Source organism: Sciurus vulgaris (assembly GCF_902686455.1).
Source record: "Sciurus vulgaris genome assembly, chromosome: 14".
NCBI classification, from domain to species: domain Eukaryota; kingdom Metazoa; phylum Chordata; class Mammalia; order Rodentia; family Sciuridae; genus Sciurus; species Sciurus vulgaris.
In genome coordinates this window covers 23,761,126-23,833,214 of record NC_136475.1, presented here as the reverse complement: position 1 = coordinate 23,833,214, position 72,089 = coordinate 23,761,126, and the positions used below count along the sequence as shown (strand labels likewise).

Below are 72,089 nucleotides of genomic sequence, written 5' to 3'. Positions count from 1 at the left end.
TGAAACAATATAATTTAATTCACAATGTATTTTAAATGATAGTAATATTTGTATAACCTCTTTTTAGGTGATTGAAAGACTGAAAATGTCAAATTTTGAGTATTTTAAGTATTTTTACTTTAGGTTAATGTATGTATTAATTAAAATTATGTAGGAACATTATTCAACAAAGTTATAAATAAGTTATTAAAAAAAACTATAAAAGCCAGGAATCTTCTACTACAAAGCTTATAGGTTATTGCTACCTCAAATCATGGCCAAAAATGATAATATTTCTGGTATTTCTAACATAAAGCATATATACTGTAAATCAGTATTTTCCAGGAATATATGTATATATATTCTCAATATATATACATATATATATTCCTAATATATATACATATATATATTCCTTATATATATATATATAAATATATAAGTATATTTGTAAAAAATACTTTTTGTTGTACTAATCACTTCCTAATTTATATGGAAGTGATCATTACAACAAAAAGCATTATTTTACATAAATGTAATCCACAGAATTCCTATAAATACCAGTTATGCATTATGAACTCTAAATTCATATGCAATCTTTCCAGGAGCCATCTATCATATCAAATTATATAATGAAAGCCTCCTAGTTAAAATTTGGTATAGAATTGAAGCATTATGATTTTCAAAATATGTTAACAACAGTAGCAAAAAAAAACACAAAATCTACTTTGTGAATGTGTATACACAGACACACACACACACATATGGCTCCAAATATATATTGACATTATAAATGCACACATCTATGCAATTCAAATGAATCTTCATTTAAAATCACACAACTTAGGAGACTCAAGATATATAATTTAAACCTTTCATTACATAGTGAACAAACAGATGATCAGAGAAATTTATTTAGGCAACTAACTAACTAATGGCAAAGCTAGGAGTAGAAAGTTGGTTTCTAAGCTAGGAGTAGAACATTGGTTTCTGAGCTAGTTTAGAAGTTAATATGTGTTTTTTTGGAGGTATTGTGTTAATTTGGGCAAATGACCCAAATGTTTATACCCAGACTGGGAACTTCTTATATGAAGTCACTAAACTATTTCTTTCTAGTAAGAATTGGCAGATTTTCTACCTTTGTAAAGAAAAAGTGCTGACAGGGCTTCCATGAGGTAACAACTAAAAACTCTGGACAAAATTAAAAGGTAAATTACTTGAAGCCTTCAGAGAGTAAACGAAAGCAGGTTGATTTGATAGGGATGCTAAAACTTGAAGGCAGCAATCCTCAGAAAGTGAGTTATGCCTTCTTAAAGTTTTTGCCTGCAATGCACAAACAGTTGTGGCACAGTCCACAGTGGCTAAATTACCACGGAAAGTCTACCATTCTTTCTGTTCAGAAGAACTAGGAGAATTGGTGGCACAGAGAAAATATCAGAACTGAAATAATTTGAGGAAAATTTGAATTCTGTTTATCAACTGTACACATCTCTAGCTGCTCCTTCAATTATATCTGTGACTGAAAGGAGTATGAACTACACATGTATGACCACAAGAATGACATCCTAATTAGAATAAGTTGTACTCCATGTATGTATAATATATCAAAATACACTCAACTGTTACATATATCTAAAAAGAACAGCAACAAAACAACAACAAAAAGGAGTATGAGTTGAGATCTGAGCTTACACCCACCCTAGTCAAGATAGAATTCTCTGTTCTCTATTTTGAATCTAACCAAGTTAAGCATCTGCTACAAGAGAAACACCAACACTCTTCAGAAGAATATAACCAAATCTAGATTCCTACAACAACATAACCAACACACTATCTAGGATATGATCCCCAATCATTTGACATATGAACAGTCGTGAAATATAAACTATTCTCCAGGGAAAAGATAATTAATAGAAACAAACTCTATGATAGTTACTGTGCCAGGATAATGAAGCAAGGACATTAAAGCAGCCTTAAAGCTATGCTTGATGATATATATGAAAACATGCTTTCAAAAAAAAGTTAGAAAATAGCCAAGAAACTATGACAAAGTACCAAGTGAAAATTTTAGAATTAGAAATGGAATATTTGAAATTTTAAAAATTAATGGGTTAAATAGCTGCATGATTATGATAATGTAAAAGCTCACTTAAGCTAAAGATAGGTTGAATGCCTAAAATGTGTTCAATCTAAATAAGAGGAGAAAGGATAGATATATAATATGAAGAGTGTTAGATACAGGACAACATCAGAAGAGAAACTGGAGCTTTGGAAAGAAAGGAGACAGAATAGAACAGAAAATGTACAGGAAGAAATATGACTCAAAAAATTCCAAAATTTGCTCAAAGACATTCAAGCAGTTCAGAGAATCTGAAACAGTTTTTTGACTATGAAGAAAACTTAGATTAAATATATTATAGCCATTCTGCTGAAGAACAAATATAGATTAATTTTTATCAAATAAAGTATGTAATATTTACTGATTTTAATTTAAATAATTATAAAATGTAATTGAGATGAAATTTTTATTTTTTATTACATATTTATGCACAGTTTTGGATATGTATAGGAAATTTCAGTAGACCAAGTATACAAATACAATAATATGTAAAACCTCAGTAAAATAATTTTTGTCACAGTATTCCTCAAAATTACAAAATTTACTGAAACCTGTTGAATAAAAAAAAACCATACTTTTCATTTTATATATTGTTTTATTTTGTATACTGTTTATACTTCATATTCCATTTTATATACTATTCCTTAAAACATTATTTTATTTGTCCAATATTCAAATTCAGGATGCTTTCTCATACTAAAAATTGAAATCCAGAATGATATTTTTTAGGGCAAAATATCAAAATTTAATGATAAGGCCTCTCAGTGCAATCTTGTTCCAAACCTCTGAGTCACTTAAAGGAAACAACAGGGAAGAGCATATCTAGTCCTCCTAACCACATACCAAGGCAGATAAAAACTGTTCTGTTATTTTTTATTGTTTCCTTTTTTTTTTTTTTTCACTTTTGTTCAGTCATTTTCTCCTACACAGCTGCAATGGAAATGATCCTTTTTGGACCATGATTTAATAGCCTTGATACTAAGGCTCTGGTCTAGTGAAAATCCAGGGGTCCAACTGGATTTCTCAATCACTAACATTCAAATAGAATGCATGTTGTTATGCCAAGTGCAGCCTTGTCACCAACACATATGCCTTTCTCTTGATACATGTTTATTTAGTTCATTTTCTCATTTATTAATTTTATTATTTTGGTACTAATATTAAACAAATTCCTTTTGTATCCTAGACAGTAAAACTCTGTCAGAGAATAGCTAGCAAATATTTCACTCCATTCTATAAGTTCTCTCTTCACACTCTTGGTTCCTTGGCTGTGCAGAAGCTTTTTAATTTAATGCCATCCCATTTACTAACCCTTGATTTTATTTTCTGAGTTTTATGAGTCATATTGAGGAAGTTGTTGCCTGTGTTTATGTTAAAGTGTTTACCCTATGTTTTCTTCTAGTAATCGCAGAGTTTCTAATTCTTAGCTATTTTTTCCACTTTCAGTTGAGTTTTGTGTAGGGTTTGAGATAGAGATCTAGGTTCATTATTCTATATATGGATATCCAGTCTTATTAGCAACATTTGTTCTTTTCTCTATCCTAAGTGTTTTGGCATGTTCGGCAAGGATCTGATGACTATATCTATGTGGGTTGGGCTCTGTGTCTTCTATTTCACTTCATTAATATACATCTGTTTTTATGCCAATACTATGCTGTTTTTACTATTATAGCTCTGTAGTATAGTTTGAGATCAGGTATTGTGACACCTCTAACATTACTCTTATTGTTCAGAATGGCTTTGGCCTTCCTGTTTTTCATTCATCCATATACATTTTTTTAAAAAATTTTTATTGTAAACAAATGGGATACATGTTGTTTCTGTTTGTACATGGAGTAACAGCATACCATTTGTGTAATCATATATTTACATAGGGTAATGATGTTTGATTCATTATGTTGTTTCCTTCCCCCCACCCCTCCCACCCCTCTTTTCCCACTATACAGTCCCTCCTTCCTCCATTCTTTTCCCCCCCCTACACCCCATTATGTGTCATCATCTGCTTATCAGTGAAATCATTCGTCCTTTGGTTTTTTGAGATTGGCTTATCTCACTTACCATGATATTCTCCAATTTCATCCATTTGCCTGCAAATGCCATAATTTTATTATTCTTTATGGCTCAGTAATATTCCATTGTATATATAAACCACAGTTTCTTTATCCATTCATCAATTGAAGGACATCTAGGTTGGTTCCACAATTTAGCTATTGTGAATTGAGCAGCTATAAACATTGATGTGGCTGTATCTCTGAAGTATGCTGATTTTAAGTCTTTGGGTATAGGCCAAGGAGTGGGATAGCTGGGTCAAATGGTGGGTCCATTCCAAGTATTCTAAGGAATCTCCACACTGCTTTCCAGAGTGGCTGCACTAATTTGCAGCCCCACCAGCAATGTAAGAGTGGACCTTTTTCCCCACATCCTCGCCAACACCTATTGTTGCTTCTATTCTTGATAATCGCCATTCTAACTGGGGTGAGATGGAATCTTAGTGTAGTTTTGATTGCATTTCTCTTATTACTAAAGATAGTGAACATTTTTTCATATGTCTGTTGATTGCTTGTAGATCTTCTTCTGTGAAGCATCTGTTCATTTCCTTAGCCCATTAGTTGATTGGGTTATTTGTATTCTTGGTGTAGAGTTTTCTGAGTTCTTTATATATCCTGGAAATTAGTGCTCTATGTGAAGTATGAGTGGCAAAGATTTTCTCCCACTCTGTAGGCTCTCTCTTCACATGACTGAAGCTTCTCATTATGTTCTGTATCTCAGTGGTGTCTGTCATGATATTTCCTTTTTCATCATGAATTTTAGTAATTTGAGTTTTCTCTCTCCTTCTCCTTGTTAGTGTGTCTATTTTCTGAGAGAAAGCTTTTTAGTTTGAATCTGTTCCAGTTGTTGATTCTTGCTTTTATTTCTTGTGCTATGGGAGTCCTGTTAAGGAAGTCTGAGTTTGAGTTTTCTCTCTCCTTCTCCTTGTTAGTGTGTCTATTTTCTGAGAGAAAGCTTTTTAGTTTGAATCTGTTCCAGTTGTTGATTCTTGCTTTTATTTCTTGTGCTATGGGAGTCCTGTTAAGGAAGTCTGATCCTAAGCCAACAAGTTGAAGATTTGGACCTACTTTTTCTTCTGTAAGATGAAGGGTCTCTGGTCTGATTTCGAGGTCCTTGATCCATTATGAGTTGAGTTTTGTGCAGGGTTGAGAGATAGGGGTTTAGTTTCTTTCTGTTGCATATGGATTTCCAGTTTTCCCAGCACCATTTGTTGAAGAGGCTATCTCTTCTCCATTGCATATTTTTGGCACCTTTGTCTAGTATGACAAAATTGTATTTATTTGGGTTTGTGTCCGTGTCCTCTATTCTGTACCATTGATCTATCTGTCTATTTTGGTACCAATACCATGCCGTTTTTGTTACTATTGCTTTGTAGTATAGTTGAAGTTCTGGTATTGTCATACCCCCTGTTTCATTCTTCCTGCCAAGGATTGTTTTGGTTTTCTGGATTTCTTATTCTTCCATATGAATTTCATGATTTCTTGCTCTATTTCTGTAAGGTACATCATTTGGATTTTAATTGGAATTGCATTGAATCTGTATAGCACTTTTGGTAGTATGGCCATTTTGACAATATTAATTCTTCCTATCCAAGAACATGGGAGATCTTTCCATCCTCTAAGGTCTTCTTCAATTTCTTTCTTCAATGTTTTGTAGTTTTCATTGTGGAGCTCTTTTACCTCTTTCGTTAGATTGATTCCCAAGTATTTTATTTTTTTGAGGCTATTGCAAATGGAGTTGTTTTCCTCATTTCCCTTTCAGCTGTTTCATCGCTTGCATATAAAAATGCTTTACATTTATGTGTGTTGATTTTATAGCCTGCTATATTGCTGAATTCATTGATGTGGTCTAGAAGTTTCCTGGAGGAGGTTTTTGGATCCTCTAAATATAGAACCATGTCATCAGCAAATAGTGACAGCTTAAGTTCCTCTTTTCCTATTCATATCCCTTTAATTTCTTTAGTCTGCCTAATTGCTCTGGCTAGAGTTTCGAGGACAATGTTGAATAGAAGTGGTGAAAGAGGACATCCCTGTCTCGTTCTAATTTTTAAAGTGAATGCTTTCAGTTTTTCTCCATTAAGAATGATTGGCCATGGGCTTAGCATAAATAGCCCTTACAATGTTCAGGTATGTTCCTCCTATCCCTATTTTTTCTAGTGTTTTGAGCATGAAGGGGTGTTGTATTTTGTCGAATGCTTTTTCTGCGTCAATTGACATAACCATATGATTCTTATCCTTAAGCGTATTGACGTGATGGATTACATTTATTGATTTACGGATGTTAAACCATCCTTGCATTCCAGGGATGAACCCCACTTGATCATGGTGCACAATTTTCTTAATATGTTTTTGAATACAGTTTGCCAATATTTTTTTAAGGATCTTTGCATCTATATTCATCAAGGATATTGGTCTAAAATTTTCTTTCCTTGATGTGTCTTTGCCTCGTTTGGGTATGAGGGTGATATTAGCTTCATAGAATGAGTTTGGTAGGGTACCCTCCTTTTCTATTTCCTGGAATACTTTGAGAAATATTGGAATGAATTCCTCTTTGAAGGTCTTCTAGAACTTGGCTGAGAATCTGTCTGGTCCTGGGCTTTTCTTGGATGGTAGATTTTTAATGGCTTCTTCTATTTCATTGCTTGATATTGATCTGTTTAAATAAAATGCCCTCCTGGTTCAGTTTGGGAGGAGCATATGTCTCTAGAAATTTGTCAATGTCTCCAGTAGTTTCTATTTTGTTGGAATACAGATTTTCAAAGTAGCTTCTCATTATGTTCTGTATCTCAGTGGTGTCTGTCATGATATTTCCTTTTTCATCATGAATTTTAGTAATTTGAGTTTTCTCTCTCCTTCTCCTTGTTAGTGTGACTAAGGGTTTGTCTATTTTGTTTACTTTCTCAAAGAACCAATTTTTTGTTTTGTCAAGTTTTTGAATTGTTTGTTTCAATTTCATTGATTTCAGCTCTGAGTTTAATTATTTCCTGTCTTCTACTACTTTTGCTGTTATTCTGTTCTTCTTTTTCTAGGGCTTTGAGTTGTAATGTTAGGTCATTTAGTTGTTGACTTTTCATTCTTTTCTGGAATGCGCTCCATGCAATGAATTTTCCTCTTAATACCACTTTCAGTGTCCCAGATATTTTGATATGTTGTGTTGTCATTCTCATTGACCTCTAAGAATTTTTTTTATCTCCTCCCTGATGTTTTTATCCATGTTTCATTCAATAGCATATTATTTAGTATCCAGGTGTTGGAGTAATTTCTGGTTTTTATTTTGTCATTGATTTCTATTCTCAGTCTGTTATGATCTGATAGAACACAAGGCAGTATCTCTATTTTTTTGCATTTCCTAAGGGCTGCTTTGTGGCATAACACATGGTCTATTTTCGAGAAGGTTCCATGTGCTGCTGAGAAGAAAGTGAATCCACTCATTGATGGATGGAATATTCTTTATATGTCTATTAAGTCTAGGTTATTGATTGTGTTATTGAGTTCTATGGTTTCTTTGGTTGGTTTTTGTTTGGAAGATCTATCTAGTGGTGACAGGGGTGCGTTAAAGTCACCCAGAATTATTGTGTTGTGGTCTATGTGATTCCTGAAATTGAGAAGGATTTGTTTGATGTATAGGGTTTCACCATTGTTTGGGGCATAAATATTTACTATCATTATGTCTTCCTGATTTATGGTTCCCTTAAGCAGTATGAAATGTCCTTCTTTATCCCTTCTGACTAACTTTGGCTTGAAGTCCACTTTATCTGATATAAGGATGGAGACCCCCGCTTTTTTACTGAATCCATGTGTGTGGTAGGTTTTTCCTATCCTTTCACCTTTAGTCTGTGGATGTCTTTTTCTATGAGATGAGTCTCTTGCAGGCAGCATATTGTTGGGTCTTTCTTTTTAATCCATTCTGCCAGTCTATGTCTTTTGATTGATGAGTTTAGGCCATTAATGTTCAGGGTTATTATTGAGATATGATTTGTATTCCCAGTCATTTGGCTTATTTTTGGTTTTTAAGTTGACTTGGTTTCTCCTTTGAGTGGTTTTTCTCTAAGATAGGTCCTCCCTTTGTTGACCTACATTGTTGTTTTTCATTTCCTCCTCATGGAATATTTTGTTGAGAACGTTCTGTAGCACAGGCTTTGTAAATTCTTTTACCTTTTGTTTATCATGGAAGGATTTTATTTCATCTTTAAATCTGAAGGTTAGTTTTGCTGGGTGTAGGATTCTTCATTGGCAACCACTTTCTTTCAGAGCTTGAAATACGTTGTTCCAGGCCCTTCTAGCTTTTAGAGTCTGGGTTGAGAAGTCGGCTGCTCTCCATATTGGTCTCCCCCTATATGTAATATGATTCTTTTCTCTTGCGGCCTTCAAAATCTTATCTTTATTTTGAATGTTAGGTATTTTCATTATAATGTGCCTTGGTGTGGACCTGTTGTGATTTTATGCATTTGGTGTTCTGTAAGCCTCTTGTATTTGATTTTCCATTTCATTCTTCAGGTTTGGGAAATTTTCTGATATTATTTCATTGAATAGGTTGTTCATTCCTTTGGTTTGTATCTCTGTGCCTTCCTCAATCCCAATAATTCTTAAATTTGGTCTTTTCATGATGTCCCATAGTTCTTGGAGATTCTGTTCATGATTTCTTACCATCTTCTCTGTTTGGGCAACTTTATTTTCAAGATTAAATATTTTGTCTTCATTGTCTGAGGTTCTGTCTTCCAAGTGGTCTAGTCTTTTGGTGATGCTTTCCATTGAGTTTTTTATTTGGTTTACTGTTTCCTTCATTTTGAGGATTTCCATTTTTTGTTTTGTTTTGTTTTGTTTTTTGAGAATCTCTATCTCTTTGTTGAAATGATCTTTTGCTTCCTGCACTTGCTCTTTCAGCTTATTGGTATTATCATTCATTGCCTGCATTTGCTCTTTTATCTCATCCTTTGCTTCACAAATCATCTTAATCATGTATAATCTGAAGTCCTTTTCTCACATTTCTTCTAACATACTGTCATTGGATTCTATTAATATAGAATCTAGATTTGTTTGGATCATTTTCTTCCCTTGTTTTTTCATGTTGTTCATGTATCTTCCCCTCTAGCAGTGCAGATCTGGGGTATTGCAGATTTCCCCCTGTAGGCTTATAGTGGCCCTATAGGTTTCCAAAAACCTTTCTTTAAGGGGAGATCAATATTAGCAGTGCCCAATTCAGACACTATGCAATCCTAGACCAAATAGCCCCTATGAGGACAATAACAAAATTGTCATAATAAACAGAATGAGTTCAAATATTATCTTCAGTAAAACAAACAGATTTGCAATAAGGTCTGCAGTTTCAAATGGAGGACAAAGAGGATGTAGAAGGATGTAGAATGTGGCTGTTAATGGGATATGAAAATAATATACAGAAACTCTAGATAATAGAAAGGGTGAGAGTGTAATCAAAAGAAATTGGATGTTAGCATGCAAAAAAGGGAGAAAGAGACTCTGAGGGAACAGGTGAACAAAAGGAAAAGAGCAAGAAAAGTAAAGAAATAAAAACTTAAATTTTTTCAATAAGGAGAAAAAAGAAAATCTAAAGTATAACAGTCATATAGTAATGAAACCTCCCAGAGTTCAGTAGCTTGATGCAGGAGAGGTACCTGACAATGAGCTTCAAGCCTCCAGCAGGCATCTCAGGATAGGGTTTTCCCCACCTAAAGATTGGAGCTACAGCCTCCAGGGTTATCCAAGATGACCGCTCTGGCTTCCAAAAGTGTTGGCAAATGGGGAGCTGCAGCTCAGGATGTGGCCATGGTCAGCAGGAGGTCCTGGAGGTGGGATGCAGTTGGTCAGGCAGGGTCCTGGAGGTCGGGTGTGTTTGGTGTGGTTGTGGGATCCTGGAGGCTGGTTGCAATCATTCGGTCTGGGGTCCCGGTGATAGGGCACGGTCAGTTGGTCTCGGGGTCCTGGCAGCAGGGAGCAGTCGGTCGATGTGAGGGTCCCAGAGGCAGGGAGTGATCGGTCGGGTTGAGGGATCCTGGAGATGGGGCTCAGTCAGTTCGTCTAGGGGTCCTACGGGGCCTGGCTGTTGTCTCAAAATGGCAGCAGCCACGTGTAATCAAACCTGCAGGTACTGGTAACAGTGAACTTCCAGGCGACAGCAGGCAGCTGGTGCTCCACTGGCGGTCAATGATCAGTTTGCTGACTGTTGTCAGATGATCGGGAGGTGAACCCCATGCATTGGGTGATGGATAGGTGTAAGGCAGGCGATGGACAGGCGAGAGGCAGGCAAATGGCAGATGATAGGCGCCTGACAATGAGCAATCAAGAAACAGATATCCTCTGCTTGGAACCGGAGTTATGGAGCATCCATCCATATACATTTTGATGATTTTATCTAGTTTTGTGAAGAATGGCTTTAGTATTTTGAAAGGAACTACATTGAATTTGTAAATCACTTTTGGTAATTTGTCCTTTTTTCACCTAATTACTCTGGTTAAAATTTCAAGTACTATATTGAATAGGAGTTGTGAGAAAGGATGTCTCTCATTTCTTACTCTAGAAAAAACATTTCAAGCTTTTCCTCATTCAGTGTGATGTTGAGTTTGGGCTTTTCAGATATAGCCTTCATGATATTGAGGGAAGGTTCCTCTATCCCTGGTTTCTTGTTTTTAACAAGAATGAGTGCTGAATTTTACTGCGTCTATTTGAGGTGATTATTTGATATTTTATTTGTGATGAATTGTTTATTGACTCAGATATATTGAAACATTCTTGGATTATTGGAATAAGATCAACTTGATCAAGGTGTACAGTCTTAATGTGTTTTTGAATATACATTTCTAATATTTTATTAAGGGTTTTTGCATCTGTATTCATCAGGGATATTGGTCTGTAATATTCTTTCCTTATCTAGTTTTGATATCAGGATGTTACTGCCTTTGTAGAAAGAATTTGGGAATGTTTCTTATTCACTATTTCTACTTCCAAGAATAATTTGAGGAGAATTGGCATTAATTCTTTAAGAGCGTGGTAGAATTCAGCTGAGAATACATTCATCATGGTTTTTTTTGTGGAAGGCTTTTTAATACTGCTTCAGTTCCATTACTTGTTATTGGTTCATTTAGGTTTTCTACATCCTTTTGGTTCAGTTTTGGTAAGTAGTATGTGCCTAGAAGTTTGTCCTTTTGTTTTTAATTTTTCAAATTTTATGGAACATAAATTTTCAAAATCATCTCTAATGATCCTTCAGATTTCAGAGATAATATATTCTTTTCCATCTAGAATTTATTAATTTGGTTCTTCTCTTTCTTTTGGTTAATTTGGTAAAGGTTTATCAGTAATGTTTATCTTTTCAAAGAACCAATTCTTGACTACATAGATGTTTTGTACTTCTATTATTTTCTTTTTCATTAATTTAAGCTTTGATCTTTATTATTTCATTCCTTATACCAGTTTTGGAATTGGTTTGTTCTTATTTTTCTAGGACCTTGATATGTATCATTAGGTTGTTTATTTGCATTCTTGTTGAAGTTTCTTAACGTAGACACTCAATCCAATAAATTTATCTCATAGAACACCTTCATAGTATTCTATAGATCTTGGTACATTGCATCTCTATCATCATTTGATTCTAGGAATTTTAAATTCCTCCTCTCATTTATTTCATGATTAACAGCTCAAATGTATTGTTCAATTTCCATGTTTTTATGTATTTTTATAGTTTTTTATGTATTTTTATAGTTTTTCTTGCAGTTGATTTCTAATTTCACTCCATTATGATCTAAGAGATCATATTTTTTCTTATTTGTTAATATTTGTTTCATGACCTAAACTATGGCCTATTTTGGAGAAGGTTTCATGAGCAGATGAGGAGAAAGCGAATTCCGCTATTGTCAAAAGAAATATTCTATAGATGTCTTTTAGGTTCATTTAATGTATAATGTTTTTAGGTGGGAATATTCATTACTAAATGTATGCTTGCATGACCTATCAATCACAGAGGTGTGTTGAAAACTCTGTGTTATTGTACTGGGCTTCTATCTGAATCTTTATATAGAGAAGTATTTATTTTATGTAATCAGGTGCACTGATATATGAGGTACAAATATTTACTCTCCTTATGTCTTTTTGTTGTTTTTCTCCCTTTTCCAGATAACTCAACTTCTTTGTCTTCTCTGATTCATTTGGCTTAAAATATGCTTTGTTGGAAATGAGAGTTGCTGCTCCTGCTTCCTTCCAGGCTCCATTTGTATGGAATATTACTTTTCTTCCTTTCACTTTCAGTTTGTGGTTGCCTTTGCCTGTGAGATGAATCTCTTGGAAAAAACATATTTGGGCCCTATTTTTAATCTATTCTACCAGTCTATGCCTTTTAATTGGAAAGCTGGGATCATTTACATTATATGTTATTGGAAAATGTTGATTATTTCCTCCAATTTTATTTCTAATGTTTAGTTTTGTTCCTAATTCTCATTTCCTTAACTACTCTTCTAATGAGATTCATTTTTGGGAGAGCTCTGGTATTTGTTTTTAATGTTCTCTGTGTAGTATTTCTTAAAGTATTTTCTGTAATGCTGGCTTTGTAGCCATAAATTCTCTTAGTTTATGCTTATCTTGGAAGGCTTTTATTTATACTTCAGTTCTGAAGGAGAGCATTACTGGATATGGCAATCTTGCTTGGTTGGCAGTTATTTTCTTTAAGGCCTAAGCCCTCCTAGATTTTAGAGTTTCTGCTAAAAAATCAATAGTTATTCTTATTGGCTGACCTTTAAATATGACCTGACATTTTCTTTCTGAGTTTTTAAAAATTCAGTCTTTTTTTTTTTTTTTTTTTTTTTTTTTTTTTTTTCGGTATGTTAGGCATTTTAATTGTGCCATGGAGAGGTTACTTTTTATCTTGTCTTTTAATCTTTTTCTATATGCATACTGTATGTAGATGCCTACCTCATTCCTGAGGTTTGGAATATTTTCTATTATTTCACTGAGAATATTATTAATATCATTAGTCTATAATTTGGTTTCCTTTTTTATTTCAATGATTTTTAAGTTGGGTTTCTTAATGTTGTCCCAGAGTTTTTGTATTTCTGACCATGATCTTTTTTTTTTTTTTTTATTCCTCCTTTACTGCTGAGTGTTCAAGTTCATATATATTGTATACAAGAAATGAAATCTTGTCTTCTATGTGGTTTAATGTATTGGTGAGGCTTTTACCTGAATTTTTAAATTTTATGCTCTTATTTTATTCCTTAAACCTTCTGTAATTCATTGATTATTTTTAATATCAATCCTTTGTATTATTTTTAGAGACATCTTGTTGGTTGTATTTTTAAATATTTTCTGATGTCCTATTTTGCACATGTTTCCTTTTCCTTTTTATGTAAGTTTCTTTAGTGAATAGTTATCTCTTTATAAGTGCTAGGGTAGAGTTATATCTCAGTTTCAACACATCTAGACAGCATAATCAAAGTATTAATTTCAACCACAGTACCTCTTTGAAATCACAACAGTTGTAATTTAAGAGACCATATATCAACATATGCTATAAAAATTATTACAAATGATCTCAACAATTCTATTAGCCAAGTAGAAATGTGGGTAAGAACTTTTGAATAAGTTGAAAATATTAAGTATTAACTATAGCGTACTAAATTGAATTGGAAATGGGATAAATATAAAGAAAACAAAAAGAAGAATAAAAAAAGAAGAGAGATGAAGGTGGAACTGGGGGAAAAGAAGTTAAAACTGGGAGAGTATAATGGATGAAGGAGAGGGGATATGAATGAAAAAAAGTATCAATAGATGATCCAATTGACAAAAATACATAAAAATTAGATAGAACCCTGATAAAACACAAATAATATGGAGACAGTAGGCATCATTTACTATCAAGTAGGTAATGCAATAACTATCATAAAGAGATTCGGTTTGCTTCTTAGCAAATTGAAATGGAGGCGTTTCTTTCCAGGTTTTTGATTTTAGAATCTCCCAAAGATGAGGAAATTTTTGTGACACAAATAGCAGCCTCAATGTTGTTCTCAGTTCTTACCCAAAATGGTCAAATTTATTAGGGGGTCTATATGTTGAACTCTGTCCCCTCCTTGTCTGGTCACTTTTGGTCAGGTGATATTTCTGGCTTCAGTGAACAAAGTCCCCCTCAAAATGCCTTTGGTATTATGACCTGGGTTGGGAGTCCAAGTTTTTCAGGGCTGCTGGCCTCTATCACCTGCTGTCTATAGACTCATCCAGATTGCATTTCGTCCCTTGTTCCAAGAACCACAATCTGTGTGCTGAGGAGAGGTGTGTGACATGTAGTCTATCCTTCATCCTCTTTTGGACTTGGAGGAGGTGGTACACCAGGCTCTCTGCTTTCTGCCTGATCTGATCTGTCCCTAACCCATTAGTTATGCTACTTCTTCCAGAGATCAGGCCACCAATTTCAAATGAAAGCACTTGTATAGTTTAGATGTGAGATGTCCCCAAAAAGCTCATGTGTGAAACAATGCAAGAAGGTTAAGAGGAGAAATGATTGTTATGACAGCCTTAACTTAATCAGTGAATTAATCCCCTGATAGGGATTAACTGAGTGCTAACTGAAGGTGGGTAGGGTATGGCTGGGGAAGATGGGCATTGGGGGCATGGCTTTGGGAGTATATATTTTGTATCTGGCAGTGGAGACTCTCTCTCTTTGCTTCCTGATTATTATCTGGGCTGCTTTTCTCTGCCACACTCTTCCACCATGATATTCAGCTTCAGCTGAGCCCTGAAGAATGGAACTGGCTGTCCATGGACTGAGACCTTTGAAACTGTGAGCCCTCAAATAAATTTTTCCTCCTCTGCAGTTCTGGTCAGGACTTTTAGTCACTGCAGCAAAACAACAACGACAACAAACCTGACTAAAATGAGTAACCCTCTCTGCTCTTCAGACTGACTAGCCTCACTCCTAGTTTCTTCCCAGTCCATCCTGCAGGCTCCTTCCTATGCCCAGGATGATTCATGGCATGGGCACCCACTGATCCAGTAAGTAGAGCCCAAGTGGTCAAGTGGTCCTGGGTATTCAAAAAACAAGCATCTTAAGAGTAGAGAGAAAAAAGAAACAGCAGCAAAGATGAAAAAAAAAAAAAAAAAAAAAAAAAAAAAGCCCCAAAAAGAAAAATCAAACTAAGGGATTCCCAATCAAGCTGTTCTTGCTTTCCCACTCCAACCGCTAGGGAGTGCTGGTTCTCTCTGCCATGAAGAGAGCCAGGACTCTCTCCTATGTAGGCTCAGTTCACCATTTCTGAGCTTATTATCTGCTCAGATTGTAAATTTGTGGTCAGAGTCTGTTTTTCTTAAACGCTATGGAAGAATGTCTTTCAACTCATAAGAGTGTAATTTTCCCTCCTCAACCAAGTCACAGCACACCCAATACAGTCACTGTCCATTGTCTTTATTCATTCTTTGTCTATTCTAGAAATCAACATTTTTGGATTTTACCTGTTGCTAGTTCACTTAATTGCCTAATGAAATTTTATCAGTCTTCCTACCTCAGTTTGAGGTTTTAATTCAGTCTTGGGAAGCCTATGATCTGCCATTTTACACCATGCTGTGTATACATTGCTTCAGAAAAATAAAACTGTTTCAAGTTTTTTAACAGAACCATTTTTTTTATTTTTGATTTTATTTTTTTTATTGTAAACAAATGGGATACATGTTGTTTCTCTGTACATGGAGTCAAGGCGTACCATTTGTGTAATCATAAATTTACATAGGGCAATGTTGTTTGATTCATTGTTATTTTTTTCCCTTCCTCCCAACCCTCCCACCACTCGTTTCCCTCTACACAGTCCTTCCTTCTTCCATTCTTACCACCCTCCTTATCCTTAACTCTAAACATAACCCTAACCCTAACGCTAACCCCTCCCACCCCCCATTATATGTCCTCATCTGCTTATCAGAGAGATCATTCGTCCTTTAGTTTTTTGAGATTGGCTTATCTCACTTAGTATGATATTCTCCAATTTCATCCATTTGCCTGCAAATACCATAATTTTATCATTCTTCATGGCGGAGTAATATTCCATTGTATATATATGCCACAGTTTCGTTATCCATTCATCAACTGAAGGGCATCTAGGTTGGTTCCACAATCTGGCTATGGTGAATTGAGCAGCAATGAACATTGATGTGGCTGTATCTCTGTAGTATGCTGATTTTAAGTCCTTTGGGTATAGGCCAAGGAGTGGGATAGCTGGGTCAAATGGTGGTTCCATTCCAAGCTTTCTGAGGAATCTCCATACTGCTTTCCAGAAGTGGCTGCACTGATTTGCAACCCCACCAGCAATGTATGAGTGGACCTTTTTCCCCACATCCTCGCCAACACCTATTGTTGCTTGTGTTCTTGATAATCGCCATTCTGATTAGGGTGAGATGGAATCTTAGGGTAGTTTTGATTTGCATTTCTCTTATTACTAGAGATGTTGAACATTTTTTCATATATCTGTTGATTGACTCTAGATGCTGTGAAGTGTCCGTTCATTTCCTTAGCCCATTTGTTGATTGGATTATTTGTATTCTTGGTGTAGAGTTCTCTGAGTTCTTTATATATCCTGGAAATTAGTGCTCTATGTAAAGTATGAGTGGCAAAGATTTTCTCCCACACTGTAGGCTCTCTCTTCACATGACTGATAGTTTCCTTTGCTGAGAGAAAGCTTTTTAGTTTGAATCTGTCCAAGTTGCTGATTCTTGCTTTTATTTCTGTACTATTGCTTTGTAGTATAGTTGAAGATCTGGTATTGCAATACCCCCTGTTTCACTCTTCCTGCTAAGGATTGCTTTAGCTATTCTGGATTTCTTATTCTTCCATATGAATTTCATGATTTTTTGCTCTATTTCTGTAAGGTACATCATGGGAGTCCTGTTAAGGAAGTCTGATCCTAAGCCAACAAGTTGAAGATTTGGACCTACTTTTTCTTCTATAAAATGCAGGGTCTCTGGTATGATTCCGAGGTCCTTGATCCATTTTGAGTTGAGTTTTGTGCAGGGTGAGAGATAGGGGTTTAATTTCATTCTGTTGCATAAGATTTTCCAGTTTTCCCAGCACCATTTGTTGAAGAGGCTATCTTTTCTCCATTGCATATTTTTGGCACCTTTGTCTAGTATGACAAAATTGTATTTATTTGGGTTTGTGTCCATGTCCTCTATTCTGTACCATTGATCTATCTGTCTATTTTGATACCAATACCATGCCATTGTTGTTACTATTGCTTTGTAGTATAGTTGAAGATCTGGTATTGCAATACCCCCTGTTTCACTCTTCCTGCTAAGGATTGCTTTAGCTATTCTGGATTTCTTATTCTTCCATATGAATTTCATGATTTTTTGCTCTATTTCTGTAAGGTACATCATTTGGATTTTAATTGGAATTGCATTGAATCTGTATAGCACATTTGGTAGTATGGCCATTTTGACAATATTAATTCTGCCTATTCAAGAACATGGGAGAGGTTTCAAGATGGCGGCCTAGAGGGTGGCTGCATTTCATGTTGCTCCAGGACTCAGGATTCAAAAGAGGAGATATTGAGACACTTGGGACCAACTCAAAGCAGCCGGGTGACTCTCACCCGTTGGGAAGGCGTCCCGGATGGGGCGGTAGTCCCGGAACGCAGGAAACTTTGTGAAGCAGAGCTGCCGGCGAGACACCCCTCCCCCCGCTGGAGCAGTGAACTCAGACAACTGGGAGTGCCGTAAAGGAGGCCGCTCAGCACAGCGCTGGAACTCGGAGCAACCACTGGGGCTCCTGCAGCTGCCCAGGGGAGGAGTGGCGAGGAGAGCTGTGTGGACTCAGAACACCGGGGCCTGCCCTGAGGAGGAGGAGGAGGAGGAACGTGGCCGCTTGGATTCGGAGTGACTGCACCAGAGCTACAGGTGGTTGCCAGAGGAGAAGCTGTGCGGCGAGCTGTTTGGACTCAGAACGACTGCTTCTGAACACCGGGGCCTGCCCTGAGGACGAGGAGGAGGAAGAGGAGCACGGTCGCTTGGATTCGGAGTGACTACACCAGAGCTACAGGCAGTTGCCAGAGGAGGGGCTGCGTGGCGAGCTGTTTGGACTCAGACCACTTCTGAACACCGGGGCCTGCCCGGAGGAGTAGGAGGAGGAGGAGGAGGAGCGCGGCGGGACGTTTGGACTTGCAGTGACTGCATTAGAGCTCCAGGCGGTTGCTCAGAGGAGAAGGCGAGTGGTGAGTTGTTTGGACTTAAAGTGACAGCTCCTGAACACAGGGGGGCTGCCTGGAAGAGAAGCGTGGTGGGTCGCTTGGTCTTGAGTGGCCGCACCACAGCTCCGGGCGGTTGCCCAGAGGACCCGTGCAGCGGGTCACGTGGATTCAGAGCCACTCAGAGCGACCGCTCCTGAACACCCGGGGGGTTATCTGGAGAAGGAGGAGGAACGGGGAGGGTCACTTCGACTTGGAGTGATTGATTGCCCAGGGCTACGGGTGGTTGGTGGGAGGTGGAGGCACGCAGTGAGTTTCTTGGACTCCTAGTGACCGCACCGGAATACTGGGTGGCTGTCTGGAGGAAGAGGCGTGTGGCGGTCTCTGGGACTTAGAGCGATTGTACGGGGCCCCAGGTGGCTGCTCAGAGGAGGGGCCGCATAGCCAGGCGATTAGGTGCAGAGCAGGGTCCCAGGATCTAGGAGGCTTCTTGGTGGAAGAGCCTCACAGAGACAGGCTTAGGGCGGAGCGAAGGTTCCAGGCCTGCGGGCAGATTCTCTGAGGAGGGGCAGCCTAAGGAGATTCATCTGCGAAGGGTGAGGCTTCCAGGCCCAGGAGGTAGGGCCGGGCCCCTGGGAACTTTGCAGAGGAAGGCAGCCCAGCCCAGGCGGTAGCTGTAAATTGAGGGGAACCTCTAGGAGGGAACTGACCAGTGAGACCTCCCCACCGGGTGAGTCTTCCCTGCCGGGTGAGGTTTCCCCACAAGGACGGTAAAACCAGAGACTCAGGCCCAAACAGGCCTTGCCTCAGCCCGCAGCCTAGGTCCCCTTTGGATGACCATTGGTCAACAAGTGGAGGCACCTCTGCCCACTAGCAGGGATTATACCCCACCTGAAGGCCACCACTGCTTGAGAGGCAGATTCCTTGTGGAGCACCGCATTATCAACCTCCTCCAAGACTTCAGCCTACTGAAGGCTAAGGGGATATATATATATATATAAATCTTCAGGGACATTGTAAGTCAATAGAGGAAATCTGCAATATCTCAGTGGTCCACTGATACCTGGACAATATGAGAAAACAAGGAAAGAAAATGCTACAAACAAGTCTAGATGTTACATCAATAAAACCCAATGACAGCATGGCAGAAGAAATGACAGAAAAGGAGTTCAGAATGTACATAATTAAAATGATCAGAGAAGCAAACGATGAGATGAAAGAGCAAATGCATGAACTGAATGATGAGATGAAAGAGCAAAGGCAAGCACTGAATGATCGCACCAATCGACAATTAAAGGAGCAAATACAGGAAGCAAAAGATCATTTCAATAAAGAGTTAGAGATATTGAAAAAAAAACCAAACAGAAATCCTTGACATGAAGGAAACAATAAACCAAATTAAGAACTCCATAGAAAGCATATCCAATAGGATAGAACACCTGGAAGACAGAACCTCAGACATTGAAGACAAAATATTTAACCTTGAAAACAAAGTTGAACAAACAGAGAAGATGGTAAGAAATCATGAACAGAATATACAAGAACTATGGGATATCATGAAAAGGCCAAATTTAAGAATTATTGGGATTGAGGAAGGCCTAGAGAAACAAGCCAAAGGAATGAACAATTTATTCAATGAAATAATATCAGAAAATTTCCCAAATCTGAAGAATGAAATGGAAAATCAAGTTCAAGAGGCTTATAGGACTCCAAATACACAAAATTACAACAGACCCACACCAAGGCACATTATAATGAAAATATCTAACATACAAAATAAAGACAGAATTTTAAAGGCTGTGAGAGAAAAGAACCAAATTACATTCAGGGGGAAACCAATACGGATATCAGCAGACTTTTCAATCCAGACCCTAAAAGCTAGAAGGGCCTGGAACAACATTTTTCAAGCCCTGAAAGAAAAGGGATGCCAACCAAGAATCTTATACCCAGCAAAACTTACCTTCAAATTTGACGATGAAATAAAATCCTTCCATGATAAACAAAAGCTAAAAGAATTTACAAAAAGAAAGCCAGCATTACAGAACATTCTCAGCAAAATATTCCATGAGGAAGAGATGAAAAACAAAGAAGCAAATCAGCAAAGGGAGGAATTATCCTAAAGGAATTGTCAAATAAAGGAGGAAACAAGTTGTGTCAAACAAATAAATAAATAAAATTTAAAAAATGAACCAAATGACCGGGAAACCAAATCATATCTCTATAATAACCCTGAATGTTAATGGCCTGAACTCATCAATCAAAAGACATAGACTGGCAGATTGGATTAAAGAAAGATCCAACAATATGTTGCCTGCAAGAGACTCACCTCATAGAAAAAGATACCCATAGACTAAAGGTGAAAGGATGGGAAAAAACATACCATGCACATGGACTCAGCAAAAAAGCTGGAGTATCCATCCTCATTTCCGATAATGTGGACTTCAAGCCAAAGTTAGTCAGAAGGGATAAAGAAGGTCATTTCATACTGCTTAAGGGAAGCATAAATCAGCAAGATATAACAATCATAAACATCTATGCCCCAAACAGTGGCTCATCCATGTATGTCAAACAAATCCTTCTCAATTTCAGAAACCAAATAGACCATAACACAATAATACTAGGTGATTTTAACACGCCGCTCTCACCACTGGACAGATCTTCCAGACAAAAATTGGACAAAGAAATCATAGATCTCAATAACACAATCAATAATTTGGACTTAACGGACATTTATAGAATATACCATCCAACCAAGAGCGAATACACTTTCTTCTCAGCAGCACATGGATCCTTCCCTAAAATAGACCATATATTATGCCACAAAGCTAATGTTAGCAAATACAAGAAGATAGAGACACTAGCATGTATTCCATCAGATCATAATGGATTGAAGTTAGAAATAAATGAAAGAGTAAAACACAGAAACTATTCCAACATCTGGAGATTAAACAATATGCTATTATATGATGAATGGATAACAGAAGATATTAGGAAGAAAATTAAAAAATTCTTAGAGGTAAACGAGAACAAAGAAACATCATATCAAAATCTCTGGGACACTATGAAAGCAGTACTTAGAGGGAAATTTATTTCATGGAGCGCATTTAACAAAAGAAGTAAAACCCAACAAATAAACAACCTAACACTACAGCTGAAAGCCCTAGAAAAAGAACAGAACAGCACCAAAAGTAGTAGAAGACAGGAAATAGTTAAATTCAGAGCTGAAATCAATGAAATTGAAACAAAAGAAACAATACAAAAAATTGACAAAATAAATAGTTGGTTCTTCGAAAAAATAAACAAAATTGATAAACCTTTAGCCACACTAACAAAGAGAAGACGAGAGAAAGCCCAAATCACTAAAATTTGGAATGAACAAGGAAATATCACAACAGACAGGATTGAAATACAAAACATAATTAGAAGCTATTTTGAAAATCTATACTCCAACAAAATAGAAAATTTCAAAGACATCAACAGGTTTCTAGAGACATATGAATTGCCTAAACTGAACGAGGAGGACATACACAATTTATATAGACCAATGTCAAGTACTGAAATAGAAGAAGTCATCAAAAGCCTACCAACAAAGAAAAGTCCGGAACCAGATGGGTTCTCAGCAGAGTTCTACAAAACCTTTAAAGAAGAGCTCATTCCAATACTTCTCAAAGTATTCCATAAAATAGAAGAGGAGGGAACCCTCCCAAACTCATTCTATGAAGCCAATATCACACTGATACCTAAACCAGACAGAGACTCATCAAGGAAAGAAAATTTCAGACCAATATCCTTAATGAACATCGACGCAAAAATTCTCAACAAAATTTTAGCAAATTGTATACAAAAACATATTAAAAAGATAGTGCACCATGATCAAGTGGGTTTCATCCCAGGGATGCAAGGTTGGTTCAACATCAGGAAATCAATAAACGTAATTCACCATATTAATAGACTTAAAGTCAAGAATCACATGATTATTTCAATAGATGCAGAGAAAGCATTTGATAAAATACAGCACCCCTTCATGCTCAAAACACTAGAAAAAATAGGGATAGTGGGAACATTCCTTAACATTGTAAAGGCCATTTATGCTAAGCCCATGGCTAATATCATTCTAAATGGTGAAAAACTGAAAGCATTCCCCCTAAAAACTGGAACAAGGCAGGGATGCCCTCTTTCACCACTTCTATTCAACATCGTTCTTGAGACTCTGGCCAGAGCAATTAGACAAACCAAAGAAATTAAAGGGATACGAATTGGAAAAGAAGAACTCAAACTATCCCTGTTCGCTGATGACATGATTATATATTTAGAGGAACCTGGAAATTCCACCAGAAACTCTTTTAGAACTCATAAGTGAATTCAGTAAAGTAGCAGGTTACAAGATCAATGCCCATAAATCCAACGCATTTTTATACATAAGTGATGAATCTTCAGAAAGAGAAATTAGGAAAACTACCCCATTCACAATAGCCTCGAAAAAAATAAAATACTTGGGAATCAATCTCACAAAAGAGGTGAAAGACCTCTACAATGAGAACTATACAACACTAAAGAAAGAAATTAAAGAACACCTTAGAAGATGGAAAGATCTTCCATGTTCTTGGATAGGAAGAATTAATATTGTCAAAATGGCCATACTACCTAAAGTGCTATACAAATTCAATGCAATTCCAATTAAAATCCCAATGACGTACCTTACAGAAATAGAGCAAGCAATTATGAAATTCATCTGGAAGAATAAGAAACCCAGAATAGCTGAAGCAATCCTGAGCTGGAAGAGTGAAACAGGGGGTATTGCAATACCAGATCTTCAACTCTACTACAAAGCAATAGTAACAAAAACGGCATGGTATTGGTACGAAAATAGAAACGTAGATCAATGGTACAGAATAGAGGACACGGACACAAACCCAAATAAATACAATTTTCTCATAACTAGACAAAGGTGCCAAAAATATGCAATGGAGAAAAGATAGCCTCTTCAACAAATGGTGCTGGGAGAATTGGAAATCCATATGCAACAGAATGAAACTAAACCCATATCTCTCACCATGCACGAAACTAAACTCAAAATGGATTAAGGACCTTGGAATCAGACCAGAGACCCTGCAGATTATAGAAGAAAAAGTAGGTCCAAATCTTCACCTTGTTGGTCTAGGATCAGACTTCCTTAACAGGACTCCCATAGCACAAGAAATAAAAGCTAGAATCAACCACTGGGATAGATTCAAACTAAAAAGCTTTCTCTCAGCAAAGGAAACTATCAGCAATGCGAAGAAAGAGCCTATGGAGTGGGAGAATATCTTTGCCAATCATACTTCAGATAGAGCACTAATCTCCAGAATCTATAAAGAACTCAAAAAACTCTACTCCAAGAATTCAAATAATCCAGTCGATAAATGGGCTAAGGAAATGAATAGACACTTCACAGAAGAAGATCTACAAGCAATCAACAAACATATGGAAAAATGTTCAACATCTCTAGTAATAAGAGAAATGCAAATCAAAACCACCCTAAGATTCCATCTCACCCCAATTAGAATGGCGATTATCAAGAATACGAGCAACAATAGGTGTTGGCGAGGATGTGGGGAGAAAGGTACACTCATACATTGCTGGTGGGGCTGCAAATTAGTGCAGCCACTCTGGAAAGCAGTGTGGAGATTCCTTAGAAAACTTGGAATGGACCCTCCATTTGACCCAGCTATCCCACTCCTTGGCCTATACCCAAAGGACTTAAAATCTGCATACTACAGAGATACAGCCACATCAATGTTCATAGCTGCTCAATTCACAATAGCCAGACTGTGGAACCAACCTAGATGCCCTTCAATTGATGAGTGGATAAAGAAACTGTGGTATATATATACAATGGAATATTACTCAGCCATAAAGAATGATAAAATTATGGCATTTGCAGGCAAATGGATGAAATTGGAGAATATCATGCTAAGTGAGATAAGCCAATCTCAAAAAGCCAAAGAACGAATGATATCGCTAATAAGTGGAGGATGACACAAATGGGGGGGAGGGAAGGGTTAGTGATAGGGTTAGAGTTAGGGTTAGGGAGGGGGGCAAGTATGGAGGAAGGAAGTACTGTATAGAGGGTAAAGAGGGGTGGGAGGGGTGGGGGGAAGGGAAAAAATAACAGAATGAATCAAACAACATTACTCTATGTAAATTTATGATTACACAAATGGTATGCCTTTATGCCATGTACAAAGAGAGAAACAACATGTATCCCATTTGTTTACAATAAAAAAAAAAGAAAAAAAAGAAAATTAAAAAAAAAAAAAGAACATGGGAGATCTTTCAATCTTCTAAGGTTTTCTTTTATTTCTTTCTTTAGTGTTCTGTAGTTCTCATTGTAGAGGTCTTTCACCTCTTTTGTGAGATTGATTCCCAAGTATTTTATTTTTTTCGAGGCTATTGTGAATGGGGTAGTTTTCCTAATTTCTCTTTCTGAAGATTCATCACTTATGTATAAAAATGCATTGGATTTATGAGCATTGATCTTGTAACCTGCTACTTTACTGAATTCACTTATGAGTTCTAAATGTTTTCTGGTGGAATTCCCAGGTTCCTCTAAATATATGATCATGTCATCTGTGATCAAACTATCAGGGATAGTTTGAGTTCTTCCTTTCCAATTCGTATCCCTTTAATTTCGTTGGTCTGTCTAATTGCTCTGGCTAGAGTTTCAAGGACGATGTTGAATAGAAGTGGTGAAAGAGGGCATCCCTGCCTTGTTCCAGTTTTTAGGGGGAATGCTCTCAGTTTTTCACCATTTAGAATGATATTGCCCATGGGATTAGCACAGATGGCCTTTACAATGTTAAGGAATCTTCCCACTACCCCAATTTTTTCTAGTGTTTTGAGCATGAAGGGATGCTGTATTTTTTCGAATGCTTTCTCTGCATCTATCAAAATAATCATGTGATTCCTAACTTTAAGTCTGTTGATATGGTGAATGACATTTATTGATTTCCGGATGTTGAACCAACCTTGCATCCTTGCATCCCTGGGATAAAACCCCTTCGATCGTGGTCCACTATCTTTTAAATATATTTTTGTATGTGATTTGCTAAAATTTTTGTTGAGAATTTTTGTGTTGATGTCATTAAGGATATTGGTCTGAATTTTCTTTCCTTGATGTGTCCTCTGTCTGGTTTAGGTATCAGGGTGATATTGGCTTCATGGAATGAGTTTGGGAGGGTTCCCTCCTCTTCTATTTCATGGAATACTTTGAGGAGTATTGGAATGAGCTCTTCTTTAAAGGTTTGTAGAACTCAGCTGAGAACCCATCTGGCCCCGGACTTTTCTTTGTTGGTAGGCTTTGATGACCTCTTCTATTTATTGCTTGAAATTTATTTATTTAAGTTGTGTATGTCCTCCTCGTTCAGTTTAGGTAATGCATATGTCTCTAGAAACTTGTTGATGTCTTCCAGGTTTTTCTGTTTTTGTTGGGGTATAGATTTTCAAAGTAGCTTCTAATTATGTTTGTATTTCACTCATGTCTGTTGTTGATATTTCCTTGTTCATTCAAATTTTAGTAATTTGAGTTTCTTCCCTCTTTCTTTTTGTTAGTGTGGCTATCGGTTTATCAATTTTGTTTATTTTTTTCAAAAGAACCAACTATTTATTTGTTAATTTTTCCGACTGTTTCTTTGTTTCATTTCGTTGATTTCTGCTCTGATTTTAACTACTTCCTGTCTTCTACTACTTTTGGTGTTGGTCTGCTCTTTCTTTTTCTAGGGCTTTGAGCTGTAGTGTTAAGTCATTTATTGTTGATTTCTACTTCTTTTGTTGAATGCGCCCCATGAAATAAATCTTCCTCTAAGGACTGCTTCATAGTGTCCCAGCGATTTTGATATGATATGTCTTTTTTCCTTGTTCTACTTCTAAGAATTTTTTTATTTCCCTTCCTGGTGTCTTCTGTTATCCATTCATCATATAATAGTGTATTATTAATCTCCAGGTATTGGAGAAATTTCTGTTTTTTATTCTGTCATTATTTCTAATTTCAATCCCTTATGATCTGATAGAATACTAGTTAGTATCTCATCTCTCTTGTATTTGCTAACAGTAGCCTTTGTGCATAAAATATGGTCTATTTAGAGAAGGATCCATGTGCTGCTGAGAAGAAAAGTGTTTTCGTCTTTGTTGGATGGTATATTCTATATAAGTCAGTTAAGTCTAAATTGTTGATTGTGTTATTGAGATCTATGGTTTCTTTATTCAATTTTTGTTTGGAAGATCTATCCAGTAGTAGAGAGAGTGTGTTAAAATCGCCTAGTATTATTGTCTTGTGGTCTATTTGATTTCTCGAAATTGAGAAGGATTTGTTTGACGTACATGGATGAGCCAATGTTCGGGGCATAGATATTTATGATCGTTATGTCTTGCTGACTTATGCTTCCCTTAAGCAGTATGTAATGTCCTTCTTTATCCCTTCTGACTAGTTTGGCTTGAAGTCCACATTATCTTGAAATGAGCATGGATACTCCAGCTTTTTTTGCTGTGTCTGTGTGCATGGTATATTTTTTTCCATCCTTTCACCTTTAGTCTATGGGTATCTCTTTCTATGAGATGAGTCTCTTGCAGGCAGCATATTGTTGGATTTTTCTTTTTAATCCAATCTGCCAGTCTATGTCTTTTGATTGATGAGTTCAGGCCGTTAACATTCAGGGTTATTATTGTGATATGATTTTTATTCCCAGTCATTTGACTCATTTTTGTTTTTTGACATGATTTGGTTTCTCCTTTATTTGGCTATTCTTTTCGGCTAGTTCCCCCCGTTGCTGATTTGCATCATTGTTTTTCATCTCTTCCTCATGGAATATTTTGCTGAGAATGTTCTGTAATGCCAGCTTTCTTTTTGTAAATTACTTTAGCTTTTGTTTTTCATGGGAGGATCTTATTTCATTGTCAAATCTGAAAGTAAGTTTTGCTGGGTATAAGATTCTTGGTTGGCATCCATTTTCTTTCAGGGCTTGGTAAATGTTGTTCCAGGCCCTTCTAGCTTTTAGGGTCTGGATTGAAAAATCTGCTGATATTCTTATTGATTTCCCCCTGAATGTAATTTGATTCTTTTCTCTTGCAGCCTTTAAAATTCTGTCTTTATTTTGTATGTTAGGTATTTTCATAATAATGTGCCTTGGTGTGGGTCTGTTGTAATTTTGTATATTTGGAGTCCTAGAAGCCTCTTGTACTTGGTTTTCCATTTCATTCTTCAGATTTGGGAAATTTTCTGATATCATTTCATTGGATAGATTGTTCATTCCTTTGGTTTGTTTCTCTAAGTCTTCCTCAATCCCAATAATTCTTAAATTTGGCCTTTTCATGATATCCCATAATTCTTGTAGATTCTGTTCATGATTTCTTACCATCTTCTCTGTTTGGTCAACTTTATTTTCAAGATTAAATATTTTGTCTTCAATGTCTGAGGTTCTGTCTTCCAGGTGTTCTATCCTATTGGTTATGCTTTCTATGGAGTTTTTAAATTGGTTTATTGTTTCCTTCATTTCAAGGATTCCTTTTTTTTTTTTTTTTTTTCCCAGTATCCCTAACCCTTTATTGGAATGATCTCTTGCTTCCCATATTTGGTCTTTAACTGTTGATTGGTGCGATCATTTAATGCCTGCATTTGCTCTTTCATCTCCTCCTTCAATGCCTGCATTTGCTCTTTCATCTCCTTGTTTGTTTCCCTGATTGTTTTAATTATGTACATTCTGAACTCCCTTTCTGACATTTCTTCTGCTGTGCTGTCATTGGGTTTTATTGATATAGTATCTAGGTTTGTTTGGGACATTTTATTCCCTTGTTTTCTTATATTGGTCAGATGTCAGTGGGACTCTGAGATATTGCAGATTTCCTCTATTGGCTTATAGTGTCCCTGTAGATTTCCAGTATATCGCCTCCCAGCCTTTAGTAGCCTGAAGTCTTGGAGGAACTTGATAATGCAGTGCTTCCGAAGAAAGCTGCCCCTAGCCCGCTACTGGTTCCAGGGCTTGGAGCTGGCTCTGTGCGGAAAGGCTCTCACTGGGCAGTCTGCTCCGAGAAGCTGGCCGAGAACCTGGCCGTGAAAGGAGCCTGCCACCGGAGGGAGCAGGGCTGCTTGGGGAAGTCCCTGGCTGCCCTGTCCTGGTCCTTGAAGGTGCCTGTGGGCCAGAGCTTGCCGCTGGCTCCGTGACTTGAAGCTGGTTTTGTGCAGAAAGGCTCTCACTGGGGGCCCTGCTCCGAGAAGCTGGAGAAGCTGGCCGTGTGGGAGGAGCCCACCGCCAGAGTGTGCAGGGCTACCTGGGGAAGACTCTACCTGCCCTGCCCTGCTCTGATAATCCACCCCTATCCGGGCCTGCTCCCCATGCTGAGCTTCACCCGGTGGCGGAGACTCACCCTGTGGCTCTGTTTTAGTCTGAGTCTCTCAATGTCTCCCCTTCTTGAATCCTGGGTTCTGGAGCGACTGGAGATGCAGTCACCCTCTAGACCGCCATCTTGGATCGCCCCATCCAGAACCAAATTATTGATGAAATAATTTTATTTATTGCATATTCCAAATACTTCTCAATATCTACTTAGTAGATGACAATTCAAGAGTCTTTGGGGGTATGAGGGATTGAACACAGGGCCACTCAACCACTGAACCACATCTCCAGCCCTATTTTGTAGTTTTTATTTAGAGACAGGGTCTCACTGAGTTGCTTAGCACCTTCCTTTTGCTGAGGTAGGCTTTGAACAACTTCTGCCTCAGCCTCCTGAGCCACTGGGATTACAGGCATGCAACATCGTGCCTGGCTCAAGAATATCTTTGATTATAATCTTTTCTAAAAACGTGCAATATTTACATTAAGGAGAATTTCAAACCTACTTACATGGTGATCTAGTACAAAATCAAGTAGAAGACTGAAAATTTTTAATTCCAATGCTAGTTCACTGATGAACTATTTATAAAGGGCATACTCTTTGAAAGCTTCATATTAACTGTTATAAATCCCTAGCAGGTTGAAGACAATGAGAGAAGGAACAAATGCTTCATATACCATCTATCAGCACGTTTTATCCAAATATGAACTACGGTATCAAGTAAGGAAAAATATTCTTTGTTTCTTCCATTATGTGACAGAATAACTGTTCAGAATAAGCTGCAACTGGACATAACTCTCCTCAGAAAGGAAAGTTTGGATGGATGTTATATAGCAATAGACCCTGGGGCTATATTCATAAAGTCTGAACAAGCATAAAAGTTTCTCACATTTGAAGACAATAACAAACAAAAATAAAAATCCTATTCCATTACTATTATCAATCAATATAAGAGTATAGAAAATAAGTCTGCAGTTTTTCTTTTAATTTGGAGGAATATTCCCATAGCTTATTTCCTGTCTTTTCCTCACTTCTTTAATATGCTTTTCCATTGTCAGATATTCATCAATATTTAGGAACAGTATCAACTATTTCCATACTCAGAAATGAAAAAACGTATAATTGGCCTAATACATTAAAAATAACAAGGAATCAAAAAAAATCATACAAGGGGGAGAAGTTCCCTTCTATTGTATTAGATAATTATAAAACTTTTCTTTGTTAATATACTGAAATCCAGTGGTTAATTTTCAAGTTAAAACCCTGTTTTCTTGTAATTAAACAATATTTGTCAGTTATGGTTAACAAACTTTTGCCTTTTTGAACATGATGCTTTATTCATTTTATATAATGTTGGATATGATTTGCTAAATTTTCATTTAGCAAATTTTGCACTTAATGAAGAATATTTTCTGAAGTTTTAATCCCTTTTTAGATTTGCATATCAATGTAATGCTCACTTCAGAATTAAAAAAAAAAAAAAAAAAACAAAAAACCTATCTTCTCCACCTCTGGAGATTATGTAGAATTGAAAACATTTTGCCCAATATGTTTGGTAAAATACACTAGGAAAGCTTAAAATATCTTTACATGAAGGTGTTTTAAGACATCAGTTTAAGCAACATTGGTTTGTTAGCTATTTCTCTTGAGTGAATGTTGGTAATTTGTGACTTTGAAGAAACTTTCCATTTCATCTACATTGTTGAATTTGTTGGTGAATATTATTCATAATTTTACCTTATCATCCTTTCTTTGCAATCTATGGTGATGTTATTTCTCTTATTCTTGACATTGAAAATTTGTAGGCTTTTAATGTCTCATTACTGACTTTGAATGATTTTCATGACTTTTACTTGAAATCACTGATTCCTGCTTTCCCTCCCCTTTTTGGTGTTTAATCAAATCAGCTTTGGACTTTATTTCTTCTACTTTCTTTGATTTTTCCCTTTTTCTAGTTTCTTAGAGCTGAGATCAACTAGAAGACTTATTTTTCAATGTGTACTCCCCTAACTACTTGTTTAGCTGCAACACCTCAACTCGTGTTGTTTCCATTTTCATTCATTTTAAAATTGCTTAATTTTTTTGTTCATAGTGATCTAGAGATATCATTTGAGAATTTTCTAGGGATCCTTCTTATTGATTTCTAATTTAATTCCATTGAAATCACAAAACGTTTTTAATGACTTTTCTAAATTGAGATTTATTTTATTGTCCAAAGTATGGTCTATTTTGACAAATGTTGTATATGTGTATTCTGTTGTTGGGTGTGGAGTGTTCTGTCATATCATGTTGTACTATAGTATTGTTTATTTTACCTTTGCTGATTTCCTACCTATTTTTCAGATTACAATTAGGGACTTGTCCATTTCTCTTTTCAGTTACCAATGTCCATTTCATGTGTATTGAAGCTGTCATAAAAAAGGTGCATAAAAATTTGATTCACTACTTTATCATTGTGACATCACTTTCATCTCAAAAATCTTGGTATAAAATTTAGTTTGTATAAAATTAATAAAGCCAGTCAATATTTCTTTTGGCTAGTGTCAGCATGAGTCTTTACCATCTTTTAAGTTTAACCTACTTTGTGCTTATAAAGTGTATTTGTAGACTGCATACAGTCATGCAACATATAGTCAGTAAGGGACTACACACAATGATTTGATGGTTGTCCTGTAAGATTTTATCACCTAATGACATCATAGCCATCTTATTCTGTGCACGTACTCTATGACATTCACACAATTATTATATCACTTGAGGCATCCAGAGAACATATCCTCATCAATAAGCAGAGTGTGACTATAATTGGGTCTTTAAAAAAATCCTATTTTTGAATTTTATTTGAAATGTTTAGACTATTTACCTTATATGTAATTGATAGGGTAAATTCTATCATATTACTATGGGTTTTTCTGCTTGTTCCTTTTTTTCTTCCTCCTCCCCTTTTCCTCTTCTTCTAGAACTGTTTCTATTTTTCCATACTAGATTACTAGTTATAACTGTATTTTGTTATTTTAGTAATTGCTTTAGGGTTTCCAATATGCATTATCAATTTATCATTCTATGCAGTCTATTTTCATAGACTTATATTGTACTATTTCAAGCAAAGTATAAAAAGGTTACCATGTATAGACAGCTCATGCTTTGCATGGGAATGCAGGACCATAGAAATGATCATGAAAGCTGAAACTACATAAAGTAACCCTAATATATATGAGAAAATTTACAGTTGTTCTGACTTTTTAAAAAATGTTTTTCAAAAAAAAGCTCTGTCAGTAGTGAATGTATAATTTTTTTAAAAACCAGGAAAATAGTATATAAAACATCAGAAATGATGAGAATAATCCTTTTTGAAAAAAATTAATTTGGACAGGACTTGCCTTTCTTTGTCTCATAACTTACAATAAAGCAGCATCTCTTCTCTCACTTGGATTATGTAAATGGAAATGAAAAGGGATTGGGGCATGAAAGATGGTGGAATAAGACAGACATCATTACCCTATGTACATGTATGATTACACGAAAGGTATGAATCTACATCGTGCACAACCATAGAAACAAAATGATGTGACACATTTGTGTACAATGAATCAAAATGCAGTCTGTAAATAAAAAATAAAAAGAAGCATCTCTTTATGCCACTGAGTTGTACTCCTTTCCAAGTTTGGATCATCTTCCAACATTTTAAACTTTGTACTTTTAATAACATTAAATTGAGGAGACTTTCTCCAAAGTGAAGTTCTTTTTGCCAGTGTCATCTCCTCTGGGACATCTTCATTCTTTTTATCACAACCACTTTTCCCATTCATGTTTGCCCTTGTTAAGTGTCTCTGTTCAGTCCTTTCAAACGTGCTAGCATTCTCAACAAGTTATTTCTTCTCCAACTCCACTTATAGTGGACTTTGTTTTCACTTCCAATGTGAGTACATTTTTTTGTTGCACTTTCTTCACTGTTTATTTCAATTATCTATTTTCCTAACATGTCAAAAATGAGTGTCTTACAGGAAATAAACAAAAGTACACACATTTTGCATTCAGTGTATGGACTGAACTATATATAGGCAGTAACTAATCACTGGCAGATTTTGAAAGAAGTGACATAATTGGTCACTCATCATGATTCATTTATCGTGTTGTGACCTGTGGACTGAGCAAGCTGAAAAGGTGGCATTTTATATAATTATTTGGTTAACATACTTTGTCTGATGGTTAATCTGTGTTGTTAATTTAACTAGACTTATGCCTAGAAAATTGGTAAAGCACACTTCTGGATGTCTATGAGGGTCTTTGCATAGATGACTTGGCATGTGGGTCAGCAAATGAGAAGGTCTATCCTTGGATGGAACAGAAGGCTTGCCCCCTGGTGAAAGTGCAATTCTTGAGCAGGTGTTTTCGGTGCTGCCATCACCTGCTGATATCAGACTTCAGCTTCTTCAGTCTTTGAACTGGACTCACCCAGTGACTCTCCAGGGAGCTGTTAGGCCTTCAGCCTAGGACAGTGGCTGCATCCTTGATCTCTCTTGTGAGGCTTCTTACTTCTTGGACTATTGGTTTCTCTGACTCTTTAATTTGCAGACAGCCACTGTGGGACTATCCAGGCTCTAATCATATAAGTCAATCTAATAAAAATCCTTTTATAATTATATGTATATTCCATTGGTTCCAGTCCTCTAGAGAACCCTAATGCACTGTATAAACAGGAATTTTGAAGTGTTGTTGGGGACCATGTTCTTATTTCCAGTGCTAATCATTCATTTATATAGACCCATTACTTCCCTAATTGTTTGATATTTAGTGTCCTGAAATCCACTTTCTCACATAGTACCCCCCTGCCCCCAGCCCCATTTGGTTGGTTCACCAAGAAGGGTATGTGTGGTTTCTGTTATTCCATTTAGAACTAACTTAAGAAACTGACATGTTTCAAAGAATATCCACAATTACCTGAAAAGACTATTACAATACTTCTTCCTTTCCCAACTACAGTACATATCTGTGTGAGACTGAACTTTCTTCTAATATTTAATTGTAACAACATACTAAAATGAATTAAATGCACAAACTTGAGAATCTAGCTATCTTTTGTAAAGTCAAATATGAAAAGATTTGCCAAAAATATAAACAATGCTATTTTTCTTACTCATTTGTTTTAGAAAACATATTTTTTGTAAGGATGTCCATTAACATGATAATTCAGACTTCTAAATGTACCAATAAATATTTCTAATATGGTAAATATGAATACAAAGAACCCACATAGCCAAAAACATTCTGAAGTGATATCACTACTTTATACAGTGTGCAACTAACCAGAAACGATAATTTTACTACCCAGATTGGAGTTTCACTAGCAGCTTGAAATATGCCTTATCTTACACTAGGATATTAAGTTTTCCTTAGTTGATTAAAACTGGAACACACAGAGCTAATACTAAAACAATGAAATAAAATGAAGACATTTAAAAACAGCTATATATTTTATGTATTTCCTTATTTTCTTTAATAGTTGGATGAAAAAAAAAAAGGCAACCGTACATTCATATAATCAACCTTTACCCATCCAAACACATAAAACTCAGTAGTTATTGGAAATAGAAATTGGGATTGGAAAGAAATTGTCCTGAGCTATAAAATTAAAATACCTATAGGATACTCATTTCTGGCACAAATGCCTGAAATGCTTTAATTATTTCCTGTTCAAATAGTTTCCATAGATCATTAGTTCTTATGAATTGTTTCCACAGATGACAGTATATTAAATAGCTAAGATCACAATTTTTTTTCCCCTCTCATACTTATGCTAACCCTACATAACATTTCTTGACCCGGTGACTCCGGAAGCTCCCTTTGAACTACTGCAGTCCCCGGTAATTGAGGGCTTTAGCTTCAATGTCTACAGCCAGTTAAAGTTTAAGGAAAAGTTCCTTTCTAAGACCCATGAACACCCAATGGTACCAACATGCTGCTTGTGCATGGAGGCTGCCTTCACCTATGGCCTCTCTTGCTCCCACCCAGACCAGAGCCAGAATCTCAGCCCATGATGTACACCAAAATCAGTGCCCAGGGCTTCACCATTCTGCAGGGTCTGGCTGTATTCACTGTGAAGTCTCAGCTATGAGCCTTCAATCAGGTTCTGAAAGAGCCCCAGAGATCATTCTAAAACCCAGGGGCACCCATTAGCTCTGCCACAAGACTCATTCCCTACCCTCCTCTGACAAGTTTTTGAGGAAGTGGCTAATCACACAATTGCCTTATTTTTTTTTTTTTTTCAAAAATAGCAAATTTGGTTCTGTTTGAGTGTTGCATGCTTCTATTTGTGCCTCATTTCTACTCCTGACTTATAACTCTAATTCACCTGTTCAAAAAAAAAAAAAAAAAAATCACAGTACTGGGGTTCAAACTTCGGCTCTACCTTCTAATTGTGTGATTTTGGGAAAGTCATTTAATCTGTTTAATTTCCCTATTTTTAAAATAGGGGTAAAATTGTTACTTTATTAATGACTTGTCAGAGACACAAAATAATACAGTTAAAGTGCTTAAAATCATTCCTGGTAAACAAAACATTGAGCAATTATGATTTACTAGTCAATAATCTTTAAAGACACACACCTGAAATCAATCCCTATATTATTCATTTATGAGGTATAAGAGAAGGCACAAGGATAAGTTTGGTGTTTTGTTTTTAAATTGCACAAGTGATTATGAACACAACAGCATAAAAACCATGGTTCGAATTCTACATAAATTATCATTTACACCAATCAGTGTTAAACTAAATTTAATTTGTTCCTAGAATCATTTTCCAACCCTAAAGATCAGGGAATGAGTCAACCTGATTTAGATGGGACAAGAAAGATCTCTGCAACCTGAGTCTAAATAAATTCATTCAAAATTTCATGAGTAACCACTAAATATTAGTATCAAGTAGTTAAAGATGAATAAGGTATCTCTCTTCTTGTTAAAGAGTAGTTATAATAGGGTAGTGCACACTGATATAAGGCAGTGTTTTACACAGTGTGGTTCATGTCTACATACCACTGACTGTGTCTGTGTGTTTTTGGATCAGGGTTATATTTAGAATGGGAAAAGAATAATAAGAGGTTCCACTCTGCAATGAAGGAACAGCAACAGAGCTTGAACTAGAATAAAGCTGCCAGCCTACCAGTTGCTCCTTCACCTTATGGAGACACATTCCCTAGAGACTAAAAAGAACCAAGCCAGACAAACTAGGCAGTCCTTTGCTCATTCATGGCCTACTCAACACTTAGTGTTTCCAACAATGGCTAAAAGAAGAAAAGCCAAGATAGGAAAGCAGAAAAGTTTGAACAGCAAAGGTAAACCTAGAAACCCTACCATGCTCAGGTTCAGATGTGCTGGGCCAATACACCCCCACCCCCATCTAAAATGTTAAAAAGTTTCCTTTTAAAGAGAAAGAGAGTCACACAGAAATTCCAGTGAATGTGGTCAGGTATGAGTTTCAAAGAAACAGACTTATTAGGTTGAGTCCTGCAGCAAGCAGGAAGAATTGATGCAAAAATAGAGATAATCAAAATACAGTCATCACAGTGAAGCCAATTTGGAAAAGATTCCCTTCATTTTCTTACATAGAAACTTACCAGAATTTAGGTTCTTTTTTACATATATTTTCTTAGACAAATAATATAGGTTACTTAAAATCTGTTACTCCACCTCATATGTAAAAATATCATTTATAAAATGATACACACACCTGAAGTGCAATAAATACCACACCATCATAGGTCTAAGACACCTGAAATGGTGAATACCATATCATGATAGGTGTTTCATATCTATAACTTTCCTTAGGTCTCCTACAGCCATTATGACAAAATGAAGTTTCCTCATTGCCTTATACACTCTAGATAGACTTATATTACTGGCTCAGCAAATTCCAAATGAGCAAAACAGAAGGAAGAAAGGAAGAAGAAAATGAAAGAAACAATTAGCAAAATTAATAAAATTAATTAATTGACAAGAAAATTGCAGTTACAGGAAAACTAAAAAGAGAAAGACTTTAATTCTTATATCCTGGAAAGAGTAATTAATTCTTTAAAATAAGGAACAATACGCATTGTATTAAATAGTCCTTAATGTGCTTTTAATTATGTTTTTTGTACTATAAAATAATTAATGCTCCCTCAAGTTGTTTTATGCACTAGTACTTTGAAGCAAATGGCAAAATTGTCGAGGTGTCCAAAATAATCATTCTAACACAAGAACAATTTTAACTTGCCCCTGATTTTGAAAATAACTACTGATTTTTCTCACCTATAAAATAAAGCTGAATTGGACAATGTCTGAAGTTTCTGCCAGTTCTAAATGTTAATGATACTATTTTACTTATAGAGCTAATATACTCCTTCCCTTTTTCTAAGCTAGACTTTCCCTAATGGTGGAAAGTTTCCAAATTGTATCACATTGTTGAAATATTAAAATTCAAGCCTACTTCTAAGTATGAATTGAAAATAATAATTTCCCTAAAAATAAACCAAAGTTGTTTATTTTCAAACCAAGCACGTTCCTAGGAAAATGAAAATATTAATTAAAATTCAGAGATGTATAAAAACCTTGAGCAATAGTTACTGAAAACTACCAAAATAGACTACTTAACTTAGTAAACTGAAGCTCTGTATTAGAAGACATATTTTTGTATATTACATATTTTTGATGACTATCTGAAAATCATAATATTTAAAAATATAACTACAATTTCCTTTGTATAATCTTAGTATATAATTGCTAACTTTCCAAAACTTTCATATAGATCCTCAAGGAAAGGTTTCATTTACCATTGCAAACACTGATTTATTAAATAATAAAGTAGAAGTCCACGCTTTATAAGTCAGAATTAAATTTCTCACAGAGAAATTAAGAAAAAATATTTTCTATCATAGATAGTTATTAATAACCTATAAGTCTTCAAACCAGTATTTCATTAAAGAAATTAAGTGGGAGTTGAATTTACAGATGATGCCTGTGCTTTGGCCATTCTTCGAACCAGGGCTTCTTGTCTTTTTCTCTGAATTTCTTCAGGAGAGTACTTCCTATTTTTCTCATCTTCCTCTAAAAATTAAACAAAATATGTCTTAATTTTGTAACTTATAAAGTCATCTTGAACATGTGCTTTAAGTTTTGCTTTTTTATTATCCCGATTTACTATAGCTATTAAATGATACTAAACTAATAAATATAAAATTCCAAGTATATACATATAGATACAGTGCTCTATGTGAAAAGAAAAATCAAGCACTGATGGATTTGTTGCTATTTGAGGCATTTTTCTTCAGTGTGACAAAATTCAATTTGATTGAAAACTTTTTTTTGAATACCCAACAAATAATTCTTAGGGATGATATCTAATTTATAAATGTACGTATCTTAAATACTTATAAATGTATATATCTTAAGGATTTTAAACATTATATAAACTTAAATAGAAAAGTAGTAAAAATATGATGAATTAAATTAGATATCGTATCTCAAATAATGTATTTTACTATTAAGATAAGCTATATTTATATACTGACATTTAAAGGAGGTATTTCACAAAATATACCTTCCTTTCCTGGTATAATGTGAATTGGGAGAAGATATTTAGGGTAAGAAATATTTATACCCCAAGATAATTCTGATGTCTTTTATTTCCCAAGCCAGTTATCTAACAGACTGAACCATATTTCTAAAAAAATACTTAAAAATACTTTATGATTAGATTGACTAATTAGCTAATATTTTAGTCTCACAGCTATGAAACCAACAGTTCAGAATATACACTCATAGAGTTTACTTTCAACTGAGTATAATGATGGAAGGAAAACAAGTTAATAATACACAAAGGCTGAAAAGAATATAACTTCCTGAAATCAGGACTTCTTTTAACTCAATGTATATTAAAAATCTAGTTGCAAAGTGAAACAGTTGCAAAGTACTAAGTAAAAGTGGCTCTTCTTAAATTTGATTTTAAAATACAGGGGTCAGAAAATTTTGTTTCACTATAGGGTTAGGAAGCAAATATGTTAATTTTTGAGAACCATATGATCTCTTTATTACAATGCACAAAATATCCTGCATTGTACCATGAAAATACTCAGACAATGTGTAAACAAATGATGTGCTGTTTTCAAATAAAACTTTGTTTATGCAAGAAGAAATCTGAACTTCAATTTACAAATATAATTAAATACTAGTCTTCTTTTGATTTTTTTCCCCCAACCATTTAAAATGTAAAAACCATTTTTAATGTGCTTGCTATATAAATATTGGCTGCAGGCTATATTTGGACAAGCCATAGTTTACCAAATCTGGTCTCAAATCCATGAACTAAATGGGTTTTGCTTCAAAGACATTCCTTGGAGAGCAGCTTACTACACACCAAAGTAGAAGGAAGTAGAAACAACAGAAAACATTAGTAAGGTCAATACTAATCAAGAGATTAAAGACTATGGATAAGCTTACAAGAAGAATAGGTAAGGTAAGATAACTGGTAGATTACCCATCCATAAAAAAATGCAGATAGGATGGTAGGTAGGTATTTTGGAAAATTCAAATATTTGTTTTTAAAATTATAACTGTATGTAAGTAAATGTATATTTCTGAAGCATGGTTGTACCTACTGGTAGTTTGGGCTATAATAGGGAGAAATACTCATTGTCAGTGTTGATAAGTCTATAAATTGATGCAATTATTTTGGAGAAAAAATTGGAGATCCATCAAAATTCAAATTCTTATTTAATATTAGCAGACATAATCAAATAAGCAAGCAGAAATTTAAGTATATTCACTATAGTATTGTTTCACTATAGTATTGTTTCACTATTGTTTATAATTACAATAAACTACAACCAACCGAAATTTCCATCTGTAGACAAACAGTTATCATAGTATATCCATAAAACACATCACGTGTTCACGTAAGCAAATCTGCATGTACTAATAGAAGATGGATATAATATATTAAATAAAAGCAAAAGCAAGTTGTCAAATAGTGGGTATATAATTCTGTCTATTTAAATGTGTGCACATGTATACACATAACACCTTCTTTCCACTGTTTTCTTTTTTCCTTTTTGAAGCAACTAGCAGATTACTATTATAAGCTAATACAAAAGAGGGGGCGTGACTTAAATAGAAAAGTTGTAGCAGTAATGCCAACAAAAACATTATTCAGAATCTAAATGACATAAAAATGATCTAATGTTAAAAGAAACTAAAAACTCACTCATAAGCACTGATCAACATAAAATTATGAGTCCTGAAGTTAGTTTCAAGTGAGGGAGAGTGATTGAGAAAATCTATAATTACAAATCAGCATAATAAGTGCTATAAAAGAAGTTAGCATTCCAGACAAAGTAAATCTAAATCATTCTGGGTAGGTAGAAACACACTGCAAATTAAAGGATAAATGGAAACTGGACAGGTAGATTTCATGTATGTATGGAGGATGCTGTTTTTGGTGAAGAAAGCAGATTATGTAAAAACATGAAGCTAGGAAAGAGTACTGGGCATTAAGAACCATAAATAGATAATGCTGGATGTATTCCCTTATAGAAAATATAATAGTATCAGTAAATAACAAGCTTTTTATATTATACTGCATGATGTTCATCCAGATAGTGATTAGGCATGTGCTAAGTGCCAGATGCTGTGGTAGGTCTAAGTGTTATAGAAACTAAATATTTAATTCCAACTGCTGATGAAAAGAATAAAAGTATTAAGAAACAGTAGAATACAAGAAAAGACCCAGTTATAGACTCTTCAAGGAAGTGCTCTGCAAGAAATTAAAACATGTTGAAACAATGAAAGAGTGAGATGGTGGGGGTCAAATGTTGGAAAGGAGTTGTTATGTCAAAGGAATAGCATAGTCTAAGTTCTTGGCCCAGGAAAGAACTTATTCTGTTCGAGAAAATGAAGAGTTGGTATAGCTGAACCTTAATAAATAGGCAGGTTAAGGAGACATAATTCAGAACCCTTTAGATCTCAGTGCAAAGTTAAGACTTTATTTGAAATACGATGTGTAGCCATCGACAATTCATTTTATACATAGAAATGTCGTGTTTGCCTATCTGGTTTTAAAGACTATTCTGCTATTTGGAGACTAGAATTGAAAGGGAAAATCTAAAAAAACTGTAGTCATCTAGTCAAAAAATGTATTGGAGAAAATTGGTAATGACAGAGAGTGAGAAAGATGGGTCATTTGTAGATATAATTTTTTCCCCCTTTATTTATTTTATGTTTATGTGGTGCTAAGGGTTAAACCCAGTGCCTCACATGTGCAAGGCATGTGCTCCACCATTGAGCCACAGCCCTAGCCCCTGTAGATACAATTTTTAAGGTATGACCAAAGGAACTTTTTGACAGAATGAAGAGGTGGGAAAAAGAGGAAATGAAGAATTGAAAATGACAGGATATATCTTATTTGTAAGTTAATCACCATTTTAATCATCAAAACTAGCACTGAAGTCTACATTAGATATTATACTAGCAAAGGTGTTTAAGTAGAAAGCTCCAAAATGTCAACTATTAATCACTGTTCTGCTAAAAGTAGGAGAAGTTCTAAAACAATGAATACTTAGTAAATAGCTTACTAAATAATACAACATTAAACCTAACACTTTATACCTATACATTCGAAAGTATGATTTTCTAAGAAATAATTCATAAACTGTTCAACAGGGTACCTACTATATGCTGATCATGATAAGTGCTGAGAAAGAATCCAATGTAATCTTCTGAAAAGTAAACCACCTATATTTCATGTATTTAGCAAAATTAATTTTAAGAATCACTTTAAGAATTCTAGTTAAAAACCATAATTTTACCTCATATACAACCTACAAAACAATAAATAACTAGTTTTGCTGTTTTTAAAAGGAAACTATTTCATACATACCTTTTGAAGATTGTTTCAAAGATTCAGAAATTTTTACCAAAGACTTTTGCTGATCAGCTTCCTCAAGTAATGAGTTGACAGTTTTCTTTTTCTCAAAACCCTGTATAATTTTGGAGACGGTCAAACTTCTTTCTACACAATTTTGATTAAGCTGAGAAAGAATCTGAGGATTTTTTGTCTTTGTAAAAGTATACTTGGAAAATCTAACTGCTTTGTTAAGCTCACTTTGTGCTTCATCTGTTTGGGCCCTATGGGAAGGTTGCCGAGTATTCAGTTTCTTATTAGTAGCAATTACTGTGCTCATTTGATTTGAACTCACATTCAGACTTGAACTTCCTATAAAAACTGATCTGGAACTGTGTGCTCGTATTGGAACATCACTGTTATTCACATGCAGATTATTCATCTGACAATTTGAGTTCTTAGAGAACACAGTCAAGTTTGTTGTAGTACCCAAAAAATCTGGAGAATTTCTACTCATTTCCCTTTTCTCCATCTTCACTGATTTATTTATTTGTGTTCTATCTGTCAAGGAAGATGCCTGTACCGTAATGCTGCCCAGATTCAAATGATTTGATTGTGCCAACTGACTTCCTTGTTTAGATATAGTAGACATATTTTTGGCTCCATGTTTGGAACTATTATTGATCTCAAGGATACTTTCTGATGTTTTGCTGTCCTTTAAAATGTCCTGTTGCTGAGTTAGTCTTTCAATGTCATCACATGCTTGATATAACAAATCATCATCTACATCATCTGCTTCCCAAGAAGTCTCTAATTGATGACATGCTTTAATAATTTCATTGGCAAGCGATGGATCATTCCAATCATCAAAAAAAGAACCTAACTTTGATGCACTAGTCTGATCTGTTTTATTAACAATTGTTTCACGGTCCAAAGTTGAAGTGTCAAAAGGATCAATATTAACAGGTGCTTTGAAAGACTGATCAAAAATGAGCTTATTTTTTTGTTCACTAGAAAGTTTTGTGTTCAAAGCAGACTTCTTTTCAGAAGTATTTACATTAGAAGTAAAGTTCATAGGGATATCTTCTTTTACTTTTGTCAGAGTAGATGCAACTGTACAATCTTGAGTTTTGTCTTGAATAACAATTTTACTGAATGATTTCCCAAATTTCATTTTATTTCCAGTGGATGATAACTGGCTTGACTTATCATTTGGATTTGACAAAAATCTGTATTTTCCAGTATCTATTGGTTCTCTGTTATGTTTTTTTGCAGGAAGATCTCGTAATATTTTTGAATCTCCTAACTTGGCATCTAGACTTTTATTTGTTCTTGATATACTTTCATCATTTTTACTAATAAAGGTATAAATTCCCTTATGATCAGTAATCTGGGCAGTTCTAGAGGGGAGAAGTTCAAGCATTTCAACATTTTGCATAACAAAAGGTTCATTACTTAGCACTCTTTCCCAATCATCCTCAAAATCACTGGTAGTAAATGTACCAATGTGCTTACTAGAAGCTTCTGGCTCTTTATTATAGGGAGTCACACATGATTTTGTCATTATGGGAGGATCTACTCGTGGATAAAGTAAATCTGGGATTTTACTTGGCAGTTCTTCAGTGACCACAGTACCATTAGTAATGATTTTCTCCTCTTTCAAAGCATTTTTGCTAGTATTCAGAGAAGCGTCTGACAGATCTTGGCTTAACCGTCCACTGCAGTTCTGGGTAGAACCATCAAAAATGGCATTAAAGGCTGCTTCAGCATTTTGGTCAAATGGCTTCTGACTGCTGTTTTGATCATTTGCCACAGATATCCTGGTGTTTCCTTTCATTGGTGTCTTTATTATAGCATTATCTATTTTTGGAACCATATCATGTAATGGATGCATCTGCACACAATCATTATAATTATGTAAAGCCTCTGTTTCTGAAATTGCCTGGATAAAATCATGATTCCTCTTGTTTTGCTCTTGAATCACATCTAGCTCTTCCATATTTTTATCAAATTGTTTAGCCAATTTCATAAGTTCTCTTTCTCGATTTTGTGTTTTTAACCTATCAAACAACATTAAAAATTTATATTAAGAAATATCCTAAGTAATTATAAATATTCAATTGTCATTAAGGATAACTGTTATTTAGTTAAAACTCCAAAATTATTTTAACTCCAAAATTTTATGTCAAAACTAAAGAAATTTTATTAGCGATTTTTATATGTTCACAAAAACAAAACATTAAAAATATTTTCTTCATTGAATCTTAGAAAAGCTAAAGAGTCTGAACTCACTTTGTACAGCTGATTTTTACTCTTGATTTTTCTTTTGCTACATTGGGAGTACAAGGAATAGCAGATGCACCAATCCACATGCCCAGCATGGAGTTTGTTGTTGGCTTCTCATCCTTTGGCAGAGGGAGGAAAAGAGAGGTGTGAAGGTGTGCACACTCACACACAAACAGAAAAGAGAGTGTGCATGTGCACAAGCAAGAAAGGAGAAAACAAGAAAAATGAAAACTAACTACTTTGAATTATTTTCCTAGAGCAATAAATTCTTGTGAAGTGAAAGTTACTCAACAAACCCAAGGACAATGAGAAATTGGGGAATGGCAATAACAAATTACAAGAAGTGATCCATTTATGTTCCAGAGAGTGAAAATTTTCACAAGAATTTGATATTTTTAAAATTATTTTTTAAGAAGTAAATTGTCAAATGTATATTTAATATGTGCATGTAAAAGCATATTTTGATTAAAAGAAAACCGATGATAAAGTTCAGCTTGTAAGATCCTCATTAAAAAAGATCTTTGTTATTAAAAAGCAGCAAACTGTGGTAGTATTATCACAATTAAAAATGAAGAGATACATAGGGGATTTCTTTCTATAATATCTAATTGTCCAAATCTTCCTTATCCCTGTTATTCTTTGTCTAAAGTTGGTCAATTTCTGTTGACTGAAATTGAGAACCTTAGAATTAATGTCAGAATTAAGTAAGAGATAAGAGCAAGGTCAGAATTAATGCTAAAAATGAGCTAGGGATAAGAACAAACAGTAAGTAGAGAACACAGAAAAACTTTAAGCAGGATAAAATCTAGGAAAAGTAATTTTAAATCTGAATAATTTGCTTTACATTTTAGTCATTTGGTCAAACAAAAAGAGAATGAGCTTTATATTAATTGCTAACTAAACTGATAAATCAAATTGATAGCCAGGCTTTACTATATTTTTAGGGTAACTAGAATGAACACAAGTAACCATCACACAAGTTAAAAAGAAAGTCTTATGGTTACATTATAAGGTACTCAAAGACAAGGAGCCTTCCTATGATAGCTTAGTATATATCTAGTACAGTGCTAGACACAAGAAAATGCTTATTTTATTTGTAAGTAATTTGACAGCAACCCTATAATTTGGTATTTTAAAATATTCAATGAATCAATAAGCAATTTTCTGAATAGGCACTTGAACCTACCTGACTTTAGCTTTGCAAATTAGGAAATCAATGTTACTTTTGGACTCAGTATTTCCCATTTTGTTTTCACAATCTTGAATTTAAGGAAAATAATATTCTTAATGATTTAATTGTGAACTGCTCACTTACCAATTTTAAATTCATTTAATTTTCAGGAATTAAATTATGAAAAGTGTATGTGTCACTACTCGGCCTTCCATATCAGAAGTCCTTTTTATGTTTGTGTACTATTTCTAAGTATTACACTTTAAATTTATCATTAATAATTAAATAACTTACTGATTCACAAATACAATCTAGGTGCTCTAAACACATTACTTCAGTTCATCCTAAAGAATATGCCGTGTAAAGTTGTATAAATAATAGAGAAGATATACACCATCCACTAACAGTACTGTATAAAAAGTTAATGCTGCAGAAAGCAAAATGACTAATTAAAATGAAGAGCAAATTTAAAACAAAAGTCATCTCTAAAAAACGTTAGTGGGAAATTAAATAATGATTTCAGGATAACTTACCTAAAAATAAAGAACATAAAGATTTGTCATTATGAGAACATGACAAGTTTTTAAAGAGACATTGATGTTATCAAAGATTTATATGCTTTAAAAGTGCTCAGTTGAAGAGGGTAATATTTATAAGCAACTAATTTCACTGTAGTTTTTCTTTTACACAAGTTACCACTTGTGTAATATTGCCATTTCTTTATGGTGAGCTATTATTTCCAGCCTATTTAGGTAAAGGATCCAATAATTTACTCAACTATCTTTTTATAACTATTTAGGCTGGCCAGCCCAAACACATTTTATTATGCTTCTTTCATGTGAAACCCACAATTAATGAAGATCTATTGTTAACTTATGGAGTAAGTAGTATTGTGGCACAAATGCTATTTAACTAATGAACTGTAGGTAAAATAAATTTCTATGACATGCCATATGTGGAATGTAGAACTAGTAGCAACAGAGTTGTTTTGACTGTGCTAGCTGTAATTTTGGATATTTTATAGCTGCTAAGAAAAAAATTATTTCCTGTCTTCTCTACCTAGATGATGGTGATTCCTGATAACCACATATTGGGCCAGTGCCATCTATTGTCTGTGGTCAACATACAGTAACTATTCAGGAGAAGTTAGGAACAAAAATACAATTCCTTCAGAGAAGACACAGCAAAAAGTGAATGATCTTTCGATTTTAATGTTGTTAAAGTTCAGTGTATTGGGTCCACACTTCTTAGTAATAGCAATAGGACTGATATGATAAATATTAGTTATTGGATAATTTTTGTCAAATGACTTAAACTTATATTTCTATTGCACTCAAGCAGTTTAAGAATTGAAATAAAAAAAAACTCTTGAATATGGTTCTTTTACAGTAAATAAACAATCATAATTAATATCTTACATTTATAGTGTCCTAATTTATAAATAATTTTTATCTAATTAAATTTTCATAATGATTCAATGAAGAGAGCAAGACAAGCAATAATTTTGTTTATGGCAAAAGGGAGGTTGTAGAGTTTAAATGACTTGGTTAGGGTCACATAGCATGTAAGAGGCTGAATGAGGACTAAATTTAAATCCAGTCCTCTTTCCACTTTTAAATTGTTTCTCAATGATCTTATAAGACAGGGAATATTATGAAGAGAAATTTCAATGGGGAAAAGCTATACTATAGATTGAAAGCAAATAGTATAGATTTGTAAATAATGCTATAGATTTGTACTATAGACTGTCAACGAATAACAAAAAGCGAAAATATCACAAAAGGTAAAATGTATATTGTCTTATTTTATTAGTCTAGTAACTTGAAAACTGATGCCAGATATTGTTAAACACAACATTAAAGACAAATACAAACCAAGCTCTGGTCAAAAATTACTAGTCAAAAAAAACCCAACAAAACATAAAATATATGTTTAGGAAAATATACACAGTTAGCTCTCTGTATCTGCAGATTCTACAACCAGGGATCTGACCAACTGCAGACTGAAAATGTTTGGGGAAAAAACCCTGCATTTGTACAAAATAGTAGCACAGACTTTTTTCTTGTCATTAGTCTTTAACAATACAGTGTAACAACTATATATGTGGTATTAGGTATAAGCAACCTAGAGGTGATTTAAGGAATTTAGAAGTGGCTAGAGGGTTCAGCTCGGTGGTAGAATACGCACCTAGGAAGTGTGAGAACCAAGGGCAGGAAAGGAGAAAGAAGGAAAAAGAAGTGAACGGAAGGATATACAAATGTTATATGTGATAGTACACCATTTTACATATGGGACTTTAGTATCTAAAGATTTGGTATCTATGGGAAGTTCCTAGAACCAATACCCCATGGACACTGAGGGATGACTATATTACCAATTTTATACCACGTTCCTTTTTTCAAAACATGCGTTTTAGAAATAGAAAAGAAATTATCTTTGCTGCCGTATTTGGAAAAGAATAAAGGACAAAACATTTTTCATATAAATGAAGTGGACAAGAACTAGGTGAACAAATTTTCCATTATTTCAAAATAAACTATTGATATTTACCTGAGGAGCAATACGATTAACAATGTCCGAAATCTCATCACTACCTGTTGTATAAATCTGTTTTCTTTTTCCTTTACCTAAAGAAACAAAGATATTTTATAAATTCTAAACCAAAAAACTTAATTTAAAAACCATCATTTTTAAAAAATGAATTAGTATGGCTTAGAAATATGCAGACATCACATACATATTAGAGATAAAAATCACATAAATTCTCAAAAAACACCTGCTGTTTAAAAGTTCATGATGTTACCTAAAATTTTATAGTTAAATCTTAACAATTTATCAAATATCTATCCACATAAAAATGTTAATAACAAATTACCTAACTGTTTTGTCATTGGAGAATTCTGATCCCAAAAGATATCATTCTGTCCATCTGGATCATTTGGAGAACTGAAGGTACATGATAACAAATCCATTTTCAGCACTCTCCTTGGTGTTTCATACCTTTCTATATAAAATATTATTAAATAACAATTGTTTCATGTTAAAGCATTGTTTTATTTCATAATATCAGAAATAAGTTTACTTTTAATAGTCACAATATAAAATTTTCTAATATTACTTTAACCAAAATTAAAATGGCATAAAAATTATGATTAAGACTTCATAAACTTAACACTATAAACAGCAAGAATCTTTAGGTATTCTGGTACCTCTATAAATGTATAATAGGGTATAACCTAGTTTCTCTATTCATTACGACTGGGCATGGCAGAATCTGGGGAACCACTTGTAACTTACAGATACATTTCCCAAATCAAGTGTATCCCAACAGAAATTTCAGTAAAAGTCTTTTAGCTGCTTTTCACCAGTTCTATACAAACTCCATTAATTATTAAAAGAAAAAAAAAATCGTGATCCATTTCTTGGGAAGTTTTGTCTACCATCACTCAACTTTTTATGATTTGGGTGTGTTGATTCCCGAGTTGCTTTATGGTTGTAAATTAATGACAATGCAAGATAACAAACGCTGTATTTTAAGAACATGCTCTAGAAAAAGGCTTACATATTATTTTTCTCTAACTAGAGTTATTAATGAGTCTTTCAAAGTGGAACAACCAAAAACTGGTAAGATTGGAAGGGGTCCTTCCTTTAGTACACTAAGGGATGTTACTGCCAGCAACTTCCGGTTTCTTCAAAATGATGCCAGGCATCAGCCAGGCGTGGGTGAGACAAGCCTCGGCTTTTCATACAGCCCCTTCTCTCAAGCAAGCCAGGGCAAAAAAACAAAAGTTTAAGGGGAATAATTCCCCAGGGAACACGCTGCAAGCAATAGTCTGGCGCCTCATTCTCCAATTTCGCCATTGCTGACTGCAGGGCAGCCTAGAAACTAGCAGTCCACCGGCAAACAGGTAAACCACAGCACCCATTCCGGGGTCGGGGCGGTCCAGACTGGCAGAGCCGCGCTCACACTCGGGGTCCAAAGACGTGGGGGAGCGGTGTAGGGTTACTTTTGGACCCGCCTGGGGAGAGGCCCACAGAAAGAAAGCACGCTGCCGGACTCCACCCCCATCCACCCCCGATTTTCCTGTTAATGGCTGGGCTGTGGAGCTGCAGCGCCGAAGGCGGGCCAGCAGCGCTGCCCACGTCTCACCCTCGGGGTTACTGTTAATGCCCGAAGCGACTGCTGGACGCTGCTCTTGCTGCCACGTCGGCCCGGGAGGGCCCTCCCCGGCCACGCGGAGAACCGAGCGGCGGGCCGACCTCAGCCGCCTGCTCCCTGGCTCGACCACCGAGCTGCATTCCTCGCTCGCCGCCGTTGTGCGCGGCGTGTTCTTCGGGGCAGAGCTGTCCCCATATTTTCTTCGCCGACTCATTCCTACGACCCCCTCCCCACTCCACCAGACGTTTCTTTCACATTTTGCAACGGAAGGAGCAGAGCAACGGCACTAAAATCCAGACCCCGCGCCAACGGCCGCCGCCATTTTGGCCGGTGGGGCGCGCACGAGAGGCTGCCACTGATTGGCTGCGTCTGTATGAAGGGCGGAGCCTCCAAGGTCTGGTTGCGCGCGCTTTTGCAGCTGGGACCTTTGGAGGGGAGGTCTTTCGCACTGCACTGGAAGGAAATGTAGGGGTGGTGGTCCAGCCAAAGTAGCTGAGAATAAATCAAGAGGTAGAAAGGAAATTGAATTCACTAGCAACTTTTTATTGAATTTATAACTAAAACTACGCATTGCATAGTTTCAAATTATTGTGGTTTTTAGGATTTGTTCGGAGGAACTAGTATGGAGTAGAAATGAATAATTTTTCATAGATGATATGTACATAGAAAAATGGAAGTAGAAAGTTATTAATAATTTAATCAAGTTACTGGGTACAAAGTCAATATTCAAACAAGTATGCTTCCATAGTTTAACAACAAACAAAAACTGAAATTTTAAAGAATTGTGATTTATAAAAGTACAAGAACAAATAACTAGAAATAAAGTTAACTCAAGGTTGTCACCTTTACAGAAAGAACTACAAAATATTTTTGAAAGAAATTGAAAATCTAAATAAACCAAGGGTTATATATGGGTTCTAAGACTCACTTTCGTAACAATATCAGTTTTTCCCGATAAGAAGCCTCTCCAAAGAGGGGTTTCCTTGTCCTTTTATGTCTTTCTACCTGTTTATTATTTCTTATAACTCAAGTTCTTCCCAAATTGATCTACAGATTCAGTGTATATACATTCAGAATTCCAGCAGGATTACATGTGTGTGCACATAATGTGATGTTTATTGTAAAGCTTATATGAAAATGCAAAGGACCAAAATCATCCAAAAAAACACAATCTCTTGAAGAACTATGAAGTTGGATATATACTAGGTATCAAGACTTAGATACAGTTATAGTAGTTAAGACAGTTTTATAATGGTAAAAGTATAGACAAATGAAACAGAATAGATCACCCCAAAACAAACTTCCACATAAACGAAGGCTTCATTTAAGACAAAAAATGAACCTCCTGAATAATGGGAAAAAGAGTTCTAAAAAATAATAATGCTTGGTTAATTTGACATTCACATGGAGAAGGGGGAAAAAATGACCCCTATCTCAAACCATATCCCTAAAGGAAATGCAAATTGATTACAACTCTAATTGTTATTTTGTAAATTATATGAATGTCTTCAAGACAGAAAATGAATTTTAAATAAACCAAAAGATCACAATCCTAAGGAAAATAATTACAGATTTAACTACATTAAATTGATAAGTTGAAAACTTCTTTCCATAAAAGGATGACATGGTGGAGAACAAAAGGCAAGGCACAGATTGAAAGAAGATATTTGTAAAGTGAAATTAAGGGCCCATGTATAAGCTATATAAAGAACCAATTGATTAGAAAACTGGGAGTGACACTTGAGCAGACTTGTCACAAGAGAAAAGCCTAAATATTCAACAGATTGTAGAATGTGCTCAACTCTATTTTTAATCAAGAAAATGCAGATGAAATCCATAATAGAATGGCTAAAATTTAAAAATCAGACCATCCAAGAAGGAAGACAATACTGCTGCTGAGAGTATAACTTGGTACAACCACTTTGAAAAACAGTTTTTGATTGACCAGGTACACTTCCTATAGGAAATAAAGACTGAGTAGTCTTTAATTCAAGAAAAAGCAAAATCATAATTGTGTGATTATATTTACATTATATTTACATTACATTGTTTTATACAGAATTCCAGCTCCAAATGGACAAAATAAGAGGGACTTTTGTTTGTTTTGATTTTGCAATCTCATTAGTATGTTTCAATCCTAAATGCACCCAAGTGTGAGGCCTTCTTCCTCAATCCTGTCCTACCAGCAGTTGTCACTAAAATCACCTACCATACCTACCATGCTTAACTGCTTCATCAAGAACTTCTACTGCCCAAACACCTCAATCCAGCCAGGTGGTCCCAAACAGGTAAAAATGATCAGACTGGAAGTGAGCACCTGACATTAGTAACCAATCTCTGTGCTCAAAGTCCATCTCTGACCATCATGAAAAGTTGTATTGAAACAATCATTTTCTTTTAGAAATGTAAACTAAGAATTTTCAAGAGAGCTGTGTGCAAACCCAAGTGGGGGTGTAGAAACAATAGAGAAGCCTGCTAAGGGTGGAAGAGAAAGAATTATGCAGACTGACAACCATTGGAATATCTGTTGATGCTGGAGTCCTTGAAATCCAAACAACCATTCAGTGACAATGTCCCACAGGTAAGTTCTTTTGTAATTCAAGTTCTTCTCTTTTTCAAAGTGTGACTTTGCTGTCAACCTTCCTTTCTTGGGCTTGCTAATATCCGTATTTCTTTATTTTTTGTATAGAAAACAAACAACAACAACCATAAAATGCAGAACCAAAACATGGGGAAAAAAACAACAGGATTAGAATGAAAGGTTATTCTCTAATTGCTTATTCATTTTTATTGGAGGCATGAATTGGGAACAAACATGGCCAGCTACAAAATGCTTTATTTTTAAATGCTGCTTGCCAACACAATGCCAAAATTCCTTATGGATATGATGGTTTGCTGTAATTTTTTACAAAGTCACAGTTATGAATGATTTGAGCTGCTTTTGTAAATAAGTTAACAATGTTATTTTGAAAAGTTCAAAATAGAATTAAAGAGAATCCCAAGATGGAGTCAAAACTTAAAATATTTTAGTGCATCATGTGAACCTGAGACAAATTATAGTGGTCACTGCCTGTTATCTGAGATCACTACTTACATTTTTTGGTTCCGTTTTTTTATATAGACATAAAAGCTAAGGAAAGAAGAAATGTATTTATTTTCTTTGTAACCCATTCTCCTGGATGCTGCTTCACCCTCTATTTTATCAGTTTCTTCAATTTCTCACCCTCTGAATTCACTAATACAGTTCCTGTATCATCCATCAAGCAAAGGGGACAGAAAAACACCAGGTCCCCAAATATCTCCTTTCTGTTCCCCCAAAACTAGCCAAGTTAAGGGACAATGAAAGCAAGCATGGGACAGAAGGTCCTGATACATGTTATCTTGAAGGTCACTGGCTTTGTCTTATGCACACTGGGAACTAGGGCAAGTTATCTGTTGAAAACTGCTTTCTTGAAGGTACACCAGATTAGCTCCTTGAGATGCTGGTCAGGCAAGCAAACTAAGCAAGCTAATGCTGACGATGTCACTGCTTCTGCAGCCTACCATGGAAAACTCTGAGTGGGAATGGGTACAGAACTGAGGGCATGCTGGAAGGAACACATGTCACTTGTCCAGGCAGCAGTCACTGGACCAAACACCATAAGAGAGAAAAGGCACTACTTGCCAAAGCACTGTGAGGGACAGAGGCGCTCTCAACTTGTCACCACTGAACTCTTCTTGGAGCAGTCCCTGATCTCATGTAAGTGTTCCCCAATAAACCATGTCTCCCATGCTATTTTCAAGTACTGCCTTTGGCCTGTCTATAGCCTACACCACTGCCCTGACACAAATGAGCTGTGGATGAGACACTTCCTTGCCAGCCTCCAACTTTAGATTGTCATGACCTTTGTTTTCTCAGCTCTGACACCAGAGCTGCTAAGTACATTGGAGAGGTTCCCATCCGCACCACCATGACTCTGTAGTCATCAGCTGAGTTTTCAATGTCAGATGACAAAGTGTCAGTGGTCAGGTCATTTTTTTCATTCTGCCAAATACAGACTCCAAATTTCTACCGCTTTCTACAAGTCCCCTTCCAGCTCAGATTGTCCCTTCATTAAAAAGTTCTTTATAGCATACTTCCCTAATGGAAGATATAATATCCCTCATTAAGAGTTTGGAGCAAAAATGTTCATCATATCTTAACTTTGATCATGGTGGAATATATCTAACTTTAAATCCAACCAACAAATCACAAAATAACTACATTCTTACAGGTTAAGTTAAAGGCAGAGGAGTCTACATGACAAAGTTCTAACCCCAAATTTGTAAGCAGAGGTCTCTAGATGGAACTTCCGGAAAACATCTTTAAAAAGGACAATTTCTTGTTCCCCTTCTATTTGATAGGCAGGGGAACTGCAGGAGCCATCATGGGACTCAGAGGTCCAAAGCCACACTGGGTATGGTGGATGGGAAAAATTCAAGGAGCCTAAGTTCCCAAGATATTGCACAACCATGGGACCTGGCCTGGGCAGTCTGCTTCTGACCATCAGTCTTGTCCCTTTTAATAACCAGTAATTCTCAAGTGTGGTTTTCTATACAAGCAACATCAGTATCATTGAAAACTTGCTAGAAATCCAAGTTTTGGGGTCCCACTCCAGATTTACTGGATAACACTCAGTATGGGTCCAGAAATATGAAAGTTTACAAACTCTTCAGCTGATTTGGATGCTCCTTTAATTCTTAAGAATCCCTGATTGAAATCATTGTCTTTCTAAAAGCTAATACAAATTTTAAAAATATAGGTGCTAAGAAAGTAGGCTCATCTTTTAAAAATGTAATATTCACATTCTTACTATATTAACAGCTAATATAAAAATAAGAGTTTGTATAACGAAATGCTTATAATAATGTAATGTGATATAGAAGAAAGCGGTTATGCATCCTTCATAGACTATACATATACACATACACATGAGCATGCACACACATTCACACTCATTTCAAAGGAAATATTCCAAATAACAACTATATTTATCTCTGGATTATGGCCTTTGACCAATGCTTACTTTTTAACTTTTTTTCTCCCAAGTCATCTACAATGAAGGTGCATTGCTTTTAAAACCAGAAAAAAACATTCACGAAATATTGTGCATTAGGCATACAGATAAAAAGAAATAGACCCAAGTGTTTCATTACTAAAAAATGGGCATACTTCAAATTCCATAATGGAATAAAAAAGATTTGCATTGCTTTTAGCGATCACTCTACAATATCCAATGTATTCCCTGAAGTCTTCACCATAATTAAAATAATGAACTTATCCACTCTCCCAAACTTCTTGGTGCCCCTTTGTATTATTTTTTTTATAATATGTAAGTTCATAAAATTTACTTTTGAGTAATGACCACATTTAACAACCAGCTCCCCAAATCCCTAAAAGTTTAACAATTAATTCTGATGGGCTAATATGAGTCAGTTAGAACATACCACTAGTTCTACTAACTCTTCTCCTGTCTCCCTTTGAAGTAACTGCAGTCTTTGACATTTCCTCTTCTTACCCATTTTCAAAACTTTCATTAATTTTAAGCATCTCAATTCAGGGGTCGAGCTCAGACCTGGACCTAGTGAGTCCTCTACTGTAGGTTATAGCTTTAAAACGAAGCCAAACAGTAAATGTTAAAGGAAAAGAAAGCCTGAGGCAATTTAGTAGGACTGAGAAATTAGAAGGTTTCTGGGTTAGGCAGCTACACCATAGAAAGGGACCCTTTCTAACTAAGTCACCCTTGGGAGCTGAGTCTGTGAATGTCAGTAAGAGGACAGAAGTGAAGCCGGTTACCAATTCTGGTGTAGGACATATTTTTGAACACTGTGCTTTCTGCAAGGACCACTTAGCAATAGCACTAATTGAATCTAACTGCACTGATCATTTCAGGTGTCAACCCCCATCTGGCCTATATCTACCCAGGAATAATGGCTGTGGGTGTCATAGAGGCAATTTGAAAAGACATTTACCTCAACTGCTTTAAGTGAAATCTTGAGGAAGAAAAAAAAAAAAAAAAAAAAAAAAAAAAATCCTGAGCAGCCCCAAAATACCTTATTCAGGGTCAATAACTTCCCCCTGGCTGTAATGGAATTTAGCCATCATCAATGTGTTTTTGCTTTTACGAATACCAGAAAGATGACCTGATTTTAAAGCTTGTCCTTGACTCTTCTTCAAACAGCAGAATCCAGATCACTCACTCTGTCACCATAATTTTAACTTAAAACACTTCTATGCTATGCCTGAAACTATTACAAATTTCTTTATTTTGCTGTGAAAATAAAATCCTAAAATTTTTAACAACTCCTAGTAGTATTTAGGTTAGCCTAGCCAAATACATGCTTAGGAATGCTTGAAATGTCCTAGATGCAAATAGCTCTTTTGGTGACTGGTTATTTTCACAGAATATTCTGGCTGGAGCTGAAAATGACTTTTAGTTGTTTAAGAATGTAATCACAGCATTTAAAACATATTAGAGATTTAAATAACGTTTTGGAGCAATTTGAATATAAAATTATAGATAGGAAAGAAGTCAGTTAAATTGAAAAACCTGTATTAGAAAACTAACATGACTCATTTCAATTTAATACCCAGCATATGAAAATTTTCATTTCAACAGGATTTTTTCCTGTCTTTCAGACTGCTGGAAAAAATGATTGGTGTATTTCACATGAATGTAAAGGAACTCTTTTGGCTTTGGTATAGTACTAATAATCTAGGGGACAGTGTTAGGGAAACTGGGCCTGGGAGTTGTCATCTCATTGGCAAGCATCACATGGAAAACAGGGGTACATTTATTCTGCTGTTGAACTACTTTTCTAAGACTTTTTTCATGGCTTCTAAGTGCATTAACAGCATGCTTCTTTACCTACTACTCCACATTTCCACATCCTCTCTGTTCTTCCAGTCGTTGCTATTTGAAGTTTTTCTCTTTGTACATGCATGCAAATGCATAGGTCCCCTGGCGATGTGGCCAGTTGAGCAAAGTAGAGGCTAGTATTATACTGCTGCCATCTTTGTCCTACCAGAATCGGGACAGAAACACAGCTTGCCTCAATTTCTGCCTTTACACAGGACTGATTCATCTAACTAGGACATTAACTAGGATACTTCTTATAGTGAAATGGGATGTTGTCAACAATTTCAGTTGGAAAAGAAGTGAATACTAGGGGCCTTTGAGTCATTGAGGAATGTTGAAGAATGAATGAACTACCCTTTTTATGAGTTATTATTATTATTATTTGATTCATTGTACACAAACAGGGTACCACTTTCATTTCTCTGGTTGTACACAAAGTAGAGTCACATCATTTATGTAATCATACATGTAAGTAGGGTAATAATGTTTATCTCACTCCATTATCTTTCCTTTCCCCTGCCCCACCACTCATTTCCCTCTACATAATCCATCCTTCCTCCATTCTTTCCTTACCCCTCCCCACCTTGTTATGTAGCATCATCCTCTTATCAGAGAGAACATTCAACAATATGAAGACAGAATCTACAGAGTGGAAGAAAATCTTTACCGTACACATTTCAGATAGAGCACTAATCTCCAGAATTTATAAAGAACTCAAAAAACTCTACACCAAGAATACAAATAATCCAGTCAATAAATGGGCTAAGGAACTGAGCAGACACTTCACAGAAGATTTACAAGCAATCAATAGATATATGAAAAAATGTTCAACATTTCTAGTAATAAGAGAAATGCAAATCAAAAGTACCTTAAGATTTCAATGAGTTCTTAAAGACACTGAATCTCTAGACTTGTGAAGGAGATAGTATAATAAAGCATGGCATTAGAAGTACTTAGCCAGTTCAAATCCTAGTTCATCACTTGCCATCTTTGTGATCTTGGGAAAATTTCCTAATTGCTCTGTCTCATTTTTCTTGCTATAAATGAGAATAATGTTCCTTATGACAACGCAGGGGTGTTTTAAGGGTTAAAGAGATGCTGTATGTATAGCATTTAGTATGGTGCCTGACACAGAACAAGAACTCAGTAAATGGTAATGTCCTTAGCTATGGTCTGTACTTGACCAGAATCAAATTTTATGTTAGAATAGTGGCACAATGACAATAAAGATGAGAGGAGCCTCTTTTGACTTCTTGCTCTAAACATCCATTAATGAAGACAAGCCCATTCTAATTTTCCATGATCATTCAGCAAGCCCTGCCATGGACTCACTTCATGAACATCGTCTTTCAAATATTTAGGTGAATTACAAAGAACTGGGCCTCAGCCTCTGGTGGGGGCCGACTGATTGAGCGGGTTAGTCTTTATGCAGCAAAATTGCCCAAATTTCAAGGATATTTCCTTGATGCTAGGCAATCTTGGAAGAACACAGTAGCAAGGAGATGTTTAGGTTATTCACTGGAGCATATATCCCATAGTTCTCTTTGTGAATACATGAATAATGTTGAAATTCACTTTTCTGGGGAACCCAAGGGTGCTGGGGTCTATTGTAATATTTCAAGTATTTTGAAGACCATTATTAAAAATTATATAAACTTCAATTAAATAAAATATTTAAAAATTTAATAAGTGCTAAAACTCAGCATTTTCTAATTATTTTGTACATTTTACTATTTACATATTCAAGCTAATTTGTGTCTGTTGTGTTTGTAAGGGAGAAGTACTCTACAGTCTGCTGTCATTACACCTCTCTTTGCAGCTAAGCATTCAAGGATGTCATCTTGGTAAGTTAAAATTAGCTGTGCTGAAAATAATCACACCAAGGAAATGGGTGCACACTATGCCATGGAGCAACCAGGGAAGTGACCTCCTCTATTCTGCCATCTTTGGGAAACTGGTGAATACTATGAAGCAAGCTGTGGTTTATTGTTTTTTGGTTGTCTAGACTGTAGAGAGTGGTGGGGGAGATACAGATTAAACTGCTAAGTAGCCTTGGTGTGAATAGCAAAAAAAAAAAAGAAAGAAATATTCTTCCAATGTTCAAAAATAATTCTCTAATAGAGCAAAGAATTCACTTGAATCATTGATAAAATGTTAAGTTTCTACATACATCTTTGTTGTCCACTTTCTCATTAACATAAAGGAACATATTAACTGACATTCATGTCAAGACTATGCCCTTGCTATAAGTTGTAGCTATGGATTAGCTATGAATGCAAGAGCTTAATAAAAATCAACAAAGTAGTCTCTGAGATTCAGTTTGCCAGATAGAATTCAGCGGAAAGAATATTGCAATATTAGTATTATTTTCAAATTGTGTTAAGCATCTTTTATATCAATAAAATTGTACAATAAATGTATGTGTGCATATTAGAAAATTTCTTAATTGCTATCTCATTTTTCTTGCTAGGAAAATAATAATACATAAATAATAATATATACATACATACATACATACATTTATGCGTGTGTATATATATGTGTATACACCAAATTTTTTTTCATGGTGGAATGGAGCTAGTTGTTACCCATTTATTAACTAGAACACTACTTGCCAGAACCTGTGGATTTAGTCTTGTCTGCTCTCATAATTACCACTGAGGGCTCTGTTGAAGCTAGGAGGTTCTAGACTTGGCCTTGGCTCTTGTGGTATTGTTGTTCCAGTCAGGTGACATAGGAGTACAGAGTAAAGCTGCAGCGGTGAAAACTGACAGGTAAGAGTGAATAGTTACTTATATTGGAGGCTCATCCTTGAAAAGGAACAGAGTAAGGCAGGATGGGAAACAGCCAGAGAAGGAATGAGGTAAAGGATGGGGTGGTTCCTGAATTCTCTCATTAAAGGAGGCCCATTTTATGTGAGGCCCCCAGACTCTTCTTAGGGTATACTCCTAAAGACCTATTCCTCTAGAGGTATAAGATTCTGTGAGGTTGGAAGTATCAATGACACCACAAGCTAAATTTGGTTTGGGCAAGTTTCCAATTCGAAAAAATTAGGGAAAAGATATAGTCATTTCAGGGAGTATATTTAGTGATTATTTAAAACATTGCAGGGGCCCAGGGCGTGTAGCTCAATGGTAGAACATTTGCCTAGCACATATGAGGCAAAGATTCAATCTCTAGCACTGCAAAACAACAGCAATCACAAAACCACATGAATCCAGCTCCTGAACACCAAGAGTTGCTGTGCTGGGTAGCTGAATGTGGAGATCTTGAGAAGGCGGTGTGCCTAAGAATGCCTGGGAGTTGTATGTTGCCCCCTGTGCTTTGCCCTGCCATTTTCCTCTGGCTGTTTGTCTAACCCTTTGTAATATCCTTTGTAATAAACAAGTCAGTGTAAATGAAGTATTTCCCTGAGTTCTGCCAGCTATTCTAGCAAATTATTGAACCCAAAGAAAGAAGTATGAGAACTCTATAGCTTTTTGGTCAGAAATGCAGGTGACAACCTGGGGCTTAGGATTGGTGTCTGAAGTAGGGAGCTGTCTTATGGAACAGAGCCCTTAAACTTTGGGATCTGATGCTCTCTCCAGGTAGTGTCAGAATTAAATTGAATTAGGGGACACCAAACTAGTGTCCATTGGTGACTTCCTTGGTGTGTGGGGACAATCTCCCCTTACATCTGGCTGTAGAAATAGGTGTTGGGTCTGAGAATAGAGAGGAAAAAGTTTGTTTTTCCCTTCAGACATGACATATAATATTTAGTTTTTTTCTGATTTTAAAAGTAATCCATATTGACTGTAGGAAATTTAGAAGTCACAAAAATTAAAAATAAAATTTTCTCAAATGCCATAATTCAGAGACAAATGTTTGTATTATAATATTTATTTTTGGATATGGTATTGAATGTATGCATGATAAATATATATGCTCATATGTATATTTAGACTCACATAATATATATGCATACATATATAGGCATAGTATTTCATAATGTGTGACTTACTGTTTTTTATCACATTGTTATGAACATTTTTATTAGTGAAACTGTTTTTATATTGTGATTATTCTTGTATTTCCTTTAAAATTTTTTAAAAATGTCATTTGCATTTTAAATTTGAATATATTTTGTTCTTTATTTTTTTATCAAAAACTTTTGATAGTTAACTGTATTGACATTTTTATTTGTAACTTATTTCCTTCCTCTTTTGCCTATATGATCTTTCTACAAACTTAAGGGCAAAAACAAGCCACAAAAATTTCCTTTTATACACACATGTGCATATGGGCATGCACACACACACTTACTCTTAAATCCATTTCAGGTTGAATTTTCTGCATAGAGGGAATATCTGACTTGGTTTTTTTCCCCTGAAATTCTAAAATTTCTTAGCTTGCTCATCAGGAAAATATATTTTTTTGGTAAGAATTGCATGTGGTTATAGGGAATATACTTGAAGTTCTCTGACTTTTAAGGAGGCGTCATAAACTCTAACCATAACCCTAAACAAGAGTTCTGGGCCACTTCTCAGAGCTTTTCATTTATAGGTATGGGATGGGCGTCAGAGAATTTGGATTTTTCATAAGTTGCTGGATGATGCTGTTGGTCTGAGAGCTGCATGCAGAATTACTGGCTTAAACAAATAGAAGTGATGAATACCAATGAATGAGACGGATGGTCTAGAGGTGGACTTCCCAGACCCGGTACTGTGGTTGTGTAATACTTTAAGAGCCTAAACTCCTTTCTGCTCCATAATCCTTAAACCTCTTGGTCTCTTAGTCTCATGATTGCTCCTCAGCCCCAAGTTCCCTGCAGGAAAAAAACAAAAAGAAGAAGAAAGCTTCATCAATATTTTCCTTCCTTGAATTCTGCCTGGGAATTTCTGCTTGCAGTTTTTGCCTAGAACTGTGATACATGGCCAACTTTACCTGTAACAGTGACTTGAAAATATGGACTTTTTTTTTTTTTTTTTTTTGAGCTAGGTACATGGCTACCCTGAACAAAACTGGATGTGGCAGACATGTGTTCTTTGTGATTGTGATGGCAATGATTCTAATGTCTCATCATTAAGATGTTAATTGACTTCTTATATTGATGAAGATTCTGTCCTAGACCAAAGTCTACTCAGACTCTCCTGAAGTCTTTTTCAACTGTCTTGATGTTTTTAAAATTTCAGTGTATATCTTTGCATTGTCTAATTTTAGCAAAAATCCTCCTAAGTCAATTTAACCAGAAGTTCCCATCCTCTATATCTGATCACCCTCCATATCTAATTGAGTTCCTCATCCTCTACCCCCATCCCTGTGATGCCAGATCACCCTGGCCTGCCTTCAGCAGGAATCCTGTTATGTTGGTTATGCTGGTGTAACCAGAATTCCCCCAATCATTGATACTTCCTCTTAGAAATTTTCTATCCACTGCCCCACACTTTGTTCCTGTGTATAAATTCCCTTTTGCCCACGCTGTTTGTGGAATTGAATTGATACGTGTTTAATACTGAGATCTGTTTCACAGTATCACAAAAGCCTTAAGTAAAAACTGTTTTTACTGCCTTACCTATTGTCCAGTTCTGATTTTTCTGTGAAGATATCGAGGAGATGTCTTACTTTCCTTCCTCACTAATAAGAGGATATCGGGAATAAGATATGTAAATGTGATGTGTTTTTCTTATTTGTGTATTGATGTACCTGGACTCATTACACCAGCACATGTCCTAATACTAAATCATCGTTGTATTTATGCCTGATGCAGAAATACTTGATCGAATTTGATTGCATATTTTTATTTAGATTTTTACATCAGTTTTCACTAATTAAATTGACATGTGATTGACTTCTGAGTTATTCAACACATTTTTATGTCAGTGTTACTCTAACTTAAAAAAATCCTTTCTGAGTGTGCAGTGTGTCCTTGCAAATATACTAAACTGAGGCTTATATATATTATCCTATTTAAATTTAGTAGCAATTTTATGAAGCATATGCTTTATGCTCTTTTAATACATGAGAAAACTGGGTTTGAGAGAAGTTATCTAAGCTCACCTATCCAGGAAATTCTAAGACCCTTATTTCCTAGGCTAATTCTGAATTTATTTAATACACTAGAAAGCTTTTCATCTTTTGTTGTGTTGTAGAAGAGTTTATATTGTGTGGGAATTATTGACTTCTCAGTAGATTGAAATAATATACCCATAATATAAATCCAGGCATCCATTATCTGATTCTGTAGTCTTTTGGGGAAGTTATTCTGTGATAACTTGAAATTTTCTGTATAGATTTTCAATTTCTTCCTTGTCACTGAGATCATCAAATTTATTAGCACAGAATTGAACATGTAATGCACACATGAAAGTTGCCTTTATGTTTGTCACACTCTCTTTTTATTAGATTTTTAAAGGATTATACTTGCATTATCTTCTTATGTTCTCATCTGTTCTTTGTCAGGCCCTGGTTCTGCCTCATGAACAAGATGGAGGAGTCCTACTGAGGCAGACAAGAACCCAAATCCATAACCCCACCCAGGCCCAGAGACTACACAGGGAACCCAGGTCTCCCAGCTCCTAGGCCCTGTCCCTTGAGCCTGTCTGGGGTGGCCAAGCTCATTCAAAAATGTTATCACCCATCTGGTTAGCTCCCATCTGGTCTTAGAACTGCCCATCCCAGAAACCTCCTTATTTCAAGCCCCATGGTGGAGTTTAATTAACTGTCAGAATCAGGGCTACGATTTTTAATCAGTGTCACCCAGAAATATTTCCACAAATTAAAGGAATATCTTCAACCTGAGGTGAGGGGCTTTTTGTGATTCCCCCGTGGCTAATGTTCTGTCACCTTGTGCTAGTGTTCGCTCAAAAAACTAGACATGGCTTTATCAGTTTTCTCTATTTTCACTGCATTTGAAACATAACCATCATTACTTTCTCCTTCCTGCTTTCCTTAAAATAGTAATTATCATTGTTTCTTTTCCGATATCTTAAAATAAATTAGTCTATTTCCTTTCTGTATTTTGTTATTTAAAAAATTATAGGAGACTTGGAGTTCATCAAAGAGGAAGTTCCATCCTTTCTTTCCCCACAGAACACTTCTTTTTCAACCCCATAAGAAACATGATACCTTCTTGAGAATTCCAGAATCCAGTTAAAAAGTTTTAATACCCCAGGACAGCTGAAGTCAAGATCAGCCTTCCTGAAATGAGTAAGAAGAGCCCTTTTCCTTGACCTCCATCAGTTCCTCTCCCAAGTCAACACAGCTCAGCACCAAGAGAGGTCTGGACACCTCCCTGCAGTGATGGCTGGATTGGGATGAATGTCCAAGCTCCTCCCTCTTCTTCTGGCGTACTCCCTACATTTTCAGTGCTGTCCCCAGTGACTACTTTTGTCTCTGCTCACAAAGAGAACTGGGAGAACTGGTATAGTTTGGACACCTCAGGCAGCCAGAGGTTAGGGTACCTTCCTGCCGCTGGCTTAGCATTCCGTGGCTTAGAAAAGGCAGAGATTTGAGGCCTTTGTTTTGGGAGAACTGGAGAAATGGAGCTTGTATCCATCATTACTGTTTGTTTGTGTACTCCGTGAGGGATTATTTCTGCCCTATCTTACACGGTGCTTTGAAAAAAGTCGCGTAATTACACACCAGAGGAAACAAAAGATTGTGAGCTCCTGAAAGAAAGAAAGAAAATGAGCCTCTAGGGAAGCTAGAAACAAAGGTCTAGAATTTCTAGCCAGACTTAGAGTTGAAGGCCTTTCTCAATCAGCCTATGAAAGACAGGGAGAGATAGCTGTTTCCTCAGATGAACCAACACAAAGCCATAGGAACCTGAAAAAAAATCAGAGAAACATGACACAATTAAAAGAACAAAATAAATCCCCAGGAACTGACCCTAAAGAAATAGAGATCCATGAATTTCCTGACAAAGAATTCTAAGTAATTTTAAAGAAGCTTAGTGGTTTCAAGGGAACACAGATAGTTAAATCATCTCCTCCTCCTCCTCCTCCTCCTTCTCCTCCTCCTCCTCCTCCTCCTCCACTAAGGATTGAACCCAGAGCTTTGCACATGATAAGCATGGCCTCCACCAGTAAGCTACACACCCAGTCCCACAAAATAAGAACATTGACAAAGATATGATGAAGAAAGCCTGAAGGAATTGTGGGACTCCATTAAGTCAACCAATATACACATTATACAAAAGAGGAAGGGAGAAGGAAGAAAACTCTTATTTTAAAAAGTAGTGGTTGAGAAGTTACAAATCCTGAAAACGTATATCTAGCTTCATGAAGTTCGAAGAATCCCAAATAGTATGATCCTAAAGAAGATCACATTATTAATCAATTTGTTAAAAGTCAAAGATAATTTTGAAAGCAGTGAGAGAAAAACAAGTGGTTACAAGGGAGCTTCAAAGGACTATCAGTAGGTTTCTCATCAGAAATTTTCAAGGTCATAAAAGAATGGGCTTGTATATGCAAAGTACTAAAAGAAAATACTACCAACCAAGAGTATTATACCTGGCAAAGCTATTCTCTAAAAATGAAGGCAGAATCAAGACTTTCTTAGAAAAACAAAAGCCAAGGAAGTTCATCACCAGTAAACCTTCCTTAAAAGAAATAGTAAGGGGAACTATTCATGTTGAAAAGTATTCCTACCTGAACGCATACAAAAGTATAAAACTGACTGGTCAAGGTAAATAGATAGACAAATACAGAACATTGTAATATTGTGTGGGGTGTGTATTTTAGTTCTTGAATTAAACAACAACAAAAACCTCAAAGGGACACAATGAAACTTTCATTGATGATGGATATTGATCATGGTGATTTTGCATAAGCAAAACTCATTAAAATTGTGTACATTAAATATGGCTAGTTTTTATATATCAACTATATCTTCATGCAATTGTTTTTTAAAAAGACCACTAAAATGTAAAATTATAATAATGAAAAGTATGGTAAGAAAGAGGTGGATATTATTACAACACTGATCAAGAGTGAAAACATAACTTCGACATGGCAGCCAACTGGACCTTTACATCTTCGTTGTCCATCTTGTTTCTTGGTGCAATACTTTATAAATATTTGGGGGTTATGGGCCCTATAGGGTTTTCAGCTTGTCCAGGATTTATAGCCACAACACTGACTTTTGTCTTAAAGGAAAAGATTTATCTCATTTATAAGGACTCATTTATCTTCTAAGTGAGCCACAGAAAAAATAGTTTCCTTGTAAATATTTCCGAGAGTGATCTTTGTTCTAAAAGTGAAAACATAAGCAAATAAACAAATATTTCATAATCGACCAGGAAAAAAAAAATCTATTTAGCCTCATTAAAAAGCATTTTATGACTTCTGAAATCTAATGAACTTCCTTTGTGCAGTTACAAATTTAATATTCTGCCTTACATTCTTGACCAAATCTCTTGCAAAGGTGACACATTTATCCCTGAGTTGGATAAAATGACTTCCATTGTGGAAGACAGCCTTTATATAGGAAGCCGACAACCCTCAATGTCAGTGTAGTCCAGTGGAGAACATAATAAGCCTTAGTACTGTGTGTACAGCTTCCATCTTCACCCTTGAAGCAAAAATAAACATGTAACTAATCATTGCAGGCACTCCATCTGCACCTTAGGTACCAAGATGGTTTGTTCAGTTGAACTTTTCTTTGGCAAATAAACTTTTTATGATTTCAAATGTCCTGGCAGCCTTTAGAATTTTCAAAAGGTGGGAATTCTTCATGGATGTCGTCAGTGTGAATGTACTGGATAAAAACCAGGATCTTGGCTGCACAAGGAGATGTCAGGATGAAATTGCATCCTGGATATGAAGAGAATAGTTGTTGATTCATACATTTCTTTCTTGAAAACATGAGAAGGCCAACAATTCTGGAGAAGATAAAATAATTCACAAGAGATAGTGCCTTACCTTTTCCTCTTTGCCAAGACACACTCCATCTCATCATTTCAAAGCACCTGGCTCTACCATGATCCCCATAGCAGTGAGGATTTGCTTTTGTTTGGATTTGAGATAAGCAAATTGGAGAATGCTGCCAAATAAGGCTTGTGTGTTAGAAATATTCCAACAATGGTAAAGTTCTGGTCTTTGCACAATGATTTCCCCCCTTTTTAGGTAAAGATCTGCACTGATGTGTTGTTAGTAGAGACAGTTGTAAGGCATTGTTGTCAAAATTTATAATGCTCAAGCTTTTATAATGGATATGTGATATGTTTCCTTAGGTGCTCTTTGTTTGGTCCTGAGACCAGCTTGAGGCCAGAATCAGCAATTTGTCCTACTCAAAATAATGCAGCTCTAATTTTAAAACCATTAGCAAAGGATGACTGTTTTTCTGGATCATTTTCTTCTCTCTTTTTACTGTTTTCCCTGACAATTAGGCAATTTATCTCAAATTGTGTTTTCCACTTAGTAAAACAAAGCAAAAATATTCCACCTGCAAAACCACAGTCTGATAGAAGCATAGAGCAGAGCATTGTGACGAGAAGCAGGCATGTAAAAGACGCCAGAACCCATTTTCTATGCAACAACACCATCTTAAGCGTGAAAAAGAGAAATGTGCCCAGCCAAAATAAGAAAATAAGCCAAAAGAGAGAGGAGGGGAGCAGGGGAGGAGGAGGAAGAAAAAGGAGAAGGAGAAGAGGGAGGGGAAGGAGGAGGAGGCCAGGGGCTACAAGAAAAATAAGCCAAATGATTTAACATTCTAGCAATGAACAATGAGATTCCATTCCTGGTTGCATCGAAAATAATTAAGTGATCAGGAATAAATGTAACAAAAGAAATGCAAGTCTTATTCACATAAAAGTACAGAATGATCTATCAAAATGTATAAATGCATTCTACTATCATGTACAACTAATTAGAACAAATGAAATTTAAAAATTAAAGAAAAAACACTGTTAGTAGAAATTAAGACAAATGAGGAGACAGGAATATGCTTAGACTGAAAGATTGATATTGTTAAGATCACAATTCTCTAGATTCAGTAGAATCTCTATCAAAATTCCAGTAGGTTAAGTGCTTTTTGTTTGTTTTTAAAAACTGAAAATTTGCTTCTAAAAGTACATGAAAACACAAAAGACCCTAGATAAGCCAGAACAACTTTGGAAAATAAGAACAAATTTCCAATATTTGAAACACTCAATTACAAAACTTACTTAAAATCTACAGTAATATACAGAATAGAATATTTGGGTGTGGATAAACAAATAGATCAACAAAACAGAATTGAGAAAAATAAATCCTTGAATTTATGGTCAACTGATTTTTCAGCAAATGTACCAGGACAGTTCAATGGGGGAAGGGAGAGGCTTTTCAACAAATGATTCCAAGGTAATTTACATATCCATCTGTAAAAATGAGCTTATATGATTATATCACACCATACATCTAAATTAACTCAAGACAGTTGATATATCTAAAATATAAAACATCTAGAAGAAAACATTAAAGAAAATCCTGTGTCTCTGGGTTCAAGAACTCTTAGATGTGATTCCAGAAAAAAAAAAAAAAAAAAGACAAAAGGTATACTTAAATTCCTCTATGAATTTTTGGGACTGTATAACATAACATGAGTGGCTCAAAACAACACATATTTATTGTAATTTCTGTGAGTCTGAAGTGGGGCATAGCTTGATTAGATCAGCAGGGTCTGGATCTTATCTGAGGCTCAACTAGGAAAGGATCCGTTCCATTTGCAGGATGGTTGGCAAGATTTGGTACTTAGTGTTTGTAGGACTCATGGCATCTTGATTCCTTCCTAAAAGTTAGGAAAGGAAGGGAGAGAGTCCAGTAGAAAAGAAAGAGACTGTGAAATGGTCCTAATTGTCATGTACTTACATGCCTGGAACCACCTCTGCTGCATCCCCTGGGTCAGAGCAAGACACAGTTTTCAACACAATCAAAGGCAGGGAGTATACCAAAGCAGTAGGCAGGATTATGAGAGCCCAGTAAGAAAATTGAACAAACAAACAAACAAAAAACAAAAAACCCAGACAAATCAACTTGGATAAGATATTTGTAAATCATACATCTCAGGAGTTAATAAGTTATGAACTGAAGACCAGATTTAGCCTGTGCCTATATTGGGAAGGTTTATAAGCTAAGAATGGTTTTTATAGTTCTAAAATGTTGTTTAAAAATAAAAAAAATAATATGCAGAAAAGATCCAGTGTGGTCCATAAAACATAAAATATTTACTACTTGTGCACTGACAGAATAAGTTTGCAAACCCAAATTTGCCAACACTTACCTCCATTATATAAAAAGCTCTTCTACATCTAAAAAGGAAGACAAATAATTCAATTAAAGATGCTTGTTATAGGCAAAAATTACTCTCCGTACAACATTCATGCCCTCGTCCTCATAATCTGAGCATGTGTTATACAACATGGAGTCAGGGATTTCTATTAATGTAGTTAGAGTTGTGGATGTTAAAATAGGGATGTCATCCTCGATTATCAGGTGGTCCTAATCTAATTGCTCTAGGGACAGAGATGCGCTACCTAGGATGATAAGAGATCATTCTCTAGTTAGAAAAGAGATTTAAAGTATCAGAGGGACACAATTTCCTGTTCTTATTGGGGTGGGGCGCACAGAAAGCAAAAGAAAGAACTCAAGTAGCATTTAGAAAGATAGAATGCTCCACCGATGACAGCCAGCTAGGAAACAGACTTCAGTCCTATAAGCACAAGGAACAGAATACATTCAACAACCTGAATCAACCTGAAAGAGGATTCTTTCCCAGGACCTCCAGGAAATGAACACCAGACCTACAGATTTCCTTGATTTCAGTATCGTGAAACCCTGAGGGAGACCCACCTGGACCTATTTGGTCTTTTAATCTACAGAATCTATAAAGTAGGAAATGTGAGCTCTTTTAAGCAGCCAAACTTGTGGTAATTTCTTAAGGCAGTAATAAATATTAAACTAATACATTGGACAACAAGTTTGCATAGACATTTCATTGAAAAGATTATACTAATGCTGTGTGCTTGAAAGGATACTCAAAATAGTCATTGGGGAAATGTGAATTAAGATACTCAATAAAATGGTGCTGTGACTTGAAGGGCACCTAAATTGTCTGCATACTTTAGCTATTGTGAGTTTTGAGCTGCTTATAAACATTGAAGTGACTGTATCACTCTGTAGTATCCTGACTTTAAATTCTTTGGATATACATTGAGGAGTGGGATAGCTAGGTCAGATGGTTCCATTCCTAGTTTTTGGAGGAATCTCCCTACTGCTTTCCAGAGTGGTTGAACCAATTTGCAGCCCCACGACAATGTATGAGTATATCCTTTCCCCCATATCCACACCAACATTTATTGTTACTTGTAAATTCTTTTTTAAAATTTGTGCATTTTATATACACATGACAGTAGAATGTATTTCAACATATTATACATACATGGAGCATAAGTTCCCATTCTTGTGGTTGTACGTGATGTGGATTTACACTTGTCACGTATTCATATGTGAACATAGCAAAGTCATGTCCAATTCATTCTACTGTCTTTCCTATTTCTAGTCTCCCTCCTGTCCCTTCATTCCCCTTTGTCTAATCCTATGAACTTCTATTTTTCCACTGCCCTTATTGTATGTTAGCATCTACATATCAGAGAGAAAGAACATTTGGCGGTTGTTTTTTGGGATTGCCTTATTTCCCTTAGCATGATAGTTTCCAGATCCTTTCATTTACTGTCAAATGCCATAATTTTATTCTTCTTTATGGTTGAGTAATATTCCATTGCATATATATATATATATATCATATTTTCTTAATCCATCATCAGTTGAAGGGCACCTAAGTGGGTTCCATAGCTTAGCTATTGAGAATTGAGCTTCTATAAACATCAGTGTAGCTGTATCACTATGGTATGCTGATTTTAAGTCCCTTGCATATATGCCAAAGAGTGGGATAGCTGGTTCAAATGGTGGTTCCATTCCAAGTTTTCTGAGGAATCTCCATACCGATTTCCAGAGTGTTTGCCTCAATTTGCAGTCTCACCAGCAATGTATGAGTGTACCTTTTTCCCCACATTCTTGCCAACATTCATTGATACTTGTATTCTTGACGGGAGTGGAATGAAACCTCATTGTAGTTTTAATTTGCATTTCTCTAAATGCTAGAGATGTTGAACTTATTTTCATGTATTTTTTGACTATTTGTATTTTTTCTGTGAAGTGACTGTTTAATTCCTTTGCCCACTTATTGATTGGGTTATTTGGTTTTTGGGTCTTAAGTTTTCTGAGTTCTTTCTATCTTCTGGAGATTAATACTCTGAGGTGTAGGTGGCAAAGATTTTCTCCCATTCTGTAGATTCTCTGTTCATGTTCTTGATTGTTTCCTTTGTGTGAAGAAGCTTCTTTGTTTGAGTCTTCCCATTTATTGATTCTTGATTTTTACTTCTTGCACTTAAGGAGTCTTGTTAAGGACTGAGCTGACTGTTGGAGTGTTGGACCTGCATTTTCTTCTAGTACGTGCAGGTATCTTGACCTGATTTTTCTATCTTACACATGTTTCTCTTGCCCTTCTGCATGTTTTCCTGCAACAAGAAGGCCCTCACTAGATACTGGCTCCAATCTCCTAAACTTCCTATCCTCCAAACTGTGAATCAAATAAATTTCTATTGTTTGTAATTTATACGATGGTCTTCTGTTATTGTAACCAAAAATGAACCATGACAGATGATGCTGAACAAAAAGACTAACGATATCAAGTGTAGGATAGAGATTATGGAGTACCTGGAAGTCTCATACAACATGTGAATGTGATATGAGACAACTACTTTGGAAAACAGCTCAGTAGTTTCTTAAAACGTTGAACATAAACTTTTGAAAACATCTCAGAAAATCCATGCCTAGATATCTACCTAAAGGAAATCAAAACATAAGTCCACATCAACACTTGAACAGGTATGTTCACAGCAGCAATATTTGTAGTTGGCAAAAGTTGAAAACAATCCAAATATCCATCAACTGGAGAATGGATTAACAAAATGTTTTGTAGTTATAAATACAATACCATTCATTAATAAAAAAGAACAAACTGCAGATACACACTATGACATAATGAATCTCAAAATATGCTAAGTGAAAGAAGCCAGACACAATAAGACTACATTTTGTATGATTCCGCTTATAAGAAGTTTCCAGAAAAGGCACATTTATAGAGACAGAAAACAGATGAATGTTTGCCTGGGATGAAGAGTCGAAGTGGAGACAGACTGTAAACAGGCAAAGGGGAGATTTGGGGGTGATGGAAACATTCCGAAGCTAGCTTGTGATAGTCTTATAAATTTAGAAAAATTCAGTGAATAGTGCACTTACAAAGGGTGTGTAGTATGGTATATAAATTGAACCTCAATAAAAAAAAATGGTAATAATCAACTTCAGTGAAAATATAAGAAAGGAAATGTAATTGTAGTATGGTATGCAGCTCTAAATAATATTTACATAGACATAAGTGACTATCGATTTAATCTAAAAAATAAATATAACTGCATTGGGATCGTGGAAGAAACCCAGAGGTGATGGGAGTATAAGGGAGTAAAATGCTCAACTACCTAATAGGAGATAGTCAAATAATACCCCAAATTGACATATCTAGACATAATAGAATATACATATTATTTAAACGTACAAAGATAGGGAAATGTCTACAAGAAACAACTTCTGTAATCAAAGTGCTTGCCTCTAAAATCACTAAGCAGGGGATAGGAAAAAGTGGACGGGGGAACCCATTATGGTTTTGTTATAAGTGTTTTCTTACAGTTTGACACTTTAAAACACTGACATATTCTTCTTAGTGAAAATAAGGGCAACTTTAAACCAGACACACAAGATTTCTTATTTTTTCTTTCTCATTTCGATTTCTTTCATTTTCTCTCTTTTCTTTTGTCTGTGAGATTTCCTTAATATTTCCTAAAGTTTATTTCATAGTAAATCAGTTGAGTTTTTTAAGATGACTCTAAGTCCCATATTTCCAACCCCATGACTTTTTTTTGTCTTGATGTGTTCCTTTCTATGGTGCCTTGTTAGCTGCTCTTGCCCCTCCAAGC

General features: G+C 35.6%; 1 protein-coding gene across 2 annotated transcripts; it reads right to left on the bottom strand.

The window, feature by feature from the left end:
• Nucleotides 1-30,223: 30,223 nt before the first annotated feature.
• ETAA1 (ETAA1 activator of ATR kinase) lies at nucleotides 30,224-49,528 on the bottom strand. 2 transcript variants are annotated; one of them, XM_079111118.1, is made up of 6 exons: nucleotides 49,155-49,528; nucleotides 47,880-48,008; nucleotides 47,555-47,631; nucleotides 43,840-43,952; nucleotides 41,584-43,607; nucleotides 30,224-37,757 (listed from the first exon to the last, which is right to left on the bottom strand). In XM_079111118.1, the coding sequence occupies exons 1-6, from the start codon at nucleotides 49,375-49,377 to the stop codon at nucleotides 37,639-37,641; spliced, it is 2,685 nt and encodes an 894-aa protein (XP_078967244.1). In that variant the 5' UTR covers nucleotides 49,378-49,528; the 3' UTR covers nucleotides 30,224-37,638. The 2 variants fall into 2 exon arrangements, with proteins under 2 accessions (XP_078967244.1, XP_078967245.1); XM_079111119.1 differs by lacking the exon at nucleotides 49,155-49,528 and having other exon boundaries at nucleotides 47,885-47,944.
• Nucleotides 49,529-72,089: the final 22,561 nt, after the last annotated feature.

What these genes read in the sequence shown, in the direction of transcription:
- ETAA1 (XM_079111118.1), bottom strand. Translation starts at nt 49,377, where the DNA reads ATGAGTCGGCGAAGAAAATATGGGGACAGCTCTGCCCCGAAGAACACG. An exon ending in TCCAATGACAAAACAGTTAG is followed by an intron (nt 47,632 to 47,879) that starts GTAATTTGTTAT and finishes TTGTTTCTTTAG; the next exon opens with GTAAAGGAAAAAGAAAACAG. An exon ending in GTAAAAATCAGCTGTACAAA is followed by an intron (nt 43,608 to 43,839) that starts GTGAGTTCAGAC and finishes GTTGTTTGATAG; the next exon opens with GTTAAAAACACAAAATCGAG.